The sequence below is a fragment of the Lycium barbarum genome, chromosome 11 (genome assembly GCF_019175385.1).
Source record: "Lycium barbarum isolate Lr01 chromosome 11, ASM1917538v2, whole genome shotgun sequence".
In the NCBI taxonomy this organism is placed as follows: Eukaryota; Viridiplantae; Streptophyta; class Magnoliopsida; order Solanales; family Solanaceae; genus Lycium; species Lycium barbarum.
Genome location: NC_083347.1, coordinates 41,030,940 through 41,103,028, shown reverse-complemented (window position 1 = coordinate 41,103,028; position 72,089 = coordinate 41,030,940). Strand labels below are relative to the sequence as shown.

General features: G+C 35.8%; 4 protein-coding genes and 1 pseudogene across 5 annotated transcripts; 2 read left to right on the top strand and 3 right to left on the bottom strand.

The window, feature by feature from the left end:
- Positions 1 to 15,092: 15,092 nt before the first annotated feature.
- LOC132616569 (V-type proton ATPase subunit c2) lies at positions 15,093 to 19,232 on the bottom strand. Its single transcript, XM_060331068.1, has 3 exons — positions 19,048 to 19,232; positions 17,403 to 17,688; positions 15,093 to 15,530 (listed from the first exon to the last, which is right to left on the bottom strand). Exons 1-3 carry the CDS (start codon positions 19,124 to 19,126, stop codon positions 15,398 to 15,400), a joined length of 498 nt encoding a protein of 165 aa, XP_060187051.1. The 5' UTR covers positions 19,127 to 19,232; the 3' UTR covers positions 15,093 to 15,397.
- A 4,522-nt stretch (positions 19,233 to 23,754) lies between these two features.
- Positions 23,755 to 25,418, top strand: LOC132619318 (aldehyde oxidase GLOX1-like; annotated as a pseudogene).
- A 4,693-nt stretch (positions 25,419 to 30,111) lies between these two features.
- Positions 30,112 to 34,129, bottom strand: LOC132619770 (uncharacterized). The gene is made up of 2 exons (XM_060334569.1): positions 33,965 to 34,129; positions 30,112 to 30,552 (listed from the first exon to the last, which is right to left on the bottom strand). The coding sequence occupies exons 1-2, from the start codon at positions 34,127 to 34,129 to the stop codon at positions 30,112 to 30,114; spliced, it is 606 nt and encodes a 201-aa protein (XP_060190552.1).
- Positions 34,130 to 41,437: 7,308 nt separating this feature from the next.
- Positions 41,438 to 48,722, bottom strand: LOC132620481 (uncharacterized). 2 transcript variants are annotated; one of them, XR_009574925.1, is made up of 8 exons: positions 48,464 to 48,722; positions 48,025 to 48,157; positions 46,993 to 47,096; positions 45,629 to 45,800; positions 45,359 to 45,499; positions 45,047 to 45,266; positions 42,324 to 44,951; positions 41,438 to 41,614 (listed from the first exon to the last, which is right to left on the bottom strand). XR_009574925.1 is itself a non-coding variant. In XM_060335158.1 (7 exons), exons 1-7 carry the CDS (start codon positions 48,529 to 48,531, stop codon positions 42,379 to 42,381), a joined length of 3,411 nt encoding a protein of 1,136 aa, XP_060191141.1. In that variant the 5' UTR covers positions 48,532 to 48,722; the 3' UTR covers positions 42,115 to 42,378. The 2 variants fall into 2 exon arrangements, 1 of the variants encoding a protein (XP_060191141.1); XM_060335158.1 differs by lacking the exon at positions 41,438 to 41,614 and having other exon boundaries at positions 42,115 to 44,951.
- A 2,141-nt stretch (positions 48,723 to 50,863) lies between these two features.
- Positions 50,864 to 52,720, top strand: LOC132619768 (uncharacterized). The gene is made up of 4 exons (XM_060334568.1): positions 50,864 to 50,972; positions 51,282 to 51,602; positions 51,663 to 51,877; positions 52,706 to 52,720. Exons 1-4 carry the CDS (start codon positions 50,864 to 50,866, stop codon positions 52,718 to 52,720), a joined length of 660 nt encoding a protein of 219 aa, XP_060190551.1.
- The last annotated feature ends 19,369 nt before the right edge of the window (positions 52,721 to 72,089 follow it).

The following is a 72,089-nucleotide window of genomic DNA, read 5'->3' as shown; positions in this document are numbered from 1 at the left end:
ATAGAGTTAGTCTCTTGCATGTGAAATTGAAATGCGAATACCTCTTCAAATTGTTTTGTGGAAGTTAAAAAGCAAGGTGCATAGGAAAGAATGATCTTTGTGACAACTTGTTGGCTCATTTGGTGACTCTTTACCTACTAATTGTGTTTACTTTGGATTATGAGATATTGCACTAGTTGTTCTTGCTTAGGAAGTGAAATTGATCCATCTTAACTAGTTCATATGCCATGTGTGGTGAGTGTTTGTTGAATAATTCTTGTGTTTACTTTTATCATCTAGAACTTGTCCGGTTAGTCTTTCAATGCTAATTTTGATTATGTTGGTCGGAGAGATGACCTTGGGCTATCTTTGTGATTTTTGAAAAAGTCTCTTTAGCCTTTCTAGCCTACCATTGCATAAATAATATCACTAGTAACCCCATTTGAGCCTATGACCTTTTCTTTGATTGCCACATTACAAGCCTTTACCCTTTTTGATGAAAAATCTCTCTTTTGAACCTTTCCCTCCTTGAACATGAAATTGTGAATTTGAGGCCAAAAGCCTAAGTTGGGGGTGTTAGTGTTGCTTGAGAGTGGTGAATGTTGCTGTTGTGGAAAAGTCAAAAGAAAGGAAAAAAATTTGAAAAATACAAAAATGTTGCAAACTTTTTGTGCAAAAAATGTATCTTTGTGAAAAAAAAAATAGAAATCAAGAAAATGGTTGCACAAAAAGAAGTTGGAATAATTGGGGAAACTAGTATGCAAAGGAAGGAGTGATGTTTTGAAATGAAGAGGAAAGTGGACGAAAGGTTTTGTGTAATGTTCAAGGAGGGCGTAGTCACTTGTATCCCAAATACTTATCCCACCCTTCCCTAAGCCTACATTACAAGCTTAAAAAGTCCCTATGTGATCTCCAACCGAATGTTCTTGAGTTAGTGATGATTGAAAATAAGGACAAGCTTATGGTGTGATATTTGTTAGCACTAGAATTTCTTTGTTGAGTGTGAGTGACTTTGTGTATTTGTCCCTTGCGTTGTTGTTGTGAATATAGTGATTTTGGGACTTACTTTCTTGTGAGGGCATATGGATTACGATAGATTGGTGATGTTCAAAAATTCCAAGTTGAGTCAAATGAGCATATCTAGTAAGCTAGTGGTTTTGAGTCACTTATTGAGGCTTGAGTGTTGTTGCTTGATTGTTTTGAAACTCCATTGCATTCTTGAAATTGTATTTTGAAACGAGGGAGTTATGCGGTTGAAGTTTCACATGCTTGTAGCCTAATTATTTATATCAATCAAAGTCATGTTTTTGTGCTTAAAGTGGATCCTCATTGAGATTTTGGTATTGATTTGCTTGACGACAAGCAAAGACTTTAAGTTGGGGGTGTTGATGTGTCGCGAAATTACGGGATATTCGATACTAATTCCTTAAGCTTTTGTGACTCTTCAAGCACTTTTGTTGTTACTTTTTGTGTATTTATGTTGTTTTGTAGGATAAGATGCCCGGAGAGCATAACGGAGCAAAATAGAGCAAAAATAGAACAAGAAGCACTTTCTGGCAGCACATGCTAGTAGCACTTGCTGCAGCATGTTGTGCATGCGAGCAATACTTGCTGCAGCATGTGCTGATAGAGATATTTGCACAACATGCTACGGTTTGGCACAACATGTGACACAAGATGCGAGTAGCATGTTGTGCACGCAGGGTATTTTTGTCCAGATTTTGTTCCCGTTTTGGCACTTCTATAAATAGAATGCTAGGGTTTGTAAAACTCATCTTTGGCCATTTTGCAAGCTTTGGAGCTAGGGTTTTTACACCACACCTTTGGAGGAGAAGATTGGAGCTCTTTAATGATAAATTTCTTAATCCTTTCTTCAATTCCTTGCTTTGTATTGCATATTTAAGTGTGTTGTATTTTATTCCATTACTTGAAACTTGTTTATGAAAATATACATTGTTAAAGTTTTGGATCCAACTCTTGTTTTGCTTATGTATTGCATGATTTTTATTGCTATTGAAGTGGGTCTTTGTTGATTTAATTAATTTTGTTCTTTAATGTTTCTTAAGGGATTAGCTAACCCTAAGACTCGCCCATTTACTTTGATTGAGCCCGGAAGACGAAATCTAGGCTGGGAAAGATTAATTAACAGAATTTGGGTCATTAAACCCATCTAATAACTTGAGCTAGGAGTAGGAAAGTTACTTGAGATTCAATTGGTTGTGCTTGATATCACACTCTAAGGCTTGGAAAAGCTTAAAGTGAAATTCATTGATTTGGTTGGAAGACTTTCAATGAGATTTTAGAAACCATTATCTATTAACATGAACCCGCTCTTAGTTGTAAAATCATAAAATACATTGGATCATTACTTGAGAGTTTCTTGTATCCATGCTTGTGGCCATTGATCATTTTACTTGCTTTCTAGGTTAGTTTACATTTCCTCATTAGTTATAATTTTCTCAAAAACCAAAATATATCTATCGTTTGGCTTAGCTTGGTAAGTGAAAGTTCCTTACTTTCTTAATCGCCTGGTATATTGTTCCCTGTGGGATCGACCCCGACTCATAGTTGGATAAATTATATTGCATACGACCGTGTACATTTTCTCTTTGAGGAGCGAATTTGGACGTTATCACCCAACTAACTGATGGTAGGCTTTTCGAAGTACTTTTGTTTTAGAATACTTCAATCATTTAAAATAAATCCGGAGGTAGATGTACAAATATTTTCTCTATTTAAAAGATTATGAAGTATATATTGTTAACACCTAATTTTGGCTCGACGAGCTTAAAATTAACGTTTTGGGGGGCTCTGATTCGTTAAAGAGCGCGAAATACATTTTTTACACATTTTTTACATTTTTTCGACAATTTATTGATGATTATCCTTATTTTAGGAATTTTATCAATTTATTGTCATTTTTTCAAGAATAATTATTTTGCACATGTACATCGTAATACTATCATTTTTGTGCAATTAATAATTGTCTTTTTATTTTATAGCAGTACATTTTTTTATCTTATACATTAATGTTTATATTTTATACATGTATTAATTAACTATATTTTAGTACAGTCCGTCAGTGCAGAGAAAATCAGAGCAATTAATTTTTAAACGCAGAGCAAAAATTTGATCAAGTCAAGGTCTCGTCACCTTTTAAAAAGTTGACATTTGAGGTGATGGGTTGGGTTTTTGATCCATTGGTTAACACAATTTTACACATTAGTTAAAAGAGGTAAAGGAGACATAGGGGTGCAATAGTTTATTCTTTGGACAAAATAGGGGGCCATTTTGTATTATAAAGGAAAAGGGAGGGGTTAATTTTATTTCTCATCTACTACACAACACACAACACTCAGATTTTTTTTCCTAATACTACATTATTTCACATCTCCTCCTCCTCATTCCTTCACTCTTAGCCGCCGACCTCACCCCCCACGAACCACCACATCACCGCCACTAGCCTCCACCCCGAAACCATCCTCTCCCCCCTCTTCTTCCCGCACTGCTTCGTCGCCATCAACGACCCAAACCAGCGCCACCACCCAGCTCCGACAAACACCAACCCACACAACCACGAACCACCCACGCACCATAACACCATCTCGTCTCCTTCTCCCCCTCTTCGTCTTCTTCGCTGCTTCAGTGAGGAGCTTCTAGCTCCGGTGAACCGGAGCAGCCAACAACAGCCACCACCGCAACACCACTGTCCCTTCGTTTTCCACCAACAACCACAAAACCAACCCTTTTTCCTCCGTCCTCACCAACCCAGCACCACCAGCGACGCCCAAACACCACCACAACGCCAGCCTTCCCCCTTCGTTTTTCCTCGTCACCACGTCGGCGGCGAGCAAGCCTCTCTCACACTACCGATCTGACCGGAAAATGCAACTCTGGCGTGTTTATTTTGCTCAGATGACGGGTCTTATTTTTCACTATTTTGCTTATATATCATTGTGATCTGACTGAGTTCACGTTCTCCGGTGAGCAACGATTGAGTTGCTCACTATTTTATTCTCATTTTTGGGTATTGTTTCACCATTTCTCGTACTAATTGCGATTGTTTTGATATTGTTGGGCTGTTTCTGTATGACATCGTAACACTTTCCTGGAGACCCTTATTATATTGTTCTTATTTTTGCTAGTTGACACCATTTGTGCACTGATTTTTCGAGTCGTGTAGAACCTTTCTGATGAGCATAGTCCGTCCTTGTTAGCTGCTGTTGCTGCACTAATTTTTGGATGCATGTTGTATTTATGTTACTAATTTCATGTTGGTTTGTGCTCTGAAAATACTACTCCGGGTGCTATGATGAATACTATACTTTCTTTTTTTTTTACATTTTTTTGGTTCACTAATATCTTGCTCTTTGCTCTGTATTTTTAAAAAGAGTTTGCTACTGTGTTGCTCGTTTAAGTTTATTTTCGTTTGGTTGCTGTCCCTATACTAATTGGACTAGTTTGTCCTCTGTTAGTTTGATAAAAACCACTACCACACTAATGGCCGATGAAGAAATTTTCGTCGATTTCCAAGGCCTCCCATGTACAAAAGACGGGTTTTTTATTTTAAGGTTATTCATTATTTAATTCATTCTTCTCTTACTAACACTTTTACTAAGTGTTTATACAGGTACCCGGAGATACATTCCGAAGACGACACTCGGAAGGAACCCGAAGACTTCATCGAATCACTGTTTGTATTTACTTTTCCGCATTTTGTTTTATAACTATACAAAACATAAACTCATAGTATAGTGGAAACTTTATTTTTGGAATGACGGGTTGATATATATATTTACTTGTCGCCTTGTTTGTTAAACTTAAAATTGTCATTCGCTTTAGGCAAGACTTAGGCCGTCAATACTTTCATAACTGTATTAAATTGACTTGGTATAAATACTTTGTTAAATAAATTCACACTTTTGACGTTTAGGAAAAAAATACTAGTCCATCCTTTATTTTATATTATTTATACACTCTTAATACAACTTACATTTTATATTGTTTCGTGTACACTAATACATATTTTAATTTAGTTAAATTCACATTTTTGACGCTAGGCAAATATTAAGTCTTCTATTCACAAATCTTTTATTCTTTAGAGGCATTACACATTTTCACTCATTTTTTATTCACAATCCCTTATACTTATTTTTTACCAATACTTTTTACAATTATTTTGTTCCTTACTTTTTAATAGGATATTCATTAAACAAACACTCTTTTTAACTAAACGGTAGAAACAAGTCAAATAAACTTTACTTTTCTGAATAATTTTGCTATATAAACTCTTTACACCAATGAATATTCGTAGATTATTTTCTTATACAATTCTTTAGACATTTTATGTTCGATATACACTCTTTTATTCTTGAAAATACATTCTTTATTTATTTAATATCCATACATTCTTACATAGACGCACATTCTTTATATCCTTGATTTTTTTTTTTACATAGTCTTACATTTCTTTTATATTCTTAATATAATTACACATTTTTTACACTAACATATATATACACTATTTGTACTAACAGATATACTTTTATACTTACGAGGTACATTTTCTTTATATTCTTTTTTTTACTATACATTCTTTATGAATACTTGATACTTGATATAAATACATTTTTTTACACTGTATATACTTAGTATATTATCACTTAGTGTAGCTTTTCATGAAGTCATAACATTTTGAAAACAGGTAATAATAATTGTTGACACCCAATTTTGTCCCGTCTCTCTGCCAAAATACCTATTTTTAAGCTTCTAATATTTTTTGGAAAAAAGAATTAAAATATATATTATGTTTACTATAATTATTAGCCTCTTATCAATACCGCAATTGTATCATTCTATCAATTATTATTATTTACCGTATTTTATTATTATTATTATTATTATTATTATTATTATTATTATTATTATTATTATTATTATTATTATTATTATTATTCACAATTTTTATCATTTTAGCATTTTACCAGCTTACGCGCACGCATCGCATTTATCTTTGCATAATTAAATAAAAAGTATTTATTTTAGTGCGGATTTTCGAAGAAACAATAATATATATTATTACACGGCTATCATAACACCATATGATCTTATTACCCGAGTCTAATAATCACACATTTTTTGGTATTAAGTAATATTTTGTCACCCTCGGTATATTCATTAATTAAAATGGGTCTTTTATTCAAATTTAAAGCCAAACTATTTCTTGCACTCGATCCGTATTTTGACTTACCGGACCCCAAATCAAAGTCCGATTAACTCCTAACATTTTTGGATTAGATCATATTTTTTATCTCAATTTTTAGACCAGTCCATATTTTTAATTCATTAGCCCATTTTTAATACCCGGTCTAAAAATTGACCTGGTCCATAAATGAACCGGGTCTGACCCATCTCGTCCAAAAAAAAAGGGAAAACCCTTATTTCCCCTCATTTCCCATCCCCGCCGTTTCTCCTCCATCTCTTTCCCTCTCCCTTTACCCCTAACCCTAGCGCCGCCCATCTCCTTCACCTGACGCCCCACGTTTCTTCTGCCAACTCCACCACCGTCCGACACCTCCACTCACCCGACATCTCTGACGCACACGCACCCCTCTGTCATCTCCACCGCACCTTTACCCCCACGCGTCTGACCTCACCACCTTCGTCTGTCGCCACCACCTGACACACCCATACCCTGACACACCCACTCCTCTGACACCCACGTTACCCCTGTCACACCCACGCTGCCCTCACCATCACTCCAGCTCGTTTTGTCTCCCCCGCTCCTCTCTCCTTTTTCTTCAACTCAAAAGAGCCAAAACCCTATAAATGGTCGGCGTTGAATCCGAAATTGGACAGGTTTGGAAGACCCCCAAAAATTGCCTTGCAAAACCAGAGGTGAACCTGAAATCCCCTTTCAAAAAATGATTTCTTGAATCCCCATAAATCCCCTACAAAAATAGGGATTTCGAATCGCAAAAAAAAATGCTCTGAAAATCAAAGTTCTGAAACGAGTTTTGAAACCCCGAAAAAGCTCTAAAATATGAGTCTTTTAGTCGCCTATAATTCCCCAAAATACGAGTTCGATTATCAATTTCAATTTTGTTTTATTATCAAATCAAAATATCAAATCAATTTTATTCTCGTTTACTTTGGTGCTGCTGTGAGTCCGAGCATCGCAAGATCGGGTTCGGCGGTGTTCGAGGTAGATATCGAAACCCTCGCCTCACTTCGCTGCGCCCGAAGAAGGTAACCTTTTCTCTTTAAACCATTTTGCTCATAGTCTGGTCTACATATGTGTGTGCTCTGTTTGGCGTTTTAGAGGAACTCGTCTTAATTTGTCTTGTGTACTGATTTTATTTTTCTGTTTGTTATGTGTTTGTTAACACTTGTGATCGATAATTAAAACTAAGGATTAGTTCAGAGTTGTTATGTAGTTTCAGTATCATAAGTCTGTTTCTGTTTAGTTTAATGTAATACCATTTGCTTATAGGTTAGCTCAGCTGCTATTGCATTATTACTTTAACATAGCCCAATTTTCAGTTTGGCGTTAGCTTTGTCTGATTACTCCTTAAGTATATTATTGGCTTTTATGTGAGTTTGGATGCTGTTTATTATCTTATTTGACTGGTGTTCATGGCAATTCATTCTTGATCATGTATCCTCGCTCCATAAATTTAATTCAATTTAAGACGTCGAATGTTTTCCGATTAGTGTTTAATTTATCTTACACTTCTAGTACGCCTGTTATAGTTTGGGTTCATTTATGCTTCATCCTATTTCCTGGAACTTGTTTTGGTTTCATGATTGGACAATTGGATGAATGATTTAAGTATGAGATCGATTGGAGATTGCTGATTTCTTATAATTTCAATTTGGTTTAGGCAGTTTGCCACTTTGACTAACTGTACAATAGTTTAAATCAAGCATTGGTCTGTGTCTTATTGCCACCATAGTGATCCAAACCTGGCCCAGTTGTTAGCAGGTTAAGGAATTCCAATGTGATTTAGTCCATGGTTCATTGATAGATTACAAGTTGGTTAAAATATGTAAAGAATTTCTATCCAATATAGGCCTGTTAGACTATCACTGGATTTACTTGTTGTCTAGGCATAAGTCAATCTGAGCTGTAGGCTCGTTAATTTAATCACCATGAGTCATGTGCAAAGCCTTCAAATCTGCCTAAGTGTCAATGTGTTTAGTAGTATGCTCTTGGGTTTTCCTCTGTTGGATTTGAACCTATTCTTCATCATTGCATATAGCAGTCATTCCTTGAATGTCGCATGAACATGCTAAATGCATATTTCTCCTTCCTGATGTCCTGGATAAATTTAAAACTTTGGTATCTGGCAGTCTATTATTTGTGTGAGAAATGCTATTTTCCATTTTTTGCTTGATGGTAGAATAAAGAAGCAGAACTGATGGAGTAAAAACTGGCTGGCAACGCGTAATTTGTTCTTGTATTATTAGCGCTTAGCATGATATATGAATTTGTGATTTGTGTAAAGCTAAAAGAGGCCATTTGTGATTTCAGTTGAATGGGATCATAAGTTACTGGCAATAGTGATAGTTTGTTATAGTCATCAGTGTTTAGCTTCGAAATAGAAAAAGGAGAACTAGAAAATATGCCTGAGTATTATAAGCATCCTTCCTGAGTTCAACAGGTGTTTTACACGTCGCAAATATGCCATGTTTAGGCTTGATATATGTTATACGTTGCCAATATACTTAATCTATAGTCCGAGCATCTCCACGTGGATAAATATGTATTAGCAGGTCCTGTGTGCATGTCTATAGTATCATTTGATGCTGTTTAAATTCTGTGCGTTGTTGCAAGTGTATTTCTGTGGGTTATGCATATTTACGTAATTACTGGTATACCTCTATTTAAAACAGCTATGAACGTGTATACATGAAGTACACTTAAATATACATAGTATATACACAATTTGCTGATTTGTTTTGAGTTTGCATTTTTACGTTTAACCTTATCCATTGATAATATACTAATCCTCTTCCTTTCATTTTATGCATGACCATCGCATACGAGTCCGAGGGACTCGTCTTCCTCCGCATTCGATGTTGGGCTAAAACCCGACATAATCTCCCTCGCATCAGCTCTGTCCGCAGCAAATAAAAATTCTGGGCTAAAAGCCCAACAGCAGCAGCAGCTGGCCCATTTGATTTATTACCCTTTCATTTTATTTTGTGCTCATTGATTTGTATTAGGAAACTAACTTTTTAGTTTTAGATAAATCTGGATCAATTAGTAGGTTTGGTTAGAGAATGGGTAGTTAGTTTAAGGGAAAGAACTAAAAAAATATTTTGTGAACATCTTTTAAGATTATCTAAATTATGCACGCGTTTAGCCGAATGCAGTTAATAATACATAATTTTATTTATACTTCTAAAAAATGCAAAGTCAATTAATATTTCCTCGTTTAGTTTGTTCCAAGTATTTATTAAAACACTCCACAACCTGCGTATTCTTCTATTTTTATTTCATGCAAAATCTTATTTTTTTAATAGCATTATTATTTAAAGTCTTTTGCAACATTTCCAAATTTTATTTGTTTTGAACGGCGTTTGAATTTTCCTCTTTTATGCAAATTATCATATTTTCCTACAAATTTCATTCTAAATAACATTTTATTTAAAGCATTAGTAATATTTACGAATTTTATAGCATATGAAATCTCCTTTGATACAAATTATTCACATTGTTCTATAAGTTTATTAGCATGCTTATTTAAAGCCTCAGCAATGTTTATAAATTTTTATTTCAAATAGCATTTTGAAATCTCCTCTTATGCAAATTACTAGTCTTATTTTTAATATCCTTATTATTTGAAATCCTTTATATGTTTTATTATGAATAGCATTTACAATATTTTCATTTAAAATCTAAGCGACATTCATAAGTCCTATTCTAAAAAATGGCATTTAAAGTTTTCTTTTATATTATATTTTCTGTAAACCTTATTTTCACTAATATTTTCCTTCTAAAACTTTAGCAACATTTGTGAACCATTTTAAAATTTAAGCATTATATTTACTCTAAATTAATTAACCTAAGTTTGGTCGGATAACCGTAAGTTAACGGATTCTAAAGGATGCCTAACCCCTTCCCTTTAGGATAATATAGAGCCCTTACCTAGAATCACACTGGTTAAGCAGACTATTAACGGAGGTTTAGTTTTAACTTTACCTTAGTTAACAATTAGGTGTCCTAATTCACCGTAAATTAATTAGGTGGCGACTCCTTAAAACAAAAGAATAAATGGGAATCACCAATACGTCATACTCCTAAATCAACCCGGTTAAAATGGGGTGTGACAATAATGATAAACAGATAGATAATTCCCCTCTAGTGTTCAGTTAAACTAAGTTTAAGGACTGTCTTCGGACAGGCTCTGAGGGATGCTTAATACCTTCCCCTCGGGGTAAATAAAATCCTTATCTAGAATCTCATAAGTTTCGTGGACTAAAAATGGAGTAAACACACAAATACATATAGGTTTCCTATTTTTCCTTAAAAATTAGGTGGCGACTCTAACCCTTTTAAAACCAGTTAGAAGAACCGTGAAGTTGCAAACTATCTTAGACCCGTTCAAAATAGGGCGTAACATATATCATGCATTAAGGGAAAAAGCGAGGATTTATTGGTTAGATATGTAGATTGCAGAAGATCTACATGCAATTACTGTATACTCGTAGGAGAAAATCTGATCTTCAAGCAAGAAGTAAAGTGTACTTGTTGTAAAAAATGGGCTTACATTATTTAAAATATTTTATTTATATTTTATTATTTTAGATTGTATGATAGTCCATAAATATGAGCCCAATTATAGTGTGATAATTGATATTGGGTCATGCACTTTATCTTGCTTAGTGGGTGTAGTGAGGTGATGAGTATGGGCTTAACCCAACGAGACCCGTCATGAGAGGGCCCATTAAGGTTTTAGTAATTGCAACTAGGTTCTCTGTCTAAACCTACGACACACTTTTGTCTTCTCTATTATCACACATAGAGAGCCATCATTAGGGGTGGCAAATGGACCGTTTGGAATAAAGTTAGGCAGGTCGAGATGGGCTGAACCTATAGATGGGTCAATGTTCAACCCTGCCCAAAGCTTGTTTGGGCTAAGATGTGCTGGGTCAAGATGGGCTAAATGATGAATCATAATCCAACCTGCCCAACTTAACCCACCTTTTCAACATTTTGAGAAACTCAAAATATCGATATCATTTGGTTGCAAATATTCTCTTGCTCATGCTTTTACAAATAAATGGTGCTTTGAAAATCAAATTTAAGTACTTTTTGTATATTAAAAAAAAAAAAAACTCAAACGTATGTTTTACTCAATATAATAAAGATATTCACTATAACTATTTCTTCATAAGTTATCTCAGTACATAAATTATATTCGAGTTTATTTGAACCTTGTTATCCGAAAAATAAATCAAAAGAAAATTATACGTTAATTGACATAATAAATAGTTATTTTGTCAGATTCCTCTCTTTTACCCCTGCCTTTTTTTTTTTTATGGTTGTCTTGTACATAACGTGCGTTGGATATGAGTGAAATACGTTAAGCAAAAATGGATAAGCATAGACCCTCAGGGGAAAACAATTAAAAACTTTAAAATAAAAATTTACTAGTAAAAAATTTAAAGATAAGGAAATTAAAAAATGAAAAGAAAAAAACTAAAATAAAAATATTTTTCTAAAAAGATTAGAAATAAACATTTAAAAAATAAAAATAATTACAAAATAGAATTGAATAAATTAATTAATTAAAAATACTGAAAAATAAAAAATTTAAATAATAATTTAAAAAGCAGTTAATTATGTTTAGTATTATACCTATGAATGGAGGACAATTGATGTATCAGCTTAGGCTCATTTGATGAGTCAGTTTGGGCTGATGATTTATGATGGGTCAACTTAGGCTAACCGAAATCAACCCATCTTCAAAATCACTCTAGCCCAAACCCATTAAAGCTTGGGTAGGTTGGTCAGGTCAAATGAGTTTGAGTTAGTTTTGTCTCCCCTAGCCATCATCTTCAGGAAGGTCTAGTCGTTCTATTGTCCGTTATGGCTCAAACAGGTACATTGTTCGATCCTATTGATCTTTAATAATTTTGTGTCCTATTATCATGTCCGATCTTGGATTTATCATGTTAAATATCTAAAAAGTGGTATTAGAGCCTAAAAAACATGATTTAGGATCAGAATTTTATGAATAGTAGAGATTAGGGTTTTGTAAACCTGAAATTGGTTGATGTAATTTCATGTCAAATTTTTGAAAATTTGGACTGGGACCATAAGGCTTTTGTTCCTCTCGTTGGGACCTTCGATTTGATATGTAGGTCATCTTCTAGCTCTTAAAATTGAAAGAGTTATTGTATTTTCAAGATTTAGGGTTCATATGAACAAACCCACTAGAAATTCATTTTAAATGTGGAAATTTTGATGGAATTGGTGGAAATTTTGTTATGAATTTCGTTTATGGTGTAGTTGATGTCTAGAATATCAAATCAATTTCAAGAAATTGCTCAAAAAATTACTCAATTTCAGATTTTTTTTCAAAAGAAATACCTTCAAGGTTATTCCTAGGGTTTTTGGCAAAAGTATTTTCTTCCAAAATTGGATTTTGGATGGGAAAGAAATACCTTCAAGGTTATTCCTAGGGTTTTTGGCAAAAGTATTTTCTTCCAAAATTGGATTTTGGATGGGTTTCTGTGATTTTCGAAAGAATTGATTAATGAATTTTGTAGCTTATGAAATTCTGAAAAAAATGATTTTTTTAGTCAACGAAAAAGTTAACATGGCCAGAAAATTGATCTTTGCCGGTGAAGAAAATTCAAAGGTTTTAAAAAAAATTAAAACTTCAATTTTGGATCATAAAATCCGTTTTTAATGCGATTAATTGGTGGAAACATATACAGGAATCGATTTTATTATATTTGTAATAGTTGATTTTATTATTGTCTTGATAAAGAAGGTTTGGTAATCAAGAAGTGGGTTCTTTAAGAGCCATTAATCCGAAACATAAAGCTTTAAATACTATTTATTGGAGGCATTTTTTGAGTGTTTAATTGTCACAAATATGTCTACATACATTTTTACTTGATTTCCATGTATTAATTTGAATTTTATTTGAATAAAAGACGGAAAATTGAAAACAGATCAAAACGGGTCGCGAAATACTCATTTTCTGCAACTCTAACTCGTTGGTTGTAGAAAATGACACCCCGGCTATCAAGGGCAAAGCCCACTTTAGGGCAGAGGAGAGTGGGGCCCACGCACCTATCTCCAATTGTCCGTTGCCTCTGAAATTTTAATTGTAGATTCCTCATATTTTTCTAGATTTTTTGCTATATTTAGGTGATTTTTGAGGTCTAAAAGAATTTATTTTTAATTTATTATTTCTGGGAATTGGAAAAATCATAGAAAATAATTTCGGATGTAAAAAATTCTGAAATTTTATTGAAAATTATTTTAAGCCATTAATAATTATCCGTTAATTTTAGAGCATATTAAGGTTACTTTATGTTGAAAGACTATTTCATAATTAAATTGTTGTTCCGATTGTAACTTGGTGTGGTACACATGAGTTGTATGTTTGGGTCTTAGGTCAACCAGACACGATTTAAGACTAGCAATGAAAAATCATTGAGAATCATCATCAAGTAAGAAAAAAAATTGGCCCCGACATCGCTATTGCAATTGATTTCTGTTTGCTTACTACAACTTGTGAAGAGTTTCGTAAAACAGTAACATCATACGAACGACGATCTTACTGTCGTCACTGCAACATGCTTTTGACGTTTGCCATAAAAGCTCAAACAAAAAATACAAAGTCATAATATTGAAATCTTTTACTCTTCAAATAGCAATAAGAAAAAAAAGAAAATAATCATATACCGTCGCTGGAGAAGTTGTGTTAATGTGAGAAGTTTTCAGAGCAAATAGTTGTAGCCTTGTAGGCTTTCCAAATTTTACGGAAAAAGAAGAACTAGACAATGTGGGAAAGGGTACTGACAATTAAAGAGAGAAAAGGTAGAAACTGGCAGGTCGAGTAATTAATTTGGGCCGCTCCTATATGGGAAAAAAGGGGTATTAAAGGGGTAATTTGTGTACTTTTTCCTATATACTCACTTAAATGAGGCCCAAACCAAAATCTAATGCTCCCTTCTCCTCTAGTCAAATATATTAACTTAAATCAAACCATTACAGCCCGAATGTTTTCTTTGTCCCTGGCTATAATCCATCCATTTTAATTGGCTTTGACGTGTGTATAAAACTTACAACGTTAGAAAGAGCTCAATTTCTAAAAGTTGAAGCTCTCAATGTATGATATGAATTTTTCTCTCTTTTGTGGGTTAGTTGTCAATAGTCATGTGTGTAATTGCTTATAATGAACTGAAGTATGTATGATTGATTGTATGAAATAATGTGATATTTATATCATATTGGACAAAAATCATATAAATTTTGTTTTAAGATGCTTCACATCAAACCGCAAAAAAAAAAAAAAAAAAAAAAAAAAAACCGAAAATGAAAATTCTAACTCTTATTGATTCGGTTTGATTTATAAATATAAAAAAAAAACAAATAATTTGGTTTGATAAATGAAAAAACCAAACCAATCTAACCTATGTACGCACCTAAATAGAACCATCCAAAAGCAAGTACTTACCACCGGTGAAGCCTATCTTTTTCACTTTTTGACTTAAACCATCCATATCTGTAGCGCCGGTGTGACTAATCTATATTGGTGCCAGGTGAACCTACTAAGGGAGGTAAAAAGTTCTGCATTAAAAGGTTCTTCATACCCCAAAGGTCGAAGCCTAACTCAAAAGTCTAAACATCTAGTTTTGCCGTTTTGGTGAATGAATCTTAACCATACCACGCTCAGCTGTAGTAGTGAAGTTATTACTTTCAATTTAACAAGACTGCTTAGCTAAAACTTCAAATACTATGTGAAGTCATTGCTGGTCAAAGGGCAAAACATTGGGTCAATTAATTTTCACTTGAAAGCACAAAGTACTCAAAGACGGAAGAGTAGACAGAGAACAAATCCAACAACAAAATTAAGACAGACATGGGGAGAAAAATCAAGAGATACATAGATAAAGAATTATAAATATTATGTTAGACGTTGACATAAAATAACACAGGAAGCATTTTACATAAATCCTTTGTTGTCCTTGAAAAATGGAGATCTTTATTGAAGGAGATCCAATCTACAGAAGATCAACAGATTTGGACCAATTCTGCAAGCCAAACGATCAACTAAATAATCTTGGAGCCCAAAACACAAAGTAACATAATTCAGCAGCCAGACTATCTCATCCAATGTGGAAGAACAAAAAGATAATTCACAGTTACGGAGCATAACATGTTCGTCTTCTACTCTGCTCTGGACTGGCCAGCACGAGAAGAGAGAATGATGCCGACAATAAGGCCATAAAGAGCCAGGGCTTCAGCAAAAATAAGAATCAGAATCATCCCAACAAAAAGCTTGGGCTGTTGTGCGTTAGCTCTGTGAATAACAGAAACAAGAAAAGAACCATAATTAGTTTCCCCTTCTCATCTCAATTTCACAGAAAGGCCTCCCTCGAGTAAGGTAAAAAATGAAGTTAGTAAAAAGGATGCTACAGTAAAATAATGGATCATTATACACACAGCCTCTATAAGAGAAGAATGGAATTGCAATGGAAGTTATCACACCATCATACTGGAGACCAACTCAGTTTACCTTTCTTTTTTTCAGTAAGTAAAAAATCTTTCTGTTAATACCTCATTGGGGATATTGCAATCACTAATCAGTACTAGCAGACAGCAACTCAAGTAACTGACCAAAGTATAACCGGAAAAAAAAAGAAGTAGAGTATAACTTCTTCATATTAAAAAAATAAAGTATAGTGTAACTTTTAGGGTTTGTTCCATTTTCGTTTTCTAAGGTCCTATCAACATGCTGAACTGGATATTTATTCCAAGGTGCTGATCCACCACCCCCCAATGTCTCCCCTTTGCGCCTAACTGCATTCAAACCACCAATCCTACCCCTCCAATTCAACCCACCTCTGCGATGGAATTTGCGTGATCCAATTAAACCTTAAAAAACAGTTCTATTGCCCTTTACCAACAACAGATGAACTTCACTCGACCCATAATGGATGGTTATCTACTTATCAAAAAGGGTCTTTGAAACTTTTGACAAAATTGTCTACCTTTGTAAATGGAATAGGGATAGCGAAGACAGTTTTATAAAACGACAGCTATATGTAGTCAAAAAGGGTCTTTGATACTTTTGACACACTTCTGTACCTTTCTACATAGAATTGATAGCCAGGGCCCAGTAATACAAACACAGGAGCGGAATATAACATGTTTCAGCTAATTTTTTTTCTTTTTTTTCTTTTGACAATAGATAACATGTTTCAGCTAAATTTGATCCAATGAAGCTACATTTAAGCTTCTTCGGTAATTCTGTTTTTCTACCGAGACAATATGAACCATAGATTACAGGATATTCTTACAAATACAGCTAATCAAGGCGAACACAATATCATCATATCGGTGAATGCAGGAACCAAGTATGGAAAAATCTAGTAGTCTAAGCTCATCAGGGAGTTTCAAGGGACAGCACAAATAGACTAAAAGCTCTAATTGACAGAAACTCTTCATCCGGTTGGTCAAAAAAGCAAAGTTGACAGAATAATGGTGATGATAATGGGAGTTATTGTGTATTGTGTAGGCAAAGTTATCAGTCTGAAGAAATTATGCAGTGACTGCCTTAATGATTTAATACTTTTATTGCTTTCATTGAAGATGAAGCTTCACTTTTTCGTTTGTAATATTGATACAGTTCCCAAGAATGTATACAGTGAAGAACCTTTGAGTCCTTTCACAACATGACATCACGGTCAATTACCTGAAAATTATCATATAAGATCTATACAATTGAACCTAAGTACGAAGGGATAAGAAACAGACGATAAACTTTACTGAACAATTCCTCATCATTCATTTAAGACTGAACAATTAAAGACATAACAACAAGATCTTTTCATTTCCAGCATAATAATAGTAGAAAAAGCTAGAAGATCCACTGCAACTAAAAACCCACAAGGTAGCCAGAAAGCCTGGCACTAGTAATCGACCAAACCAACAAAAGAATGGCACCACTACTATTTTGGTGTTAAACAGTTTCTTCTTTGACCACGATCTTTCCAAATACTTTTTAGAACACCTTTAACAATAAAATCGTGATAAATAATATTTTTCTTATATAATTTATGAATATGCAAAATGAAATTTAAGAAATCATGACTGAATTCCGCAGGGAAGTATTTCAAGACCAATAAGAGGACCACGCATCAAAGAGATAAAATTATCAGAGGAAGGTTACCTAACACCAGCATCGCCAACGATTCCAATAGCCATACCAGCAGAAAGGCCAGCAAGACCACAAGCAAGACCAGAAGAAAGGTGAGCATAACCATCAAAAAGATAATAGGACTTGGTTTTTGGGTTAATGCCAGTGCTGATAATGACAGCTATAATCAATCCATAAATACCCAAAACTCCAGCCATAACCACAGGCACAATAGACTTCATCACTAACTCTGGCCTCATCACACCCATAGATGCCACTCCAACCCCACTCTTAGCAGTACCATAAGCTGCACCCATACCTGAAAACATTGAACACAGACAAACAAACATTAGCAGCAAAAAGAGAAGATATATTTTAGCAGCAGCGGTTCAGACACAAACTAATTTCAGCCTCGTAGTGGAATTATTTTATTTTTTTTAAAATCATAAAATTATACTTCCTCTGTTTCAATTTGTTTGTTTGGTTTTGACTTGGCACGGAGTTTAAGAAAGTAAAGAAGACTTTGAATCTTTTGTTTGTTAACTAAAGATATGTAGAATGTACCAAAATGTCTGTTAATCTTGTGATCTTAAACATGCCATGTGGAAGTTGAATTTAAAGAGTTGCCAAAAAAGAAAAGAGGCATTCTTTTTTAAACGGACTAAAAAGGAAAGTAAGACAAACAAATTGAAACGGAGTGAGTACACAAATAATTAAACATTGTTAGCATTAAGAAGGGGTGTAGCTTTGTAATAGTGTTCCGTGTGCACCAACCGCGTTCAACTCAACCTACACGCACGTGCAGACACACAAACTGTCAGATGTAGATGTGCGATAGCAGTTCACCCACTACCTTTGTCTTGACTTATATATAGAAGGTTGGAAAAAATAATTCAAAGTTGTGGGAAGCCAAAATTGGTTAGGATTTGGCATTCTAATTCAGATCTAAGTAGCATTTATAGACAGAATTATATCATAATAGGTTTTTCTGTTTTGAGTTAAAGTAAGTTGCTTACTGTTATAAATAGGAGCGCCGCTAGCTATTTTTCAGATTGGTGGAGATTGTAGAGAGCATTCAAACATTCATAGAGAATTTGAATAAATATTTTTCCTTCATAGATGAATTATAAAAATTACTCGCTGCGTCCCAATTTATGTGATACTTTTCACTTCCCGAGATTCAAACTTTGACCAACATTTTAAGATGTATTTTTCACCAATTTTATATGAGGAAAGTTGTAACTTATAGGACTTTTCAAATATATAAATTCTAATTTTAAAATAAAGAGTTAATCTAATAAGTACAATTTAGCTTCAAAGTTTAGCCAAATTGACTCTAAAAAAGGGAAAAGTAACCCATAAATTGGGAGAGAGGGAGTATAAGATTATGACAAAGATACATAATTAGCATAGTTTAGCGATTCTGCAGCACATAGAGTCGAAAAGTCTTTGAAAATCATAAAATGTTATAATACATAAAGAAGCATAATTAGCAATTCAGGGACGGACGCAGTACGACAGAGCGTATGTGTGTTTAGTTAGAACATTTTCAGAGCAAGCTTGCACACATAATAGAGATATAGTATTAAATAGTATCCACTAGCTTAATTATTAGGATCCGTTTGTTATTAGCATAGGATTGACAATTGAAACCCTAGATCTAATAAAGAGAGAGTACAGGAGAAGACTAAGGCAGCAGCAGCGCCAAGGAAGCCGAAGAAGGGAGCCGTTTCATCACCGCTGAAAGTAGATGCCATTCCAATTGAATGATCGGATCTGAGAAGGAATTTCGAGAGAGAGAGAGAATATGTATGTGTGTGTGTGTTTTATTTGTGGTGGTGCGTGTGCGGATGATCTCAATCTTGCTCTTTAGAATTTGGGATCGTCAACGGCCCCACCACTAGGACTTGCCCTGCACTTACTTCCTTTTTTCTATTTCTTTTTTCCGCCTCTCTATTTTTTTTATCATAAATTATCGAAAATGACTCATTTATGTCACTCGTCAATAGTTTCGCTCATTTATGCCATCAAACTATAAAAAATAACTCATTTATGCCACTCATCAATAGTTTGGCTCATTTATGTCATCGCTTGTTACCAAAATGACTCATCCATGTCATTTTTCATTAACGCCAGTTTAACAATACTAGATATGACACATAGCCTCCAAATAGATTATGGTTGTGAGTGGGTAGGGTGTATGGTTCGGATTTTTTATTAATTTCAGATTTAAAATTGGGCTGGTTTAATTACGATGTAGACCTCTAATTAGAGGCCACGTGTCATATCTAAAACCAGCGTTAATGAAAAATGGCATGGATGAGTCATTTTGTAACGGATGATGGCATAAATGAATCAAACTATTGATGAGTGACATAAATGAGTGATTTCTGATAGTTCGATGGCATAAATAAGCCAAACTATTAATGAGTGGCATTAATGAGTCATTTCCAATAGTTCGATGACATATTTGAGTCTTTTCCCTTTTTTTATTCTTGTAAAATTATGAGAGGAAGGACTTTTGGTAGAACAGCAAAGTCTGCAACCCTCCACCTAAGTTGTTATACAAAGTATGATGATCATTATTAGACTATAATTTAAATATCATGTATGTTTTTTTTAGACCTAAATTCGTAAGTAGGATAACAATTGAATTTGTTCAATAGTTCAAGGACACATATATTAAGATGATCAAATAATGATGTTATTAATGCTAATTTGTTCGATAATAACAATAGGATATGATAAATAAAAATAATGGACAACGTGAATAAGTAAAACAGAGTAAGGAATTCTTATTCAAGGTCTATGGGGCAGTTGTTTAGCAGCGTCTCCGGAAAGCAGTAGCTTCGTAAACTTAAAAGTTTAAGAGCTTGAGAACAACAATGAAGTAAAATAACATTCTTAGTGATGAAAAATCAAATGAGGGAAGGGATGTTTTTATTGCCTAACCCTAAGTAACATTTCTATATCGCATGCCGGCCCCTCAAGATGATCATTATCTACGTGACTGAGAGTCTTTAGGAATGAATCTTAGATTCTTCAGGAACGTACCTTTTAGACTTACCTTGACCTGCCAATATCTTATATGTCTCGTCACCCCGAAGCTAGGCGGTTTCGCATCACAACTTCGGTCCTTCAATGAGAGAGACTAACTTCACCGGTCGTGCTCAAGAGTTGGGACCGGTGTCGCCTTGCTGAGTCATGCCCGGTCTGTCGTTACCTTTCACGTGTCACCTCCCGAATAAAACGACCTTCAAGTCCAGGTTTTACCCCATCCCCCACTTTCCAGGCATCAATTAGATTGTGTTTGGAAAGTGGAAGAGTTCTTACACATAAAACTCGAGTAAGATATATGTGGGCTAAGAAACTCCATACACCGTAGCTAAATTTCTTCAGCAGTATAATATTATTTGTGTATCTATACCATACCTTAATTTAGATGCATATTCGTATATCTCTTTATACTTGCCTATGCTTACTTTATGTTATTTATATACACTACTATTTTAAAGACTTGTCTAGGGGTAAGACAAGGGTGGGGAGGATCGATGATCTTAATGGTCTTTTAGCAATACACACTTAAGGTGACACTGACACATAAGTTCATTGTTGAGTTTCAGCATTCAATTTTGTAGCTAAAGTGAGCCATCCACGAAATACGGGGAGGTAATTTCAACATTTTATATTTACTTTTCAGTATTTCTACAATTAATTTTGAGTGGTATTTTATATTAGTTGTATGCAAACTTTAGTTGCTACATGACTTTGTTCGATTATTTCTATCACAAATTTGGCATGGATTCGTCTTTATGGGTTCTTTTTAGTGATTTGCTCCATTAATACAACAACAACATACCCAGTATAATCGCACCATGTGATGTCTGGGAGGGTAGATTGTACGCAAACCTTACCCCTACCTTTTAACCCGCGGGGAGATTGTTTCCGGTAGATCCACATCTCAAAGAGAGATATAAAAAGAATTAGTAATAATAGAAAGTGATAATAAGCCGAAAATAGCAGAAAGATAATAGGACAACCTAGTAAAAGAAACAATCAGATAGTGCTAGAGGTAATAACAAGCAATCCAAAGCAGTGTAGAAAGGCATGACAAAATACTATCGAAATATAAGGACCTACAAGAGTGATACTACATTTGCTCCATTAATAGATCCTTGAAATTGTCTCTGGTTTTGAATTGTCATTTTCTTCCTCTCTGCTATCCACTTCCCCCATAATAATTTCCTCGATCTCTTCCTTATGATTTTGGGCTAAAGCCATAATAGGGTCGAGATGTGTTTGTGCAGCTTACTCTTCACTATTCTCCCTCATCTCAAATATTCCTCTGAGAGCATTTATAAATTATGTAAATATTGGGTAAGGAGGCTTCTTTATCATCACAGTGCGAAAGCTTCTATACTTGCTATCAAGATTCCTAGCAAATTTGATTACTTTTCTATCTTGTCTAAGGGTTTGTGTATAACCATGAACATCATGATTAAGAGTTTGACCCTAGCTTAACAGTTTCCTTAGTTTAAGGAAATTATTAAACTTCCTTAAAATTCTTTCGCATTCCATCAATTAACTTTGACCCTATCTTAACAGTTTGCAATTGTTGCTTCAACTGAAATTAATTTCTTGTATTTGCTCTCTTATAGATAAGTGTTTCAAGACGTATGTCCATATATTTTTAGCCATTGAACATCATATAATTTGGAACATTAATTGATTCTGTTGTCATTATTCTGGAGAGTCAGCTTCTTATAACTATAACATCATTTTCTTACCATTCAGAGAACATGCAGTTAGGATTTATCTCTCCCTTCTCATTTTCTATTACTTTGGTTGGTGGTTCTTGTTTCGGTCATGTTGCTTTCTTTAAGTGTGTATGAGTTGTAAGATTTGTGTCTTTCAAACAAGATATAGTTGGCTAATTTTAATTTAATGCGACAACTAGCAGTGAGTTGGGGGAGTGAAGAGGTGAAACCGTGAAAGCTGAGTGAGAGACTTGCATTTGATGATGCATCTGTGGTTAAGCAAGTAGGGAAGAGGTTCAGAATTGTAGTCTACCTATGCTCTAATAGCATGAAGAAATTTAAGGATAGATGAAGCTCTTCATTTTAGAATATTGCTTTCTTGATTTCATTCGTCTGATACAATATACAAAGGAATCCCCTCCTAGATCGTACTTTTTCTTTATTAATGCCATTCACACCAAGTTAGAGTTACCTGTGATGTTAGGGGTTTGACATTGACCGCTACCTTGTATGTCATCACCAAAAAAATATTTACATAAGAAGAGGGTTAAACCGTACCTCCCAATTCCTATTAAAGATTATAGCAATTTCTAATCCGTATAAAGGGATGGGATGGGGATCACTAATGAAGCTATGATCCTAGACAAAAACAAGAAAGGTCCTCCTAAATCATATGTCGTTGCCGTATCTCCATCTATTGGTTATTGTATACATGACAAATACAATCTGGATGCTATTTCTTAGAGACCATCGTCTACACAACAGAGTCACACACAACTCATGCATAAACTCAGCTGGTTTAGGAGTCGTCCAAATTACACTTGAGTCCAAATCTGGTTGTCTAACACCATAAAACCATCTTCTTCTCCTTTCACCCCTCCTGTATACTTTCCCATCCATCTCTAGAATAATTGAAAAGAGAGAATATATTCTTCAAGAAAAATTGTCCTAACTAACGAATTTACTAATAAAAGGCAATGTGAGAAAACACCTAATGATGATAAAAGCATAACATGCCAAAGGACCTTGCCTAATATCCATGCTCTCCCAATTGAATTAACAAGATTATAGGCGAGGCTAAAAAAGAAACTTTAGAAGTGAATAATAACTACTGGCTTAATAAGCAAGGTTCAACGTTATCCCAAATGTTATGTTAATATATTCCGTTTCACTAGCTTATCGACTCAAGCTTACCAAAAGAATAAAACTGGATAAATATATAAAAGGACAAAAAGTTAGGGAACATATATTGAAGATGTTTGTGCCAAAGTGGAATGAAATTGGTCGTAACTAATTAATCATGTTGAGATTATTACGCGGTACGTAACCTACTGAATGTAAGAATTGCTTTTACATTATCAATTCATATAGCTCAAATCTTTGTGGGAGAGTTTAAGTTCTATCCATTTGTAGTATAAAAAGATTATGTTTATAGGGTAATTATTAGGTATATAAGTCTTTATAAAAAAGCATCATTTGAGAACTGAGACTTCACTTCACTCAACCAAACATCTAAACATCAGACTTTTCTTCACTAAACCAAACATCTTAACCAAGAATAAAAGCCCTTCTGCTACCTTTGCATCTCTGTCTGAATTTGCTAGAATCAAAGAATAGCAAAGCTCATGATGACCACTAAAAGAACAATTATTCTTTTCTTCATTCTTTATAACCTCCTTGTGCTACTACCATGTCATGATCAAAATTTTGCCTATGCCAAAGGGGGCAAGTGGAACCTACTAATGTCAAGCATAGGCATATCAGCCATGCACATGCAACTTCTTCACAATGACAAAGTCATCATCTTCGATCGTCTGACTTTGGAAAATCCAACATCTCATTGCCTCATGGCAAATGCAGAAAACACACAAATGAAACATTAGAAGTCGACTGCACTGCTCACTCTGTCGAATACGATGTAACAACAAACTCTATACGACCTCTCATGGTCCTCACCGACGTTTGGTGCTCCTCGGGCTCTGTCAACGACTCTAACGGTTCTTTGATCCAAACGGGTGGCTATAACTATGGTGAAAAAGTTGTAAGAGTTTTCAGACCTTGCAAAGGTAATAATATTACAAGCTGTGATTGGAGAGAAATTCAACGTGGCCTACTTCAACAACGTTGGTATGCCACTAATCATATATTACCGGATGGCAGACAAATTATCATTGGCGGTCATAAGGCTTTTACCTACGAGTTTTATCCCAAGACCGCTTTAACCCAAAATTTGTACAACTGCCATTTCTTTTGAAGACAAAGGAACCTAAAGTGGAGAATAGTTTATACCCGTTTGTTTTTCTCAATGTGGATGGTAATTTATTCATATTTGCTAATAACCAAGCTATCTTGTTTGATTACAAGAAGACTATGGTGGTGAAAACGTATCCACAAATACCTGGAGGTGATCCGAGGAATTATCCAAGTACAGGTTCTGCAGTTCTTCTTCCATTGAAGAACTTGCATGCACAAAATATTCAAGCTGAGGTATTGGTATGTGGTGGAGCACCAAAAGACTCGTACTTGAAAGCAAATCAGAGTATCTTTATCGATGCATTGAATACATGCGGGCGGATCACAGTAACTGACCCGAATCCAGAATGGGCTATGGAGACCATGCCAATGGCGAGGACAATGAGTGACATGGTGATTCTACCAAATGGTGACGTTTTGATCATCAATGGAGCAGAGAAAGGCACTGCCGGGTGGAATTGTGGCAGGAACCCCGTTTTGAGTCCGGTGATTTACAGACCTGATAACCCGTTTGGATCTCAATTCGAGATCCAAAACCCAAGTAACATACCAAGAATGTAGCATTCAACATCAGTTCTGCTCAGAGATGGTCGAGTTCTTATAGGTGGTAGTAATCCACATCAATATTACAACTTCACAGGAGTTAATTTTTCCCACTGAACTAAGGCTTGAGGCATTTTCACCATCTTATTTGGATTGTGAATCAGCAAATTTATGTCCATGAATCGTTTCACCCCATTCGCAAGTTGAATTCAAGTACGGGCAAAAAATACTGGTTCAGTTTACTGTTTCCGGGAGAGTGAACAAAAATTTGGTCATGGTAACAATGGTTGCACCAGGGTTTAACACACATTCATTTACTATGAACCAAAGATTATTAGTACTTGCAAATGGAAACGTGAAACCAATTGGAAAGTCAGCATACCAAATCGATATAGGCACTCCGAATTCGCGTCAAATAGCACCACCCGGATACTATCTTCTCTTCGTGGTCTATCAAGATATACCAAGTGAAGGAATTTGGATTCATATCCATTGAAAATAATAAACTATACCCAAATTCGTTTCTATTTTTTTTTTTCCTTCAGGTTTGTGCTTTATTTATGGGTTAACATTTTAGTAATAAGATCATCTATGAACATATTGTGTCGTTCGCAATATGTCGGATTAATAATGATATTGTCTGGTTTTGTTCTTCCATTCATATCTAGAAAAAAGAAGGGAAAGTTACTCATATGTACCATCCTACTAAACCGTTTGCATTTTCTATAGCCCTCTTTTAATTAATTTGCACCCTGCATAACCCATAAGACTTAATCAAATGTTCAAACGTCTATCCCCTCTCTAATATTCACTTCTTTTGTCCACCAGCTCATCCCTCTCTAACACCTTTATTTTCCTTTCTCTCAAATCCTAATCCTTTTTCATTTTTATTTCGGATAATAAGTTTTTTTAACAAACTGTCAATAAACACACAAGCACAATAATACTGATGAAATATATTTTTCAAGTATTGTATAACTTTGTTCTTCTCGAAGCATTACTAGTCTCTTATTTCATCAGAAAAAAGGAAGAAAAAGTACAAGGGAGAAAAATAGAGTAGAGCCTATCACCATTCACCACTACACCTCTACAGCAATCTTCTTTTCCATCACCATGATCCATTAAACTTGATAAATAAATCTATTCACCACTGTACAACACCACAACTTCATCCTCACCCTCAGACCTCCTCTCTATACCAAGAAAACAATAGTAATTCACAATAAAGAAAAAGAAAGAAAAGTAAAGATCTACCCATAAACCAACAGAAAATACCAAAACTTTCATCTCCACTACTCTTTACAATAATCATAGCAGAGAATTTACAACAATTAGGGAAAAAAAGGATAACTCAGATCCCGAGAAGAAGAGATGAAGAACCAAATTTCAATCTCCTCCTATACCTAAGTCTATAAATATATATCAATATAGTATATATAACGTATAAAAGTGTATAAATAACTATATGCCCTCTTATACATTGTTATATAGTGTATTTACATTACCTTATACGTTTATTATATAATGTATGATAGTGCACACATACGTATAAGTAGTGTATAAGGGTGTATATATACTGTATAACATGTATAAGGGTGTATATACACCTCTAATACATTTTTATACAATGCATGTACACCCCTAAGAGGACTCATAAAATCCACTCAAACACCATCGTATTATCACCGGTACACCATTGCCCATATATTTTATTTTCTCTTAATCTTCACCTCCATAAACGAGAAAAATAAAAACTTCACTAAAACCCTCCATTGGAACAATAAAATTGCTTTCTTCATTACGAAAATATTAAAAGTTCACAGGGAAGAGATATCACCAGTTGAAAGGATTTTACCAAAGTAACCACTATATCATGGCTTTGAGATGCCACGAAATCTGAATTAGGGATTACATGGGTCAGATCAAAACTTAATTTTAGGTATTGAAGCAAATACATACAGAAATAAATAGAACAATAGAGAAGAAAATATAATGATGTGGTATTTGAAGGTGATGGGATAGGACAGAAGTGGGGGTGAGGGGAAGAAGAAAGAGAAAAGGGTTGTTTTCTTCTGCAGCAGAAGAACAACTTTTTGCTAGGAATAGAAGAAGATTTAGGAAGAGGAAAATTTACTTGTCATATGTATAAGATTTAATTATGGATAATAACTACTCTTTATTTTATTTACATCTCGTAGCTATAATATTTGTCTATTTATGCCTCGTAACTAGTGCAGTAACATACGGTTACTGGACTATACAATCCGAAATACACGGTCCATGGATCGATTCTCCACAATATTCTTCCGTTGTCAATCCTTTTTCTCTCCCATTATCCCTAATTTCTCCCTCGTTCTTCTTAATCACTACTGCTATTCTCTCCAGTTTATCTCTCCTCAATATTTGCATGATTCCCTTAACATTAATCGTTTATCCGCACAAATAAGTAAGTGATTTTGTTTTTTTTATCTTTTGATGTATACGTGTATTTTTTCATTGTATCTTCTTCAATTTCATTAATTCAAGTCCTCCATTCTGACAATTTCCTTGATTACCTGAACTCCGTTGTTAGGGTTTTTACAAAGAAGCTTTAGTGATTGATTATAATGGCTGAAGCAAACACCCCAATCGGGGTTACTCGAGGTACACACAATTTATTCGATGGGCCATCTTTAGTTTAGCCATTACTCAAAAACAAGATGTAATTGCAAGCACCACTGCAAAAATTGTTGTAGAGAGGCGTAGTAAGCATTTTCATCCCAATGAATACGCAACAAATGGATACTGAAGTTGCAAAATCAGCCAAGCGAAAAGATGTCGTACCAGTTAAAAAAAGTTCTAAAGTTGTCGTATAAAAGAGGAGAAAAGTAAGCAACCTTGCTTCCAGTAGCAAGGGTAAAAATGTTATTGAAGAACAACCATATGTTGCAGTTGAGGATGTGGAAGCAATGGAGGAGGAGGTAGTGAATCGACATGTATTTATCTGTGTCATGGTTATTCTTTTATGTTAGACATGATGTATTTCACTGTATCTAATAAATACTAGTATCCACATGTATTTGAATGTTACTAATATCCATGTATCCACATGTATTTTTCTATATCATATGCTAGACATAATGTATCTTATTGTATTTGAACTTTTTTATTTGGTAAAGACAGTATTTGAAATTAGTTATCAATGAAACAATGTGTATTTGTCTTTTACTAGGGTATTTTATTGTATTTCTATGTTTTGTTATACTTCCTCCATCCCAAAAAGATTGTCTTACTTTCCTTATTAGTTTGTCCAAAAAAGATTGGCACATTTTTATATTTGAAAACAATTTAACTTTATGAGATGATTTACAGCCACACAAATATCTAATGTCTGTTTTGGACCATACATTTCAAAAGTCTTCCTTTATTTCTTAAACTCCGTGCCAAGTCAAACTAAGACAATCTTTTTGGGACGGAGAGAGTAATATATTTTGTTTAGCCTTCTTTTACACACATATTCACATGTATTAAGATGTGTCATATCTTAGACTCAATGTATTTGACTGTATTTTTTTGGCAAGTTCATATATTTTGACTATGTGTGGTTTTTTTTTGGCTGTTTTTTTTTTTTTTTTTTGGGGATATATTTTGAATGTATTATAGTGTATTTGATTGTATACACGGACAAATCACAAGTTGATAACCTTGATGTAGTGTATGTTGATAATCTGCCGCTGCAAGACCTTGGTAGCATGTATGTTTTTTTGTTTTTATTTTCCCTAGTTTTCTTTGTTTATATGTATGTTTTTTTGTTTTTATTTTCCCTAGTTTTCTTTGTTTATATGTATGTTTTTTTGTTTTTATTTTCCCTAGTTTTCTTTGTTTATTTGATATATGTGAATCATTCTAATAGTTCTTTGATTTTTTTCGGGGACTGTGGGGTGTTTGTGGCAGCATTTGCTGAATATTTGAGTTTGGGTGAAGGTATTCCAACAGAGATTGATGTAAAAATTTTGTGCAAGAGATACGGTGCACTTCTATGAGACTACGTTGCACGAAAGGTAGATGAGAATGCTTTTAGCGACAACGAGGTGCCACCAAGACTAGTTAGGCTAGCCATAGATTAAGATGCTGTTAAAAGAATAGAAGTTAATTAGTATTTCCAATGAATTTTCTGGGGATTTGTAATGCACACTATTAGTGTTTTGATTTAGAGAAACTTAGTATTTTTGTACTTGGTACATTTTGTATTTTGTATTGCAACGAATACAGATTGTTATCATTAAACAAATGAATCTTTACTTGTGTGTTGTTTTGATATGAATACAGGCTGTGTGTTGTTTTGCTATGAATATAGGTTGTTATGACTACACATTTTTACTTGGTACATTTGATCTGTATTATAATTCATATCCCGAGTGTCTCTTTTTCCATCACAATAAAGTTTTCTTGTATGTATTGTATCACCTGAAATTTAATGAAGTTATCATCCGCATACTAATGTATTTATCGCCTTCAGTCCGATGTATTTATGATCTGCAGTTTTATTTATTCCTGTCTAGGATTGTATATACCATTAGAACTGTGTGTATTCATGGCGTGCATGTCTTATAATTTTCTACTAGAAACCTAAGCTGTATTTAGAGCCTGTTTGGATGGGCTTATGCCTTTAAGCTGAAAACAGCTTATAAGTCAAAAAAAATAAGTTGGGGTAGTCCAACTTATTTTTTTTGGCTTATAAGTTGTTTTCAGCTTATAAGCTGCTTTAGATAAGCTAAGTCAAATGGACTCAATTATTTTTTTGAGCTTATTTTAAGTACAAAAATACTTTAAGCTGGTCAGCCAAACACTCAAAAAAACTAAAAACAGCTTATAAGCCAACTTATAAGCCAATCCAAACGGGCTCTTAGCTATATCATACAGTTAGAGATGTATTGTAAATTACAAACAACTCACTGACATTTCATACCAATCGTATGTCATGTATATGCAAAGTGAATGTATTGCTTGCATCCAAAAATAATGCAAATTAAAGTTTTTTTTTTTTGTTTAAAATATAATCAATTGTATAGATATTCATAAATGCCAGTGCATAACTCAACAAAAAACATACACCAAAATAAGGATACAATGTATTAAATTTGATTTCTTTTATTCAATATTACAAAATGATTGTATTTATCAAAAGAGCACACTTAGAAACAAAACATTTACTTCTTACGAGGCTTATTAGTACAAGAACGCCTATTGTGACCGAGATGTCCACATGTACTATATGAATTTCTACGTTTCCCAAGTAACAGCTCCATTAAGGGCTTGTTCCGCTTCTTCTTAGGCCTTCCAGGAGGTCTTTTGTATTTAGGTGGTAGGACGACTTTATTAGAGATGTATGTTGGAATCTTCCATTCACTCTCGTCAGGGAGAGGATGCACGGGGACGTCATACGTCTTCACCACTATCTTCGATTTGTACAGGTCTGAGCAATAATCGTCAACCGTCAGATTTTTACTCTTAATAACAGCCCAGGCATGTGGGCATGGTATCTCGTCTATTTGAAACTTCCGACAACTGCATGTTTTGTTTTCCAAAAAAATCATGAAACGCCTTCCATCATCCATTGCAGTGTAGAGATATTCTGTTGATGCTTCAACCTATGCAACAAGTAGTGTTTTTAAGCATTAGAAACTGTATATAAACATAATAAATACATGCAATACATTAAAATACTCTTAATGATATTGGTCTGTATTGATTTAGTATAATGCATACATAAGAAATACATCTGAATACATGTAAATACAATATGTATATACATGTTACTTATACTAATTAAAATGCATACAATTAAACAGAAACGTACTGTCATCTGTACAGATAGATACTCGTTTAATGATAACTAGTCTCTACGAACGTGTCTTGCACGTTATCTCCTGTCAATCATAATAAATGTTAAATAATGTTATTTGAATTATATAATATCTATTTTATGAGAACAAAAAATATGATTTGATCGTATCCACTTAATACTTCTCATTAACATATTACTTTTTGGTATATATATTCTTTATGTTTTCGAATATAAGGAAAAATATGTTAGGACTAAAATAATCCAACATTAGGAACTGAGCTGGTGACCATATATTGTATTTATTGTTATTATATGCTGAATATTATTGTTAAAAATAAATTTTAAAAAATTTATCAGTTAAAGGTACTAAATACATGGTATTTCTTGGTTACGTTTTTTTTTAAATTTATCCACTAACACATTTCTACATCATTCAACTTCTTTGGTGTAAGCAAAAATTTTTATGAAACCACCATGACCAACAAGAATATAGGATCATGAAAATAAAAAAGTAATACTAATAATGAAGAATAATGTCAAGAAATTAAATTAAAAGTATTTTCATTCCAATGTGGTCTTGATCTCAGTTATTACATTTAGTTTTTCATTGAAACAAGACATTGTCAAGTCAAAAATTTAAAGGAAATAAAAAGACACGCAGTAATAGATATAGCACGGAAAACTTTTGTGTTAGTTTTATTTTTTTCGAACTTGCCAATTTAATAACATTCAAGAAAAAAATTATTTTGGTTGAAATCAGATACCTAATAATGTTCCGAGTAAATAGGATATTTGTCTCTTACTAACTGGAATTTAAAAAGAAATTGAAGCAAGGGAGTACGTCGGCCACGTTGGTTTATATTTGGTTACGATGGTTTAGGATTTAGTTTTCAGTTGAATTCGAAATCCAAGATATTAGGAAAAGAAAATTAATATACAATTTTATCAAATATGAAATTATCTTTTAGAGAAAATTTCAACTTAAAAGGTATAAAAGTCGTTCAATATTTGAAGAGTAATTTGGTCAACAAACATTTATATTCATGCTTCTAAAATAATATAGATGTAGCTAGGTTTTATATAAGTGTGTTGCACGTATATTTCCTGATATTATATTTACATAAAAATGATATATTTTACTTGAATATAGACCTATTATTTAAATTTAAGATAATTGGATATGATTTGAACCTTCAACAATAAAAAATTAAATTAAATTAACTATATATTTGTTGCTTTCACTTTATATTTCAAATGATTTTATAGTTATAGGATATCATGGCACACAGCGTTCTTTGCTTTTTCTCCATGGAAATATTAATTTTAAAGCAATTTGAGGAGAGGGGGGGGGGGGGGGGGGGGGGGGAATATCTTATGAATCAAGAAATAGTAATATTGGTTGTCGCTGTAGATTAATTTTTGTTTGTTTGACTAATTACTTTTTACCTAGATCCCATTACCTTTGTTGGTGGCTCAATGTTTTTACATTAGTTAAAAGGAAAATTGAAATGTTAATATACTTTTTTTTCATTTTGTTATTGCTAGTGACATAATTAAACAAAAATCAGCCTGATGCATTAAGCTTTCGTTATGTGCGGAGTTCGGGAAAGGATCGAACCATAAGGTCTCTTAGATGCAGCCTTAATTACCCTCATTTTTGCAAGAGATTGTTTTTATATAATTAAATGTTTGGGTGTTAAGTTGTCTTATTGGTTACATAGAACGTGATATGCGATATTTTGCTTTATTATTTTTATAAGAATTGATTACACTAAACACTCATGTATGAGTCAGTTACGGATAGACTCCTTATATTTTAAAATCAAGCACTACACCTCGTGTATTATGAAAATTTTACACTTGCACTCCCTATCATGTATATTTATAATTAAAAATATTAAAATATAACTATTAAAAGACAAATTAAAACGATAAATAAGACCTTTTTACGTAAGGCATGTCATTTGTAAACTTATTTAAATATATTTTCTTGTTCGTTCTAATGTGCTTATAAGTTTGGTTTACATCGTATAGTAAACTTTAATATTTAAAGACTTAAAATCAGAACTAATTTTTTTATAGTAAGTATATAACGAACGTGTATATGCAGTTATGCACATTAACTTATTTGTACAGCGAAGAACTTGTATTACATTACACAATTAAAATAAGGAACAAAATAGTCTTATTGCCAATGGTGTAATTGAGATCTTCTAACAGAGCCGCCATTAGGTAACAAAACTATCGTGAATTCAAATTATGTTTGGTTGTTCTCCTAAAGGAATCAAACTTGTAATTGAGGAAAAGTTTTAATTTCACATAAATACCAAAATACTCAGCGAACGAAATTCTACTTGAATTCAAAGTCTAATATTAGACAAAGTCAAGATATTACAATTTTATCCGATATCTAATTATTTTTTAAAGCAATAAATAGCTTAAATGGTATAAAAATCGTTTAATATTTAAAAGATATTTTGATCAACCAATATTTATATTCATGCTTTTATAATAATATAGATATAGATAGTTGCTGGAATGATTTCCATAGGGGTGTATTTCCTCTTATGATTTGCTATTTTGGGTTTAAAAACACCACCTATCAACCAACTAGTTGCATGTCATTGCGAATACACTTTATCCTTCAGTGGGCATGTATGCTTGTCGCGGAACTCTCTCACTCTGAATATTTTGGATTTACCAATACTAGATGCTCGGAATTTCTAGTCACATTCAGCCGACATGCATAAGAGTGTGTAGCTACAAATACAAAAAAAAGTACATGTAAATTCAGTTGACATTGTTGATCGGTTGAATACATGAATAATATAATACATGTTGCATAAATCACCTGTCAAAATACATACACTCAAAAAAATTAAAACTGGTCCCAATATCATCATTACATTCACATTTATACATCTACCATGATATGCATATTTTTCACACAGAGATATGCAAAGTATAGTAATATATACACTACATACATTGTATTCCATGAAAATGTACTATGTGTATTGTCTACTTTAGAGTTCAGTGTATTAACTGTCCTATATATTCATATAATTTGAATATTAACTAAAGTGCAATACCCAAATACAATAATATTCTTAAGACTAAAAAATACAGAATCATAAAGCCAAATACATCATTAAATACAATGAAACTGACCTTATGGCGTTTGACCTCTCAGCCCGGAATTAAAACCTATTTACAATTGCATAATTCGCAATCACAGCCTTTAAAGTATCTTTGTCCTTGTATATTTGCTCTACTGATACATCTTTCTTATTCTTGTTTGAAATTATCAAATCGTTGTCGTTTTCGAATACAACAACAGCCTTACCACAATTGGACGCCGCCAAATCAATTGGATCCATTGCATGAATATCATCATTGTATTCAAGTTTGAAACATCTCCCCTTGAATGACAGCTTCGCTGGATACACTGCACTCAATTTCCTTATCTGTTAAACTTACGCACAACGGATGCAGCCCAAACTCCCTGTTTTCTCTCTTTAGCTCAACAGACACCCTCATTCCCATATCATTGTGTATTTCCAAAGGCATGGGATTACCTTCAACAGCATATTTGATTAGTATGATTTTTATATTAGTATCTACACTCAACTGATTCGCGATTGTTGTAACCAAATCAGTGTATGAAGCATACTCTTTGAACATAATTGCCTCTATATTGAAATTCACAAAGCAATTCTGCTCGTTCCAAATCCCTGAGTGTCGAATCAAAGTTGTTATACTTGCCATCTTTCGCCTCAATATGTAGAAATAAAACTGAAAACACTTGCATTCAATGTTTTTTTTCCTCTTATCAAAATAACAAAAAGTATACAAAATAAATTAAACTCATATCTATCGAACTTCAAACAAACCTGAATGAAATCACGATTCTGTGTATGTGAATAAAAAATACACCATTTCAATTTTAAAAAATAGACAACAAGAAGATCAAAAATACACCACCGCAGTTCACAACTATGTTAATTAGAATCGACTTTTGTTAGATAGAATTTTATAATTCTCAATTATCCTCCCTGAATTTGAAACAGATTTTGTTTGCCTGAATTTTGAATTCAAAAACGGTACTGTCGAGAGAGAGAGAATCGTGAACGCTATTGTTACGCATGTATTATGGGTGCATTGATTTTGGTTGCCATTAATAGAATATTTAGTTCCAAATTTTCAGCCTATTTTTCCTCACCCCTGTTATTGGATACGGATGTGGTGTGTATGTAAATACAGTGAAATACACGCGAGACAACATAAAAAACTTGCTACGAATTGTAATATTAAAACTTATAGCTATAATACGTTATCAGGTACTAAAAGATAGACTTTATGTAAGTTTCTCTTATGAAGAACAGAATTAACTTGACTAGAATGTAGAGAAAACGACATAAATGGTCCCTTAACTATAAGAGTAGGTTCAAAATAGTCCCTTAACTATGAACTTAATAGTTTTGGTTCTTTAATTTGCCACAAGTTAACCAAAATGGTCCCTTAACTATGAGAGTAGGTTAAAAATAGTCCCTTAAGTATGCACTTAACAGTTTTGGTCCTTTAAGTTCGCCAAAAGTGAACACTTTTAGTCTCCAATAAAATATGCATCGAACTTTGTTTGTTAGATTTGACGAGACCTATGAAAAAAAAGGAGAATTAGCGAGGACTCACATTACTAAAGAAAAGGCCAAATACCTCGGGACAAAACCGATGGACGTTCGTCAGTAATAGTGAAAAACCAAGGAAAAACCAACAAACTTGATAATATCAGAAAATTAGTGTCTCGGAACATAAAAACTAACGTACTCTATCGGTTAAAACCAAGAGAGTTCATCGGCTAAGTAAAACACACAAGACTTTAAAAATAAATTAGAAATAGCAGAAACTACAAAAATTGTCACTAATAAAAAAAAGCGAAAAACCAATGGACGAAAATCAACGGAAAAAATCGATGGACACTATAAGAAATCCAATGATTTTTATTTTTTCGGGCAAAAATGCACGGAAACTAGTTTTTTTTTGTTTTAAAAAAAAAATTCACTACAATGGAAGTATTTATTTTTATATCGGGTTTTCAATAGAAATCAAGTCGAGTGTGTTTTACCTAGAAGATGGACTCCCTCAATTTTAACTGATAGAGTCCGTCTATTTTTGTATTCCGAGGCTGACTTTCTGACATTATCAAGTCTGTTGGTTTTTCCTCGGTTTTGCACTATAACCGACGGACGCCCGCGGTTTTGTCTCGAGGTATTTGACCCTTTTTTTAGTAGTGTGTACTTCTAAATATGAGTCCTCGCTAATTTCCTCTTTTTTTTTTTTATAGTTCTCGTCAAATCTAACAAACAAAGTTCGGATGAATATTTCGCCGGACACTAAAAGTGTTAACTTTTGGCGAACTTAAAGGACCAAAACTGTTATGCGCATACTTAAGGGATTATTTTTAACCTACCCTCATAGTTAAGAGACCATTTTTGTTAGCTTGTGACAAACTTAAAGGACCAAAACTGTTTAAGTGCATAGTTAAGGGACTATTTTGAACCTACCCTCGCAGTTAAGGGACCAATTATGTCGTTTTCTCCTAAAATGTAAGACTAGGCTAAACTAGGTAACAAATAAGAAGTTGGGCCAAAATAAGTATACTAGATGACCGAATGGATCTGGGTCATAATTATCCCAAAAAAGAATGCGTTTATTAGAATTTTTTACCCAAGTAATCCACTATTTAAACCAATTAATGAAAATACCTTTTAAAAAAAAATCAAAACTAGAGTAAACGTATTTCACAGTAACGTATTCGGCATTACTTTATTCAAAAAATCCAACGTGGAAAAAACCAACAGTTGACGGACATAAAAATATTACTGGCTACTTGGAATCCATGTACGGAATTTGATTAAGCGTGGCGGTTACTGATTTAAAAGTCGTTAATCTGACTCGAGACTTAATTAAAGATAAAATGTTACTGATAGTAACGACTCTATAGAATCCAGTCACGAACAATCGAATCCTGCAAATTTGAGGACATGTAAAAAACAAACTCATATATTAGTGAATCTTAATAAATAATTAAATAAGGGAAAAAGCTCAAATATGTCATCAAGAATTGACTCATTTATGCCACTCGTTAATAGTTTGGCTCATTTATGCCATCACCGTTACAAAATGACTCATTTATGTCATTGCCGTTACAAAATGGGTTAGATTTTTTAATTAATTTGGGATTAAAAATTGGGCTGGTTAATTAGACAACGTGGACCTCTAATTGGAGGCCACATGTCATATCCGGTATTGTAAAACCGACATTAATGAAAAATGGCATGAATGAACCATTTTGGTAACGGCGATGGCATAAATGAGTCATTTCCGATAGTTCGATCGCATATTTGAGCCTTTTTCGATTAAATAATAATTGGTTGAGTTTAACTTTGTTCTGTATCATCAGGGTTAAGGGATTTTAGTTTCACTTTAACTTATATTTTACTGAATCTTAGTGCAATAATTTTTCGCACGCTATCAAAATATCATTTTTTTTGCACGGATTGACCTTCAAATTGCTGGTCTTTAATTTTTATCCTTCGCTTAAAAAAGTGGCTGAAAATATCCTGAGGTTCTGGGTTCGAATCCCTACTCTAGTAAAAAAAAGAATTGCAAAGCAAGGCTTCGCGAAAAGTCTGCCTTGTTAGACAAAATTTTAAGGCACATTCTGCCTTAAGGCAAAAGTTTCAAAATTTTGCAAGGCAATTTTTCTTTTCTTTTTTACTCTGCTAGAATTCTATAAAAGTTAGCCCGAATAGGCCTAATTTTGTTACGAAACTCTGTCTTGCAAATTTTGTTTTTTGACTAACCTCGGGGTATTTTGAGCGAATGGCAAAAATTAAAGACTAGCAATTTGAGGGCCAAAAATTAAAGACCACCCCTAAATAAGGTCAATCATGCAAATTTGCCCGGTCAAATGCGCTTCTCTTTTCAATTTTTTTTTTTTGGGTTAAATCTTTTCTAAATGTTTACTTGCTACTTTTTCTTAGGGTGTGTTCGGTATGGAGGAAATTGTTTTCCAAGGAAAATGTGATCTTGGAAAATAAGTGAATTTCTACTTATTTTCTCATGTTCGTTTGAATAGTGGAAAATAAGTAAATTTCTTACTTATTTTCTCATGTTCGTTTGGTTGGTACAAAACATTTTTCGAAAAATATCCACCCAAGCCCCACCAACTCCACCCCAACCCCACCACCCCATACCGCACCAACCCCTTCACCCATCCCCCCCCCCCCCCCCGCGTGGACCCATACCACACCAACCTCCACCCGCACCCCCCCCAAAAAAAAAAACTTAAAAGGTTTTAAAAGTTACTTTTTTGGGATTTTTACACCACCCACCCCCACCCGCCCCCGCCCCCCCCCCCAACATCCCACCACCCCCTCCAAAATATTTAATTTTTAATCATGCAAACTTTCAATTTTTATAATTTTTTATAAAGGTAAAATTAAATATGAATTAGAAAATTCGGGAGGGGGTAGGGGGTGTGTGTAGAGAATTAAAAAAGAAAACTTTTTAAAAAAATTAATTTTTTTGAGGGGGTGGTGGGGTGAAAAAATAAAAACTTTTAAAACTCTTTTTAAGAAAAAAGAAAAAAAATAGGTTAGGTGGTGGTGGTGGGGGGGGGGGGGGGGGATGTGATGGTGTAGAAAACCCAAAAGTTTTTTTTTTTTTTTTTTAAATAAAAATTGGTGGGGTGGGGCAGTTGGGTACTGGGTGGGAGTGAGGCGGTGGGGGGTGCAGGAGTTCGTGAAATTCCACTTGTGTACTTGTTTTCCCTATTTTGATTAGGGAATTCATTTTTCCATTTTTAAGGAACTTGTTTTACTAAGGAAAATGTTTTTCAAAATTTTTGACCAAACGAACATGAGAAAATTGAAAAACCATACCGAACACACCCTTAATGTTCACATGTTTGCGTAAATTTGATTTATTAGCCATTCTTTCAGCACTTTCATTCCTTAATCACGGCAAACTTATTATTCTTTAGTGAAAAATGGTCAAATTTGCCCTTTTAGTATTCGAAATTGAATAATTTTTTCCTCCATTAAACTTTTGGTCTAATATTACTCATTTTTTTAAAAAAAAGTCTGTTTAAGGATTTGTAGTTTTTTCCTTTAAAATTTTAGATCTTCTTGGGTGAATCAAATGGGAGAAATAGTCGAGATTGCATTTTATACTTGAATATAACTTGCTTAGAGTGCAAAACCATTCAAACCGTCGCTATTAAAATAAAATTTTGAAAGTGTGAAACCTCAATAAAAAGTTTAATATGTTGTATAAGCTAATCTGTTTTCTTTTTTCCAAAGAGAAGATGAGGCCAATGTTGATCTGTATAATGATACAAATGCTGGAATTAGTGATGAAAGTTCTGAGGAAGACGAACCTTAAGAAGATGATGAAGAGAGTGAAATCATAGAAAGTGAACCTGATGAAGATATCGGTGATATTGGAGATTTACGTACCTCAAAATGATATTAGTGTAATTCCTCATAATTAATATGGCCAGGGTGTGTCCAAGATGCAAAACCATGACATATCCTGTTTTAGGACATTGGAGAACAAGGAAGGCATTTCATCTCTACACGTGAATCTAAGATGGAATGTTGTTCAATTTGGTTTGAGGATGGCAAAAAGGATTTGAAAAAAGATATATTTAGCACTAAAGAAAAGTTGAAAGCGGATGTGAAGATGTTGAGTTTGTGCAAGAATAAAGAGTTCAAGGTGGTAACCTCAACCAAAGTCTATGGGTTATGAGATTCAAGTTTTATAGTTTATTAGGTTATCTATGGTTTCTTCGAGGCCGGAAGATTGAAGATAACCTTTAAAAGATAGGAAAGTATATTGATAATCATACTTGTGAGATTGAAGGGATTTCTAAAGGTCACACTGACCTAGATGCCAGTTTGATTGTATCCTTACTTTTAAACCAAATTAAAAAAAAAATCCAAGTTGTTGGTAGTAGATGTCATTTCTAAGGTTCACGAGAAATTTGGTCATCCAGTGAGATACATGAAAGCGTGGCTTGGACGTCAACGCACGTTTAAATTGGTGTATGGTGACTTTGAGAAATCACTGGGCCAGCTTCCTAATTTTTTTTTACAGCTTTTCAGCATTTTAATCTTGGAAACAGTTGTGAAATGGCAACACAAAAGAGTTCATGAGTTCAACAGAGGTAAAACTGTCAAGTTTGTATTTTGAGATTTCAAGGCATGCATTGATGGATTTCAAACATGTTGCCCTATTATTTTAGTAGATGAACTCATACGTAAGGCATATATGAGATCAAATTATTAAGTTCTATTGGAATTGACGGAAATAATAAGATTCTTCCTCTAGCAACTTGCTATTGTTGGCAGGGAGTCAAAAAGAGGCATGGAAGTGATTTTTTAGGAATTTGTGCACATATGTGATAAAGGGTAGAGAAGATACACGTGTGATCTCTGATAGAGGAAAAGAAATCTTTGACTAATTTTCCGAAGTTGCTGCCATTTTCAGAACCTCGGGCCTTCCATTAATTTTGCCTAAGACATTTTAAGAGCATTTCAATCTCGGTTCCAAATAAGGCCCTCAGTAATCTGATATGGATAGCTGCTTCAACCCAAGTAAGGATGTTCGAAGCCTTGATGTGTCAAATTAAGGAACTTAATTTAGAAGCATATAAATACCTCATGGAAATTCCATTGGACAAATGTACTGTTAGCCATGATAATGAAAAAAGATGGGAAGTGTTGACAACAAATCTTTCAGAGTCGCTTAACGAATTGCTGGAGAAAGTGTGAGGCTTGCCTGCTATGGTTAAAATTTCATCGGAGCAAACTGTTAAATGGTATACCTGTAGGTTTCAAACAGCATCGCGTTCAAAATGAACTAGGAGAAGAACTATGAAAATTCAAAAGGCACTTTAATTATGGTTGAAATATACCTGTAGGGTATACGAGGTTAGATCTATGCAGGTTGATGATATTGGTGGTAATCCTCACTATGTTTCATTGAATGAAAAAAATGTAAATTGTGGAAAATTGGCTAATTTGCACTTTTCATGTTCACATGTCACGTAGGCTACTGATAGAATGGGAGAGGTAGGTAGAACTTTTCTCAGGAAGCATATCACAATAGAAATTATGATGTAATATATTCTTGGTCATTCTCACCAGTTGGGCACAAGGTGTATTGGTCATTTCCAAGTTTTAGAATAAAAAGTAATAAATTATACCTTCGTCTCAAATGTCGTGTTGGACAATTAAAATTTCTAATGAGATGGATCGTGGTCCTGCAGTATATGGACAGTCTTGCTGGTTGTGTAGGCAGACCGAGCATGACAGGTGTCAATGTCCAAATTGTAGTCAAACTTAAGTGGGATAGGCTTTATATTATGTTTTAATTGAATGTATTTATTAGTAATTACTCCCTCCACTCCAATATAAATGAATTTCTGACATTTGTTTTTATTGTTTAAAATGAAAGATTTTTTCAAAGTTCAAAGATGTATTAATTATTTTTTTCTAAAATTACCCTCTCTTTAATTGGTCTTCCAAAAATCTCAAATCTCTTGTTTTAAGATAAGTTTGGGAAGAAGAATGTATTATGTTGGGTAAGATTTGAAATTAAATGTTACGTATGTATTTTTCACTTGCTCAAGTCTTTTCACTGATATACCACTAGTTTATTTACACTTCTCCAATAACATATTGGCACAAAAAAAAATTATAACAGTTTAACCATGATGCTCATTATAGTAGAGTAATCCTCGATGTGGTGATGCTCATTTCTTTTTGCTTATACCGTGCTGCCAAAGGTATATCCCCCTGTAAAGTAAAGGTAATCTTCAATTATTCAACTAAAAAAGAGCAGTAATCTCAAAAAATAACGGAAACACGTTAAATTATTAAAATACCAGTTGGTTACTTTTTGTTCTTCAAGATGATAACTTAATTAATCAGTTGGTTCTTTAGATTTGAATTATTGAAGCTTAATGTCCAGCATAAATGGTTATTAGCAAAACTTGATTGGCTTCAACTTCCAAGAAGATTTATTGAGAATCAATTGAACAACAATCATGATGATCGTTACCACTAAGTCCAGTTGTTCTTTATGAATGAAAAACTGATTTAATATGTTCTCTCTGTCTCAACTTCAATTATAACATGCTTATTCACGACAAGCAAAACAGATTTCAATGTCAATCATAACCAACTGATTTCAAGCTAAAACAAGTACAAAACCAACTGATTTTCAGCTCAAACAAGCACACAACCAACTGATTTCAATCATAGAATGCTCACTGCATAAATTTTAGAGTCTCAGATTCACGACAATGAGCAACTACATGTTTAAATTCTCAATTCAGTCTTCAACAGATATCAAACAAGAATTGTTGAACCAAAAGAAATATGCACCACTTATCTTATTCTTACATCAAATAAATGAACCTTATTCTTATATCAAATGAATCAATGCGTTATGTGCACATAACAAGCAAATATATTGTAGTGGAATCCTAGGTATGAGACATACTTTAAGAAACCTGTCTCCATGCCGTGTATGTACATAGCTAAAAAGACATTATCTTTCACTTGGGATTCGTTCGAAGCGACGCAAGTTTGGAAGCAATATCATCATAATCAGGTAGCTTTGGATGTACATGACTAGCTTTCTTCATACTATCCTCTCTGGAAATTTTGTCCCCAATCGAGGCTGGTGCCTTAGGGGCATTACGGCTGCCTGATGCTGCTGACATTTGGGCAGAGCTCGCTGGTTGTTCCATCCTTGTTGATTTCCGTCTTCCCTCATCTGATGTGATCTTGGGCTGTGCAATATGCCTTGAAACTGCGGGTCCAGCACTGGGCTGCTCTGAACTCATCCTTTTATCTGATGGGGATTCATGTGACTCACTGCTGTAAAAGTTCCTGGTCTGTCTCTGTGGTTCTTGTGTATCAGCAGCAAAAGAATTCATGACAGGTTTCGGAGGTTCTTGAGTTTTAGCACCGAAGGAGCGCCTGGTGGGTTTTCTGTCTACACCAGAGCCAGAATTAACAGCTGCCTCAGAGCTGATTTTAAACTTAGGGGAAGAGTTTGTATCTAAGCGGGAGGAAGAAGCTTTAGTTCTACGAGAGAATCCGCTACCCAATTGACTTCTACCAGCAAGAGATTGTTTCTTAGGACCAGCATCGGAATCACTGCTATCAGAATCAAAATAAGTAGGTGAACCTCGTAAGCCCGCATAATTTGTATTAAATTCGCTGCCTGTTTTTTGTGCATAAGTTCTTCGACTGTAATTTGAAGCCTCTTGTGAAAATTCCTCATCAGAACTGTCAGTATCTGAAGTAGAATGAGTGTCATCCAAAACAACAGAACTCTTAAGGGGAGCAACAGCTTGTGGCCTCACCACAGGACTTTCCTTAGCTCTCTCGACTGAAGTTGAAATATTATTTAACTGGCTCCTTAAGTAAGGTGGAGGGATGTGACCTTTATGCTTAAGGCCACCAGTTAACTTCCCAAATGTGAACTCCTTTTCGAACCCAGAAGCTGAAGAAGCTAAACTACTATCATCTGTCTGTGTCCCGGGCAAAGCTGGTGCACTGGAGGTGTCCTTTCCATCTCGGGGTTTTGTATGCTCAGCCTCATCTTCTGAACTGAAACTAATTGAATCACTTTTATCAGTTTTACCATGTCTTTGCACATAATTGGACACCGTTTTGTCAGATAAGGAGTGTGACCATTTCTTCCCATCACTTCCTGAAACATTTTCCGTATAGGAGGATCTTGGTGAGTCATGATACCCTGCATGTTCATAGGAAACATTCGGAATATCTTTTGACTTCCCAATCGGGGGTCGGACCATCTCGACGTCACTTTCGGAATTCGTACCATCAGAATCGTCAAAGGTTGGCACAACATTTTTAGGTCGTGAATTGTCACCAGAGGCAGCCAAGCTTTCATATAATCGAGGTGAGTGCCTTTCCACGAAGACTTCTGATGACAAAGGAGACTTCTCCGGTGATTTGTCAGAGTCAAAGCTCCACGAATTTTTAATGGCAGAGTTGTAAGTAGGTGATTTCCTTTCTGGTGAAGGAAAATACAGTTTGGCCTGCTGGTCATCATATATAGGATCTGAGTCGAACTTAATATGTACGTCATCTTCTGAGCCAGAATCATCAAAAGCAACAGAGGCAGAATCATGAGAACTCTTATTAACAGTTTCACTAGGAACGTGACCTTGGTAATCATATCCATAAGTTTGGTGGCTAGAATGATGAATATTTTCACCAAAACCTGAAGTGCTTAAATAAGAATCTGAAGAATTGTTTTTGGGATCTTCTGTAGTAGTAGCTTCTTCTCCAAAATAATTGAAGTCCTCAATTGACTCATTCTTAAAGCTATTTGTGGATTCAGATTCAGTTCTCCCCGATGATTTCCTCATTATCATTTTCTCTCTACTGTCCTCTTTTGATAACCTTTTCTGCATATTCTTATCACCTTCTCCAGGGCTAGCAAATGGATTATCATTATTAATTGAACCTGTGGCACCTACGGAGACTTGTGAACCAGGCCTATTCGAAGTACCATGACTACCATTATGATGTCTTGTTGCTCTAGCTAGATTATCATGTTGCAAACCATCCGTCCTTTCATGCTGAAACCTTGAAGTTCTATCAGGTGAAGGGCTGATAACTGAATCTTTAGGAAAATGTTCATGGATGCTTGAAGTACCATGGTTTCCTGATCCTGCACCTCCTAAAGTACCATGATTATCATCGTGAAATTGTCTCGTCTCTCTAGCCAGATTTTCATGTGGCAAAATATCAATCCTTTCATTCTGAAGTCTTGGATTTCTATCAGGTAAAGAGCTGGTTGCTGAATCTTTGGGAAAATGTTCATGGATACTTGTGTCATACATTCCTGGTCCTCCGCCTCCTGAAGACTGTACTTCAGACCTCTGAGATTCTGAGGAATATTGCCTTGTAACCCTTGAAAGTTCTGCAGCAGCTCTGGCAGCTAGGCTTGCACGTTCTGCAGACTCAGCAGCTGCTTGAGCAGCAGAGGTAGCATCCTTAAATTCCATATTCCAATTCTGCCTGCCAGCTGAAAAATTACCATCTCCAGGAAATGATTGCCCAGCTTCCGACCTTTCATCCCTAGACCCTAAGAGTCATGAACAACCATCATTAACATTATTTTTGCAGAGGGAGAACTAAACTGTACAGGTTGTATTCTAGTACAATATGAATGATACTAACCTGAAGGACTAACTCTATGATGATAGTTAGAAGATGGTGTTACGCCACTACCACCACCATGTGCAGAGACAAAGCTTTGGGTTCCCAGTGAGGATCTTGCATTCTGCTCTGGGAAATTTGAAGATGCATTAGGCCTTTTACCATGATCATGTGGAGTTCCCACATCTGAAGCTTCGAAATGAGGAGGGTCTCCGGCCTTCTCTAAACTACCAGATCCATTCTGGACAATTTAACCAGTGAAGTCAGTAAAGGCATAATAACTTACTCAATCTTAGTCATCAGTAGAAAAAGTTAGAAGTAACATAATCATACCAGCAAGTCATTTGGAGGCACTGACTCCGCCTCTTCTACTGATGTAGGATCCCATTTAACACCATGTTCCTCAGCAATTGCCCCCAAGATTTTCATTTTGGCCTGCCCATCAGGTGCCTTGGCAGATAACTTCTCAACCAACTGAGGTACAACAGCACAAGACAATAATTAAGAGCATTATGTTGTTGAATTTGAGAAATATAAATAGTTCATTATCTTCATATTAAAAGTCAAATGGTCAACTGTTGAAGGGGGATACTGCAAACTTACCATGCGGCTAACTCCACAATTGGGACGGAGCTCAACTGCTGCACTTATAAATTCTTTTCCATATTTTGCGGTAAGATGCTTCCGCACATCTGCAAGTTCTGGTATGTCTCCGCACCTTGGTGACGCAAAAACTACACTTGTAATTGCTTCCTTCAAGTCAATGGGGCAAGTTCTGTGCATCAGACATAATAACATATCAAAACGCTTCAAAGGTGGCAGACTCAATCGTTTAGCCATGAGTTAATCCTGGGAAACAGTAATAAGGGCAGCCCGGTGCACGAAGCTCCGCTATGTGCGGAGCTCGGGGAAAGGCAGGACCACATGGGTCTATTGTACGCAGCCTTACCCTGCATTTCTGCAAGAGGCTGTTTCCAAGGCTTGAACTCGTGATCTCCTGGTCACATGGCAGCAACTTTACCTCTTGGTCACATGGCAGCAACTTTACCTGGGAAACAGTATGTGTTTCTTTACTTGCCACTACTGAAGCTAATATTTCAAGTAAAATAGCAGAAACTAACCTCAATTTGGATTAGTAAAAAGATGGAAATCGGGTCACAAATCAAGTTGTTAAGTACATCAAAACAGTGATGAAAAGGAGATACTCCTCAACAGGTAACAGAACGAGTAAATGTGGGGGGGAAAGGAATCCCCTTCACAAATGTTCTTGCACAGACTGATAATGGACTTTACAAACTTTGGTTAGTACAAGAGCATAACACTTTACTGTAACTTACAACAGCTAACAGCCTTGTTTGAGACAAAGGGGTTCAGCTCAAAATCTCACACCAAAAATATGTTTTCAGCTATTAAATAATCAAGATTTGCACAGTATACATCTTCAGGTCATGATCCTACAGCTGGCATCACCATCATCACTACAACCCGTATAGATCCAAAACAACCAGCAAAGCCATCAAAGTAAAACACAAGGAACATGCCTATAGAATATACCAAACTCCTATATATCTTAGCAGTAGCTACCGATGAAATAGAGTTCAGAGTGGATGTCTTCTCTCTGTTGGGGTTTGGATCAAAACTGGCAGGGAGAGAAGAAAAAAGTTGAGACGGAGAGCAGTACCCGAGGATATAGAGAGCTAACAGACTACTACAGAGAACTAACAATGGATTAGATAAGGAAAGTTAAGTCATGGGACTACCTAACAAAATAAATGAGCCTGAGCAACACTGTTTTCTCTTTTTCTTGAGGTTGGTTAATCAGGGGAAGAACTTATAGGCAAACAACAAGCAAATTACATCTAACTGCAACTGTAATGCGAGATTTCATCTAAACTCAGTGCTGTGTCAGGCAGATATCTCACGCAGATGGAGACTAACCTAATGCTAAAGAGACAAAACCAACTTACTTTTGTGACTCAATAATAGGCAAGCGTGCCACGATCAGTTCACAGTAAATCTCGATAAGATCATATGCTGCCATCATCTTTTCCTCCCGAACTACATGCTCCACCTAAAATTAAAGTGTAAGATAGATGAAATATTTTTCTCCAAATCCAAATCTGAGGTAACACGAACATTTAACTTAATAACCACAGCTGTAAAACATAACAGGATTGCAATTAGATTCAACAATCTAACTTAAGCAAGCAGAAGTAAAGGTTTTAAGATGTGAAGATATAGCTTGAATTTTATCAGACGAGCATGCATATGCCATTTCTGATATGCCACTAATTATCAAACATTATGATAGCTAAAGCAGAATCCTACCAATCCTAAGGCCAGATATTCACAAAGTGCACCAACTGAACGGTATCTAATTATCCAACGTGCGAATTCTAATTTTCTGGAGATTTGTATACTTCAGTCCGCAAATTAAGTGCTACATATGGTCTTGACATTTGAAGAATCCTCGTAGAATCATATCCAAAGGGATCAAGATCACATCACGAAATTCTTATACAGAGTCCATTTTTTTTTTTTTTTGATGACCGAGAAATTCGACTGGAGCCAACCCTTTGGGCCAACTGCAGCTTTTGAAACTCGGGGATGATTTTCCCACCCCTCTACCCTTCTCCACTTATAAAAAGACTTACCAAAAAAGCAAAGTCAATCAAGGGATAAATTTAATACGCATTTTATGGTGCACCTGAACCCATGCTCTTTCCGAAAAACTAGCTATTTTATGTACATATTTTCTAGAATTGATCCAATATTACCGGCTGGCACTCCATGTTACATAAAGGCTTAATGGTGCACTTGATTAAAAGTTGAGTTATTATCAATTCCACTTAATGCCTTCTTTTCTCCGTCCCGTGTTATAGAAATCCTAGATCCGGCTCTGAATTCAATCACCAGAACATCATAGAAAGGAACAATAAAAACTCATATTTAACATTATTGGGAGAGAAGAATTACACAGCATATCAAGTATAACTTACGCGAATTCTTGCTGTCCGGTCCTGACCAGAATCGAGCAACTGAGCCAGTTCTCTTTTCATCTGCTTCACTTGCGCTTCCTTCTTGTTCTTCAACAACTTCAACCTTGAAGACGCTAACTTTAACGACATCTTACTGCATCAATTTCAAAACAAACAAAAATTACAACTCATATCAATATGAATTCTCCAATACAATGTAGTATCTTCATTTTATTAGAGAACTGGGGTTAAAAGTACAAAAGTAGATTTAATTTTTTTTATCAAATCCGGGGAATTTCTTCGATACATGACTTTGTAAGTTTCAGTATGAGTAATGATCGGGAATTATTGAATTAGATATTCCTTGCTCAAATATGTTCATATCGCCTAGGACACAAATTCAAATATCAATGAATACGTGGAACCAATCAACAAAGCTATGGAGTTGACCGAAAATTACCATTTGGTGGAATTGAAGCTCTTGGTAAGCATCTCTTTTGAACTTCTTAAGAAACTCGATTTCTTCATTGTTTTTATCTCTGTTTTGCCAGTGTGGGATTGAATGAATAGATGGAAATTAGGGTATTTGGGCGATGGAAAAGCTTAATTTTATTAAAGAATATAACAAGGAAATAGAAGGGGGGTAGTTTCAAGGAAGGATCTCATTCGGTTAAAGAAGAGAAGACTAGCTGACTTTTATTAAAACGAGCTATGAAATTGACAATTTTTTACAATGATATGCCAAAAAAGACGTTTCTCTTCAAATCATTGTTTTATCTGGTGATTAATAATTTACGACTTTGTCCAAATTAATTACTAGGTCAATTCGGTAATATGCAAGTTCATATCTACTAGTCTCCTGATTAATGGTCACTTACGTATTCTTCCCCTGTCACAAAAAGGATAAAGTTTTTTAAATAACCAAAGCTAAGCTCCAAATCTTACTTCCCTTTAATTTTAAAAAAGACAAAATTATACTACTCCATCCCGTCCATTTAGTTATTGTGCTTTGTTTACCCCGATTCGGATAATCAATTGAATTTGTAAGTAGGTATAGGATATGTGCTTTGGGTCTTGTTGTATGGTAGATAGAGAAAATATGTAAATGAGAGTTCTTTAATAAAACGGCTATTGATGACAATTTGCTATGATAACAACGGGAAACACTTGATGGAAGAAACACAATAATAATGGAAACAAACGGCCTTGGCCGAATCAAATATTGAGAGAGAGATTGTATATATGAATTCTTCTATTATAAGTATTCTTGGAAAGTAAAAAGAACCAACTCTTACAAAGGAGGGGGAGGTGCCCTATTTATAGTGTAACCTCTATGGTTTCATACAATATGAACTAATAAAATAATAACAATAAGGACAGCTCTGTACGGATTTGGTGGGATTAGACTGACGGCACCGTCTGACACACGCATGGTGGGTAGTTGACCATGACAGGACGCTACTGGCGCGGGGCCCGCGTGCAATGGCCACACGGACCAACGGCTACCCGGACCGATAGCTACACGAACCAACGGCCGTGAATGCTCGGGTAACCGGTCTTGGTCGTTTCAACGACGTCGAAGGCAGATCGGTCGGTGCCCTCGCACAGCTCCGACCTAAGCATTACCCCGGTCAAGGACGAATAGTATCCGACACATTCTCATTCCTTCCTCCGGTTCCCCGTTCCACCGGTTTACCTCATATCCGGTTTTTACCGTATACAAATAGCCCCCACACTTCCCGGGTCTCCGATCTATCAGAGTAACGGGGAGTGGATACCTTTCTGAAACCGGTGGTTCTGTCAGCCCGTCGTTATCTTCGCATTTTGGCGGGAACGGTTGCGTAATACCTCCCCTTTTATCGGCCACGTGTCTCGCCCCTGGTGGTCCACTCCTGTCAACCGCCTTTTGCGCGTCGTTTCGAGTCGCTTCGTATTAATGATGGGGGCACGTGGCGCCGTCTGATTGGTCTTCCTCGATAACCGTTCCTCTTCCATGCCTATATAAGGCCCTCTACCCCTTCACTTTACCATTTTCACGCTCTAATCTTCTTCAACCCCTCTTCATTTCTGCGTTCTTCCCATTTGCACCACACTCAATTAACTCCAAACTTGATCTGCTTATTGATTCATTGTTTCATAGTGCGTGCAAAAGAACCAACTTGGTCACCACTGCTGCCGAATATTCTCTGCTCGAGTGTTGCTGTTTCATACTTTACTCCTCCTCGAACCACCAGTTCATTCGTTCCTCTTAAATTCCTCTCTTAGACCTTCTTTCTTTCCTATTTCCAAGATGTCTGAATCCACTTCCCACGATGCTCCACTGGTGTCGTCCCCGGGGGCCGAGCCTGCGTCTCCGGCTAAATTCGAGCCCATGGCTTCGGATGTCATACCGGCTAAATTCAACTTTAACAAAGATCTTGAGGTCGAAAAGCCTTCCTCCGTTTCGGACAGGGGATTCGACGTGAGGCGGTATCCCTCATCTATTACCTAGGAGAAGCTCGATACAGTCCGGGCCGATTGCGGGTGGGACACCCGTCCAGTTCGGGTTTTCGCCCCTGGACCAGATGAATCCGTTACTGACCATCGTGAAGGGTTTCTATACGTTTACACATACCCCTTCACACTCAAACTCGACCCTCCGATGGATCCGGTCATCCTCGACATGTGCCGGACTTACGGTGTTACATTGGCTCAGATCGGCCCAAATGTTTGGAGGGTGGTAGCGTGTCTCCGGTTGTTGGCCAACAATGCCGAGAAGGAGTTCACACTGGCCCACCTGATACGCCTATACTCCCCGAGGCTGTTCCGGGGTGGCGTAATGAAACTGGCCAAGCGCAGCCGGAATCCATTCTTTTCAAAAATGGATGAAGACAGAGACTGGGGATGGCTGGAGCGATACGTCCGGGTGAAGACCGAGGACATTATCCCAGCCGACCATATGCCTTTCCCGGAGAAGTGGAATAACAAGCGTAAGTGTGAAGCCTCGAATAATTGCCTTAGCGTTGTTTCGTCAAATTTCGATCCCGCTTTCTCACTGTTTTTTCCTTATTTTCGTCAGCCAATGGGTACGTTCCTCCGGTCATCCGGAATCCGAGTGACTGGGTCACTGTACTTCTCGACCAGTATCTTCACGACGACCGGACATGGGCCCACCTGTCACGTGGCCGGTGGATCGCCCAAAATCACGGTAACATTTTGTTTCCCTTCATGCTCATTGTATTTTCCACTGCTCATGGTTGTTTGCCCTCTCAACCCTTGCTATTGTCTTTGTTTTTCAGGTTTGCCCAAGGGCTCGGTGGCCCCTAGACCGGAATCAGGGACCGCTCCCCCTGCACCGGCGTCCAATTTTGACACGGCGGGTTCTTCCCGTGTTCTTGCCGATGCTGCAAAAAGGAAACGGCCTTCCGAAAGGGGGCAGACGCCAAAAAGGAAGAAGGCAAGAAGCGTTGCTCGGTCTTCAAAGGAAGAGACGGAGCCCGACTTTATTGTTCGGAGAGTGGCCTCAATTCCCTCCGTGGCTTCCATACCGGAGGAGACAGTCTCCTTTTCACCCCTTCATTCTATCGGCGAAGGTCCCTTGGTTCCTGATCCACGTTCAGGTGCGGAAGAAATACTTTCACCGGCTCCTCTTCGGTCGATTGACTTTGTCGACATTTCAGGTGAAACTTCTTCGGAAGACACTCCCCTGCAAAGGAAAAGATCCGGGGAAGCGGCTGCTGCTGAAGCCGACAAAAGGGCCGCCCCAGTACCGGAGAGCGAAGCCCCCACAGGCGCTCGTCCGTCTCCCGAGCATGAGCCTGCTGCAACTGCGGAGCCCCCGGCTTTTGCCGAAAATATTGAGGCCGCTCCAAGTTCATCTACCCCGGTTCTGCGGGTGGATGATTTTGACTATATGTTCTCGAGCATCCCCCCCCGCTACCGGCGAAGCAGCGGGCTTTGGTCATCTCCCTATTCCTCGAGCCATGAGGCCGGCCAACCGGATCTCCGAATCAGGCGCCAGGGACAGCCTGGTAAATATCTTCCCGGCCCCGAGCGTGGAGCCAAGGAGAACCAGATCGGCCGTAGTCACCGTCTTCGAGGACTGCAGCTTTCTATCGTGTCCGGTGGGCGTAGCGAGCTATTTTCGACCCCTTATTTCTGAATCGGACAGGCGCAAAATGACCGGGCTCACTTGGCAGTGCCTCATTAACGAGGGTATGCATGCAAGCAACCGGGTAAGCTCTTCTGTCATCCTTGTATAGCAACCGGAGCAGTCTCGGATATGTGAAGGCCTAAGAGCTGAGCTCGAGGGGGCGGTTATTGCCAATGACGGCCTTAAGGCCGAGCTAGAGGCAGCCAACGGTAGGATAAGTGTCCTTGAGGAGAACCGGGCTGATCTGGAAGCAAAATTGGCCAAGGCTGAGGCCGACTTGGAAGAAACCTGGAGAAGTGTTGAGGCGGCCGAGGCTCATACTGCTATTGTCGCCGAGTATGAGAAGTGGAAGTCTCGGCGAATCACCCTCGAGCAAGCTGAGCACGGCCTTTCGGATCTTCCGGCCCTGATACTTGAAGCAAAAAGAATGGAGGAGGAGGCCAGCCGTGCCCTCGGGTCCGAGTCAGACGACTCTGAGCGAACCGAGTCCGAACACTCATCCTCCTCTAGCCATGCCGGATAGCATAGGGCTTGTGCTTCATCCTTTGTTTTTGTTTTTTGCCTTTGTAGGATTTTGTTTTTTGATGTAAAGAGCATCCCTTGTATATATATATATAAAGAATGTATTTTCCTTGTTTCTTCGTTTTTGGATGTTTGCTATTATTTTTGCCATGATCGTTAGTCCGTTTTAGGACAAGTCGACTCGTAGTCGTTAATTCATCGTGCCCGTAGGTCTTATCCGATATTTTGGGGCCGGTGGCTTACCAAATTTTGGCTTGGATCATTGTGATCTCGTTGCCTTTGCCGAATTTCGACCATGGTACCCGGCGTAGGGTATGCGAATGAGGCAATATCGAAATACTGTGGTTATCAACTGGGCAAAGTATATTTAACAGAAAGCTGTTATCCCAACTTTTGATAACTTTGTGTTTGCAAAATGTTTGTACATATGAGAATTTTAACTCTTTCTTCCTTAGCCGTAGCAAATGTAAAATGGGACACGATTCGTTATGATCGTTTGGTCCTTACATCGGAGGCTATGGCCGGTGGCCGGGCCTTAGTTTTGCCGTAGCAAAATGCTAAATAGGACACGATTCATTATGATCGTTTGGTCCTTACATCGGAGGCTATGGCCGGTTACCGGGCCTTAGTTTTGCCGTAGCAAATGTTGAGCTTCTCCGTCTGCTTTAATCGGGGTCGTCTTCGGTGTGGCATAGTACTCCCCTAGCACTTATCCGATCTCCGAGGTCGGGTGAGTGCTATTATGTCCCCAACCGGAGGGTGCGACACCGGGTATCCGGGTGCTTGCCCTTCATATTTGTTAAGTAACACGTTGTACTCGTTGCCTCATTAAAAACCTTGTCGGAAAACCCATTTTGGGACAAAACCGTACTAAGGAAAAGAGTGCAACACGTGTTTTCAGATCTAAATTCTAATTTTGTCCCGCTCTTGACTTCCTGCAAAAGAGAAAAGTTAAAAAGAGAACATGGGGAGACCATACCTTAGCAGTAGTATCTCTTTAGATGGGCCACGTTCCAGTTATTACGCAGACGCTGCCCGCCCATGGACTCCAATTGATACGATCCTTTGCCCGTTATACCGGTTACCTTGTACGGGCCTTCCCAGTTCGGACCCAGCTTTCCCTCGTTGGGGTTCTTGGTGTGCAAGGTAACTTTTCGAAGCACTAAATCCCCAACTTGGAAATGCCGAAAGTTGGCTCTTCGGTTGTAGTATCTTTCCATATTCTATTTTTGGGCCGCTATGCGGACCGACGCGCTTTCGCGTAGTTCATCTGCGAGGTCGAGCTTCACAGCCATGGCCTCCCCGTTTGACTCCTCGGTGGTATACCTGAAACGGAGGGTCGGTTCGCCGACTTCCACGGGGATAAGGGCTTCGGCTCCATAAACCAATGAGAACGGGGTTTCCCCCGTGCTCGATTTGGATGTGGTTCTGTAAGCCCACAACACATCTGGCAATATCTCCCTCCAATGGTGCTTCGATGCTTCAAGTCTTTTCCTCAGATTTTGGATTATCGTTTTATTCGTGGATTCTGCCTGTCCGTTCGCGCATGGGTGATACGGGGTTGACACGATTTTCTTGATCTTCAATCCCTCGAGGAAATTGTTGACCTTGTCGCCCACGAACTGAGGACCATTATCACAGGTTATCTCGGAGGGGATGCCGAAACGGCAGATGATGTGATCCCATATAAAGTTGATGACTTCCTTCTCTTTTATCTTTTCGAAGGCCTGTGCTTCAACCCATTTAGAAAAATAGTCAGTCATAAACAAAATGAAACGGGCCTTACCTGGTGTTTGAGGTAACGGACCCACAATGTCCATTCCCCACTTCATGAAAGGCCAAGGTGAGATCACCGAATGCAGCAACTCCCCGGGCTGGTGAATCATCGGAGCATGCTTCTGATATCCGTCGCATTTTCGGACAAAACTTTTAGCGTCTTCGTCCATCCGATTCCAATAATAACCGATCCTGATGATTTTTCGAATCAGAGCTTCTGCATCGGAGTGGTTGCCACAGGTTCCTTCGTGTATCTCTCTCATCACGTATTCCGTTTCTCCGGGGCCCAAACACTTAGCCAGGGGACCGAGGAAAGAGCGTCGATACAATTGACCGTCCACTAAGCAAAAACGGGCGGCGTTGGTCCGTAGTGACCGTGATTCCTTCGGATCATTCGGGAGCTTTCCGTCACGCAAGTAGTCGATGTACTTATTGCGCCAATCCCAAGTTAAGCCCATTGTGTATATTTCGGCGTGTCCGCAATCTATGGCCGTGTTTGATAAGTGCACCGTTGCCCCGGGGTCAATTTCCTCCCCCTCGACCGAGGATCCCAAATTTGCCAATGCGTCAGCCTCACTGTTTTGCTCCCTCGGTATGTGCTGCAAGGTCCATTCTTTAAACTGATGAAGCACCACTTGGGTTTTTTCGAGGTACCTCTGCATCCGTTCGTCCTTTACTTCGAACACGCCGTTCACCTGGTTTGCGACCAAAAGCGAATCGCACTTTGCCTCGATTATCTCGGCTCTCATGCTTCGAGCCAATTCCAAACCTGCAATCATAGCCTCATACTCGGCTTCATTGTTAGTCAATTTAGCAGTTTTAACGGATTGTCGAATGACATCCCCGGCCGGGGTCCTAAGGACAATCCCTAGTCCGGAACCTCTAAGGTTCGAGGCCCCGTCCGTGTGTAGAGACCAAATGCCCGTGGTCTTTCCCGAGGTCAGCAAAAGTTCCTTTTCGACCTCGGGGACCATAGCCGGGGTAAAATCTGCTACAAAATCGGCCAAGATTTGAGATTTGATGGCCATTCGAGGTTTATACTCGATATCGTAACCGCTAATCTCTACAGCCCATTTTGTTAACCTACCTGACAACTCCGGTTTATGCATGATGTTTTTCAAAGGGTAGGTGGTTACTACACATATGGTGTGGCATTGAAAATAAAGTTTGAGCTTTCTGGAAGCGCCTACCAGCGCTAATGCCAACTTTTCCAAATGGGGGTAACGGGTCTCCGCATCCCCCAAAGTTCTACTTACATAATAGATAGGGAATTGCGTACCTGATTCTTCTCGGACCAAAACGCCACTTACTGCTACTTTGGAGACAGCTAGGTAGAGGCAAGATCCGAAGTACTGACGTTGAAGTTGTACTCCGAAATCTTAGGTGGACCCTTATTGCTGGCAGAACTTCCGGCATCACTCCTGAACGAGAGCCCCCGGCTGTTTGACGGGCGCTCGACCCGCTTGCTACCTCGACCTGAGAAGTGGCTCGGGCTTTCCCTTGACTTTTCCGACCTGAAATTTGGCCTCTTCCTAGTGGGAGTATGGCCTAAACCTTTCTTTTGATGATTCGGACTTCGTTTCGTAACCCTTCCTCGGTTTCTCGAAACTTCTATTCACTTTTAACTTTACCGAAGAGAGCTCGAACTGATCATCCTCCACCCGAATCTTTGACTCATACCGATTGTGGACATCGGCCCATGTCACGACCTCGTATTCCAGCAAATTTTCTTTCAATTTGGCCGAAGCAGCTGAACTTAGCATGTTGAGCCCCTTTGTGAAAGCTTGTGTGGCCCATTCTTCTTGTATCGGGGGGAGTTCCATCCGTTCCCTCTGGAACCGGTTGACGAACTCCCGAAGTAGCTCATCGTCCCTTTGGGTTATTCGGAAGATATCGGCCTTACGGGCCTGCACCTTGATGGCACCGGCATGTGCCTTTACGAAGTCATCGGCGAGCATTTCGAAAGAAGTGATCGAATGCTCGGGTAGGTGGTCATACCACGTCAACGCTCCCTTCGACAGAGTTTCCCCAATTTTTTTCAGCAACACCGACTTGATCTCATCTTCCTCCATATCATTACCCTTTATGGCACAGGTATATGAGGTCACGTGCTCTTGCGGGTCCGTTGTGCCGTCATACTTCTGTATATCGGGGCATTTTGAACCTCTTCGGGATCAGTTTCGGGGCCGCACTCGGTGGAAAAGGCCTTTGAATGTACCTTTTCGAATTCGGCCCCTTCAGCAAAGGTGGAGCCCCCGGTATTTGGTCCACCCGAGAATTGTATGTCTCGACCCTCTTTTGGGTTGAATCTACCCGTTTCGCCAAAGTTTCGAGCATCTTTAGAACCTCGGTAGAGGAGCCGGCCCCGGATCCGTCGCTCTCGACCATTCGTGCCTCGTTTCTTCCGGTGTCGGCAGTGCCCTTTGCCTTTTCCGGCCCTGCTTCACCCTTTCCGTTCTGCAGCTGGGCAATTGCTATTCCTTGCTCGGCGATTGCCGCTCTTTATTCCTGCAACATTTCAAAAATTAAACGTAAGTTAACACCGTCGTTTGGTGCGTCCGGTTCTCTCCGGCCCAGATCCCGGGACAATGTAACGGAATTGTGAGTATTTAGAGGATCGGTGGCCGGTAGGGCGGCATTCTCTTGATCCACGGTATTTTTCCGGTTGAGTCCCTCCCTTGAATCGACGGGTTTCGGGTCAGCGGGGTTCGGCAATGCTCGTAGTCCGCTTCCTTCGTTTTCCGCCACAATCTCGGTGTTATTGACATGACCGGATTGTTCGATGTCAGCCATTTAGTCCGTTTTCGCAGAGACGGGCAGGGACGTTTTTTATTTTGATGAATATAATAGAAATCAAGGCCAAAGACCACTATTATCCTAGTCCCATGGTGGGCGCCAAACTGTTTACCCCGAATTCGGATAATCAATTGAATTTGTAAGTAGGTATAGAATATGTGCTTTGGGTCTTGTTGTATGGTAAGATAGAGAAAATATGTAAATGAGAGTTCTTTAATAAAACGGCTATTGATGACAATTTGCTATGATAACAATGGGAAACACTTGATGGAAGAAACACAATAATAATGGAAACAAACGGCCTTGGCCGAATCAAATATTGAGAGAGAGATTGTATATATGAATTCTTCTATTATAAGTGTTCTTGGAAAGTAAAAGGAACCAACCCTTACAAAGGAGGGGGGGGGGGGTGCCCTATTTATAGTGTAACCTCTATGGTTTCATACAATATGAACTAATAAAATAATAACAATAAGGACAGCTCTGCACGGATTTGGTGGGATTAGACTGACGGCGCTGTCTGACACACGCATGGTGGGTAGTTGACCATGACAGGACCTACTGGCGCGGGACCCGCGTGCAACGGCCACACGGACCAACGGCTACCCGGACTGATAGCTACACGGACCAACGGCCGTGAATGCTCGGGTAACCGGTCTTGGCCGTTTCAACGACATCGAAGGCAGATCGGTCGGTGCCCTCGCACAGCTCCGACCTAAGCATTACCCCGGTCAAGGACGAATAGTATCCGGCACATTCTCATTCCTTCCTCCGGTTCCCCGTTCCACCGGTTTGCCTCATATCCAATTTTTACCGTATACATGCTTATTTAAAATAACTCTTTCAGAATATTTATCTCAAATTATCTATTGTTATTTTCTTTTGCCCTCTTTTTCAGAAACATTAAATAGGAGCAATTTTTATTAATTTTACCCCTTATTGGTATTTGGACAATCATAATATCACACCATAATTGAGGTGTTTGTAGTCTTCGAGAGCAATTACTAATAAAAATAAAATGAGAAAACATAATTAACTTTGTCTTGAACTTCTACAATGATAAATTATTTGAGAAAACTATTTTTAGAAATTACGACAAATAGTTTGAGACGGATGGAGTATCATTTTAGAAAGTTAAGATACTCCTTATATTCACTTTCACTTGTCCAATATGCTAAAAATAATGTCCACTTTTACTTGTCTAGTTTGAAAAATCAAGACATAACACTACCCCTATTATTAATTATAATCATTTCTCAGTGCATTCCCAAAACATTGAATTTATTATATTCAAAGGGTGATACAGTAAATTTATTAGTTTATTAATTACTTCTTGAGGGGTGCTTCAAGTCAACTATGGACAAGTAAAAATGGATGATGGGAGTATAAAGTTAACTAATCATTTTAATTATTAGTTTTTATCTTTATCCTTACTCGATCAATAAATGTGGAGAGAGATTAATGCGGTGAAGAAGAGAATAGTATTAAATTGATATGACGAACAGATAAGGATAATTCAATTAAATTACTCTTCTATTTAATGTTTTTTATGAGGCGTACAAACTGAAAACATGATAAGTAAAATGAATGGAGGAAGTATTGTCTAAAGCTTCAAAAATATGATTCAACATACTTATTCAGCAAACAAATTAATGAAGGGGAATGTAAGTTTCATAACTCCGCGAGAAGTTGTGATCTTGAAGTTTTTAAAGAAATTAGTGAATTTAACCGCGCTTCGCGCGGTCGTAGAGTCTTTTACTTATTTTATGAAATAGACTCCTTAATACTCAAATTAAATATATAAAAAAAATGATTTTTACAAAAATTTAACATATCTTTAAATTTTCTCTGATTAGAAGGTCTAAACATAGAAGTTTATCCGACTCTTAAGAACTGATTTTAAGAATGAGTTATTGTTCTTCTCCCATCATGGCTACCTAATCTGAGAGTAAAAAATTTATGTCAAAGATACATTACAAGACTAAGCGCCTGTTTGGCCATAAGAATTATTCACTTTTCCTGAAATCTTTTTCACTTTTTTCTGGAATCAGCGTTTGGCTATGAAAAATTCAAATACAACTTGAAGTTGTATTCTGGAATTTGAAAAATAAGAAAAACTTGTTTTTCAAGTTTTTCGCTTTTTTCATAACTAAAACAACTACATTTCAACAAAAAATATAATTTCAAAAACTATGGCCAAACACAACTCCAACTCCAAAATTCCAAAAAAAGTGAAAAAGTTTTTTGTTTCAATGGCCAAACGCCTACTAAAAGTCTCAAAACTAAACAAAAAGGTCACATCAAAATATAACCTTAGGGAAAAGAAAAAGTTACAGCGACAAACCATAGCGAAAGCCTAACGAATATGTGTCAATACCATTTTTTTTTTATAAAGCAACTATAATGCAAAAATCTCTTGAAATTCTACAGCAACTACATGTTCAAGGTCTAATTGTGCAAAATCACTTGAAATTCTGCCATTACGTAATAAGAGTCTTTTATGTTTTTGTAGCTCATGGGTAAATAAAATTAGTAACTGAAAGAATACGTTACTCGTGAGCTATTCAATAGTGAGATTTGAAAGAAGAGAATAATGCAAAAAAGGTAAAAGTTTGAGAAAATAGATAAATGGACATGGCCTAAGAGAGGTTCGCACCTCTTTAATACCTAGCTTTATATGTAAATTTATTTGCAGCTGTCGCATACCTTATTAAATTTATGATTTATCTTTTTCAACATTTGAATAATAGAAGTGACGAAAATTATGATTTTCCAAAATTAAAGTTTATCTTCTTTTATTGTTCTTTCAAAAGGCTATCTAAACATAACATAATTTTAACCGATGCATACTTTGTAAAACTTAAAATTTCAAGAATTAAACTTAAAATCAAACTAAACCAAAATATGAATTCGTATGATATTTATTCTGCCAAGCGTTGAGCCGTAGCCAGATTGCTAGGAACAGAAACAACCATTGGATTCATGAGATTAACTAATTATATCCACTGCCAGTGAAATTGTTTTTTACAGAATCAAGCCAATTTAACATCTTATTGATATAAATTAGTCTTTTCAAGACATCAGAAAATTAAGCATATAGTAGTAATCATGTTAAAAAAAGAAATGACTACGATAACAACTTATTCGGCTACCGCCGACCACCTAATGTCTCTGTCGAACCTTTCACATATTAAATAAAATCTTCATTACTCAAAAACTCCATTGTGCTGGTCTGTAGTGAAGTTATTAGACACCTCATTTTGTGGGGAAAAAAAACTCTAATTAACGCTGTTCTTTCCTCCTCCTCCTCCATTAAACTCTCTATTTAAAGTCTACAATTTGTCATCAATATTAGATGAACCTGCAGAAGATCAAGAGTGGAAACATGCATGATGAATCAGTAGAAGATCAAAAGTCAGGGCAATAACATAATGCCTAATTGAGAGTATGTATATACTTTGTATAAAGAGGCTAAGAAGATCGAGTAACTGCAATCAGGTCCTTTGAAAACTATATAAAGAAAGAATAAGTAAAATTTTCCCATTTCTGAAGTAAGTTATTTATCTTATTATGTTATTATTAATCAAAGATTTCTTATATAGCTAGAACGACCCTCACAAATTGTCAAAGATACCAAACTGCTTGAAAGAAGTGGCCGTCTCCTGAAAGATTCCGCTCGGTATTTATATTAACCGCTTAACTTTCGTATATTTTGGGACAACTATCTAAACCAAAATATACTATATATTACATCTTAACATAGATATTCAAGACATTGAAAATAATAAATAATATAAACCAACTGAAGAAAGATGACACTAAAGCAGCTTTGTTTGCAACAAAACCACGACAAATTGAAGGGAACAGTTGTATAAGCTAAATTAACAATGTAACTATTCAACTGGTGAAAATTTACACTGTAAAATCAAAATGCTCCGGGATTATGTACCTCAAAATGTCTAAAATAAAAGAAGCAAATTTGCATGACACAATTTGCTGGCCTACAAATCATCAGCAGCTGCCAGCTGCTATACTACTTTATTGTATACTCCGTAGATAGAAGGCAGTCTTTACCGCAACCAAATTGCTGTAAAATATTAGTATATAGGATAATTGAAGCCATGAGAAGTATAGGGAAGCTAAGGAGGTCTTTATTTTAGTGGGGATACCAATAAGTGATGTATTTTGGTAACTGTAAAATCTGAGGAGGTTTTTGCACGTTGCTTGCATCTTTAAAATTAAATTTAATTGAATTGAATGAGCAGAATGAGGGGAAGTGATGGCAAATAATAACACTATTAAAGGGTTAGTGAGTCTTTATTTCTACTATTAAGAAGAGCATGTTGGGCTCACTTTCTCGTCGTCCGTTTCCAATTTAATAAAAAAAAATTGTGAGCTCCACCCATATATATTAAAAACAACAACTAATATAAAAAAAATTGTGAGCCTCATAATTCTAATATATAATATATATCCGTTCCAGTTTAATAAAAAAAAATTGTGGGCTCCATATATATCAAACAACAACTAATATTAAAAAAATAGTGCAAATTAATAATGTCCAAAAACAAAGTGCACCCCATATTAAAAAATCAAACAATATTCATGTAATTTCCAAAGTATCTCATTAAGTCAATAATGATGGATTCATTGCCACGTGCGTATTCGTAGCAAACACTAATATAATAAAGTTTTAAATACGGAGCACAAACTACGAAAAAAAAAAATTGTGAGCCCCATAATTCTAATATATATATATATATATATCCGTTCCAATTTAATAAAAAAAATTGTGGGCCCATATATATTAAACAACAACTAATATTAAAAAAATAGTGCAAATTAATAATGTCAAAAAAAAAGTGCATCCCATATTAAAAAATCAAACAATATTCATGTAATTTCCAAAGTATCTCATTAAGTCAATAATGATGGATTCATTGCCACGTGCGTATTCGTAGCAAACACTAATATAATAAAGTTTTCAATACGGAGCACAAACTACAATATTATATTAACCGTGTTTTGAACATAGTATCCCATATTGATAAAATCAAGTGATATATATATATATATATATATATAAAAAGTGAATCCCATATTAAAAAAACAAACAATGTAAAAAACAAAGTGCAAAAAAAAATTGTGGGCCCCATAATTCTAATATATATATATATATATATATATATATATATATATATATATATATATATATAATAAAGTTTTAAATACGGAGCACAAACTACAATGTTATATTAATCGTGTTTTGAACATATATCCCATATTGACAAAATCAAGCAATATATATATAAAAAAAATGAATCCCATATTAAAAAAACAAACAATGTCAAAACAAAAAGTGCAAAAAAATATTGTGGGCCCCATAATTCTAATATATATATATATATATGCATAAAAATAGTGCAAATTAATAATGTCAAAAAAAAAAGTGCACCCCGTATTAAAAAATCAAACAATATTCATGTAATTTCCAAAGTATCTCATTAAGTCAATAATGATGGATTCATTGTCACGTGCGTATTCGTAGCAAACACTAATATAATAAAGTTTTAAATATGGAGCACAAACTACAATATTTTATTAATCGTGTTTTGAACATAGTATCCATATTGACAAAATCAAACAATATATAAAAAAAAAAAAAAAAAAGTGAACCCCATATTAAAAAAATATAATGTTAAAAAAAAGGGGTGACTTTGTATTCGTAGCAAACACTAATATAATAAAGTTTTAGATACGGAGCACAAACTACAATGTTATATTAATCGTGTTTTGAACATAGTATATGTATATATATTATATTCATAAAAATAGTACAAACTAATAATGTCCAAAAAAAAAAAGTGTACCCCATAAAGGGTGGGACCTCATACTAAACAACAACAAGCAATATATATATAAAAAAAAAGTGGAACCCACCATCTCCAAACTCACTGTAAAAAAAAAGTGGACCCCATATTAACAAAATCAAGCAATATCAAAAAAAAAAAAGTGAACCCCATATTAAAAAAAAATAATGTCAAAAAAAAGTGCAGACTTTGTATTCGTAGTAAACACTAATATACTAAAGTTTTAGATACGGAGTACAAATTACAATGTTATATTAATCGTGTTTTGAACATAGTGTATATATATATATATATATATATATATATATATATATATATATATATATATATATATATATATATATATATATATGCATAAAAATAGTGCAAATTAATAATGTCAAAAAAAAAAGTGCGCTCCATATTAAAAAATCAAACAATATTCATGTAATTTCCAAAGTATCTCATTAAGTCAATAATGATGGATTCATTGCCACGTGCATATCAATCCATTAGTGGGAGCAAATGAAATTGCTTTTCTTCAAAAAGTTAAGTAGTCAAACCATACAGTTTTCTTTCTTTTTTTATATTAGTCTGAGATCTAATCTAGATATTAAACTGTTGTATTTTCTATTCCGCCATGTCATTTGTTATGTTCACTAAAATAAATATACTTAAAATATTTATATTTTAAAATAAGATAAAATTTAATTACTTTTTTATTTTTATTCTTACTCTAATAAATGTGAAAAGAGATTAATGTCGTAAAAAAAAATATATCAAATGGAGATCAAATAATGAATAAGGTAAATTAGTCAAATTATAATTCTAATCGACGTTTTCTTAAAAAACTATGCAAAAGACAACATGACAAGTAAAATGAGCTAAACCGAGAATATTTACCAAAAATTAAAAAATAGTATTTCTTCGTTTAAATAGAAAATCAATTTCTACTTTGTTTCGTTTTAAACATGTAAAATTAATTTAATAATTTGAATTAGAATTATCCAAATCAAAATTTGATAAAAAATAATAAGTATTTTACACCTTTAAATTAATCGAATTAAAATTGAAAATATCAACTGATGTTTAAATATTGCTATTGTTTTATCTCAAAGAGAAAAAAATAGTTTTCTTTTAAACAAGTCTTCTCTTTTAAAAAATGTTAATAAATTTGCCGATTTTGTATTCGTAGCAAACATTAATATAATAAAATTGTAGATACGGAGCACAAACTACAATGTTATATTAATCGTGTTTTGAACATAATATACTCTCTCTCTCTCTCTCTCTCTCTCTCTCTCTATATATATATATATATATATATATATATATATATATATATATATATATATATATATATATATATGTATGTATATATAATCACTATTCAAAGACAACTACATACACATAAATGCACTATAATCTAAAGTGTTGGGCCCGTGCACAGCACGGACATAGGCCGTCTAGTTATAAGTAGAGGGATGGAACTTTTAATATTTTATTTTGTTTAATAAAATAGAAAAAATTGAGAAAAAGTCAAAAAATTGAGAAAAAAGATAAATAGCAATGGAAGCCATAGAGAGATGCTACATAGGATTATCTATTCCTAGCTGTATATTATATATAGATTCTCTATCATTTATTTTCTTAAATCATTCCAATCATATAAAATATAGAGGATAGAGATGTTGCTTCTGCTGTAGTTATATTTATCTACCACTAAATTTTTATATCTATACACGTTAAAGAAAGACACATCATGCTTCTTCGAAGTAAAATTAGTCCCCCCAAAGCTTCCCGCGTGTCTAACAACGATCACGAGAAAAGGGATCTAATAATGTTCGGTATTGATACTGATAAAACTAAACAAATTACGCTAAATATTTTTATAGCTTGACTCAATTGTAGATGCATCTTTTGTATTTTTAAGGAAAATATTTATACCTCTACGTAGGGTGTTCATGGTTTGGTTAAAAACTGATCCAAATCGAAAATCAAATTAAACCGATATTTATTTGGGTTTGGTTTGGTTTGATTTTAAGTTTTTAAAAACCGATAATATTTAGTTTGGTTTTAATTTAAAAACAAACCGAAGAAAAAACCGAACCGAACAGACAAATTCTATACGCATTTTTTATAACTGTACATATACAATATATTAATTTTTATAAATAAATTTAAGTACTTTGAATACTTTTTCATCAAAATTTTATTTATCTCTAATTGGCTAATGAACTCTACTCCTTAAGCCAATTTCTCAAACTCATTTATTCAAAGAAACAACTATAAGATTTACCTAAAAGAAAAATTCTATTTCATATAAACTTTATTCACTTGATTAAAATTTATAGATCTTAAGACATTTTCTCGATAGTCCAAAAGAATTATAGTTACCTCAATAAAAGGATAATAACGGATTATAAGTTGGAAAAGGACGAAAAATTCTTGCCTAATTTTAAGGGGGAAATGAAATAGAGTAATACCATCAGATTTCTTAAAAACCGAAAACTAAAACCAAACCGAATCAATCCGACACCAACCAAACCGATGGATATGAATTATATTTGGTTTGGTTTGGTTTTAATAATTAAAAACCGACTAAATTGGTTTGGTTTTGGTTTTAACCAAAGAACCGATCCAAACCGAACCATGAACACCCCTACCTCTAAGTAATAAAAAATCGTACATATAGATCTATCCATTTAAGTATTTGAAAATCACACAGTTGAACCCCTAATACAGCACAATGAAAATTTTGCACAAAAGATTGTCCGTCTAACTAAGAAAATTAAATTAATTTGATGCGGAACAACAATAAGCCAGATAAAAGAAGAATTGAGAAATTCCTACATACTTAAAATCCAAATAACTTACATGTTCAGAATGCAAAAGATGTTATTACTTGTAATTGATATACTTTTTTTATTTTTATTTTTTATTAACTGGACTTTATTTATATATAATTACGGCATAACTTTCGAGTTCAAACTTACATCCGACTGGATTACACAAAAATTACCTAACATAGCTAGCTTATTACACGTACTAGTCGACACTTTCCTAACGACACCTTGACCTGATATTATTACTTGTAATTGATATACTTATTTTGTGGTTGTTTTCTATTTAATAGTTTCAAAAAGTTTCTTCGTTTTAATCAAATGTGTACATAAAAAATTTCAAGCAGGTGATCAATAAGTTTATTCACTTTCTTAAATGTCATAAAAAGAAAGCATATGAACCTTCTAATTGTAACTTGAAGTTATCTTTTAGTTATTTTATTTTTATATAATTAGTTATGAATACTCCTTCTACTTTTTGTTTGACAGTTAACACCCTTGCATAATAGATATATTATCCATATTGGTATTTGTGAGAATTTTCATGGTATAAGAAGGTCAAGTGTATATAATTTAAAATATAACAAAATTAAGTTTGATTTACTCTATAAAGTTTAACTATTTAAATGAGAGTTTAATACTAATATGTTACGCACATTCCGAAATTTACAAAAGCGTTAATTACACTAAACACCCTTGTATTATGACTCAGTTATAGATACACTCCTTGTATTTTAAATCAAACAATTACACTCCCTATATTGTGAAAATTCTACAGTTACACCCCATATGAGATATATCTATAATTAAATAAACTAAAATATAATTATTAAAAATAAATTAAAATTACAAATAAAGAGCTTTTATATATTTACTTTTAATGAAATTTTAAAAAAGAAGATAAACATACTTTTATAATTTTTTATTCACACATATGACTAAAAATAGAATAAACTGCTTTTTTAAATGTGTATCCTCTAAAATTCTTAAAAATGAGATGAACATAAATTTCTTAATAAGATGCCGATTTTTTTATGTATTTGGAAAAAACTAATTTTATCTTTCAAAACTCTTAAAAATAATTATATGATCCTTATTTTTCTAAATATATTTAAACCTCTTTTATAATAAAATTCCTGTATAAATGAATCTTTATTTGCTAAGTAATTTAAGATAATCTTAGAGCGGAAGAATAAATAAATAAACTAAAATAAATTGAGAAATTTCGATATAATGAATTTTTTTAATTAAAAAAAAGTACAAGCTTACATATTTAAGGTGCAAAAGAGTTATTACTAATAAAATTGGTATATCATATTAAGTAATTTGTGTTCATTTCCTCTTCATGAGTTTCAAAATACATGCTTCAGAAAATGATTATTCTCTTTTTTAATAAAAAGGCATGAATAGATTTTTTAATAAAGATGTTAATTTATCTTCTTTTTAAAATTTTCGTTTATCTTTTAATAAATATATTTTAATATATTTATGAAAATATCTCATATGGAGTGTAGGTATAGAATTTTCATAATATAGGAGGGGTAAGTGTTTGATTGTAAAATACCAAGGTGTATCTAAAATTTAGTTATATTATTGAGATGTTTAGTAGTATAATAATTATCTCTTTATAAAATTTTGGCATTTGCATCGTGGCGTCGGCTTACCAGTTTACTCTTGTCTATGTTTCCGCGTCAATTAAAAGCAAGAAAACTCTCATTTTCAAATAAAGAGAAGCCGTGTAGCGGCATTTCTGTCCTTTCCGAAGTTTCCATTCTAAAGCCACCAGGTGGAAAAAGTTTTTCAAGTTTGAAAAGTGAAAATCATCTCGCGTTGTCACCATATAAGTCCTTTCATTCTGCTGGGAATGTTCTAATTTGTTGATTCTGCCCATCTCTAGTATATTTTCTTTTGATTTCTTTTAAGTGATGTTTTAGAATGAACAAGAGAGTATAACTCACTAGACTGACTTAATAATGTTTTTCGGTAAAATCGGGTTTAACCAAAAAATTAGTTAGAGATTTGTATTTCTAGGGTTTGAAGACAAATAGGCCGAATCCAATCCAGAGAACTCTTTGCGAGAGCTCGGTCCGGAGTAGTTTAGATCGTGACGTAGCTTAACAAACAACAAAGATAATATGATAAGATTCAAGTAGCTAAAATGATAAGAAAACGATGATTCCGTAGGTGCTCCTTAGAGAAGAAATAATAATGATGGAGTTACAAATAGGGGTGTTCATGGTTCGGTTTGGGTCGGTTATTGGTTAAAACCATAACCAAACCAATTTAATCGGTTTTAAATGTCTAAAACCATAACCAAACCAAGTAAAATAATAACCACCGGTTTGGTTATTGTCGGTTTGGTTCGGTTTGATTCGGTTTTTCGGTTTATGACTAGCCGTGACAATTCAAATATTCTCTCTCTACATTCTTCAAATTTCTTATGAAGCTTTTTTTTCCTCATGGCCCACAAGGGTGAACTTTGCTGCATATTGAGGGAAAGACACGCTGTTGGCAAATCAGGTGGACCAAACTTGCAACGCAGTTTAGATTCAAAAGAACAAGTCAAACAGAGGTTTCAAAATACAAACAACCCTTATGCTTACGACTTATTAGAATTGGGCTTGGATTGTTGGACATATTCTTTTAAGACATGGGCCTTAAAAATAAGTAGACCAAAATTAAATTAATAATTAAAAGGTATAAAATATCTTTAATTATTTATGAAAAGCTAATATTATACATAAAAATAATTATAAATTTTATGTATATAATTATCGGTTTGGTTCGGTTATTTATTCGGTTATTTTTTACTATAACCATAACCAAACCAAATATTATCGGTTTTTCAAATTTAAAACCAAACCAAACCAAACTAAACCAAATGTCGGTTATTTTATTCGGTTTGGTTAAATTTTCGGTTTGGTTTTGGTTTTAACCAAAACTGTGAACAGCCCTAGTTACAAATGGTGATAGGCAGGAGCCCTGCCTTTGCTTCCATCCTAAGCTTCCTTATATAAGCCTAAGAGAGATTTTTCTAATCCTAAAGTTCGGGGATGTGAAGTGACGGTAGCCCCTACGTGCGTCTCTGCTGTGACACACTGATCAAGGTTGATGGACATGATTCGAGCAGGTGAGAGTGAAAGCCAGCTGTGTAGATACCGTGGTTGGCCCGGACGCACTTTTACCCCCATACAGATAGTCCCCCACTTTTCGACTTCTCCATAACTATAAGATCGGGAAGTGGAAGAGTCTGCCTTTTTCAAATTTCGAGCGGGAACACTATCGAAACGTCGCCCCCCCAATGATTAGACGTGTTGTCAACAAGGCTTTTAATGCGCCTGTTCATTCATTCGGCAACACCGTTCTAAAGGTTACTATTGACGGTAACAGGAGCAGGCGTGCCGCTTTGTAAATCGAGACTAATGATCACTTTCCCTCTATTTATGATGTCTTTGCACCAATCAGGATTTTCCGCAATCATCCCAAAAATACTCCCATTTCCAAAAGTTCTCCATATCCGTCTAACTTCTCTTCCTTATTATCTCTCACTTTCCTCAGCATTAATCGAAAGAACGCCATGTCTTCGTCTTCGTTGACTTCCTAAAATCAAGCCCTTGTTCCTTTGGAGGAACCGTTGGACAGGGCTTTTGACGCCTTCTCCGACCGTGGGACTGACTCCTTATCCTCCTCTGCCGATACCCAGGAGATCGATTTAGGATCGACTACTGCAGACATTGTTCCTTCCATTCTTAACTTCTCGAACGACTTTCGTTCAAGCCAACAATTAAGATTGGTCTTGGGGATATGCTCCCTGATATCTGAGACTTCTCTTCGTCAGGTCCGCCTTGATTGCCAATGGGGTCTTGAGGTGGAAATTTCTCTGGCTCCGGAGAATGCCAGTGTTGCTCATCATGGCCCAGACATGTTGATGGCTTACATCTATCTTTTTACCATAGGCTTTACTCTGCCAGTCCATGAAGTGATCAAGATGTTCTTTCACCGTTATCAAGTATGCATTGCTCAGGTCCCCCCCCCCCCCCCCAAATCTGGAGGATAGTGTGGTGTATCCAATTCCTGGCAGACCAGGTTGGGCTTCCCTTTACCTTGAACACCTGATTCATATTTACTCCTCTCGCCTGTTCCGGGGGTGAGCGAATGATACACTTGGCCTCTCGAGGTTCTCGGGGCCTTATTACCAGCGCCGATGAAAACTATGACCAGGGTTGGCATGACCGATTTGTCATGATCCGCACTGATCTTCTGCATCCCGCATCTGCTGATCCTTTTCCTGAACAGTGGAATATGTCTTCTCTTTATTATGTACGAGTAGGTATCCCTCTAACCCCCTATCTCGCTTTTCTCAGCGATCCCGGTTGAACAAGATTATATAGAGGCTGGGTGATGGCCATCCTGCGTGCATCCCCCGATGTTGAGAGCACCTGGCGGAGTATTTCTATCGACCGCTGGAGATGCAAGAACCATGGTAAGTCAGGAAAAAGCTCGTTGATTCTCTTTCGCCCCCTTTTTCCCTTTTTACCTCTCAACGAAACTTCTCTGCAGGCCTTCCCGTTCGTGAATCATTGTATCGAGAGGAAGCCCGGACTAATAACGCGCTAGCTGCGGCCGCTACTTTGGGTTCCCGCAAACGGAGATCCTCGAGTGATGTCGGCGCTTCTACCTCAGAGGGGATAGGTTCTCAGGTTAGGACTCGTTGTAGGCTTTTCCAATATTGGAAAGAAACCATTGTCACGACCCGGCTAGGGGCCGCGACGGGTACCCGGGGCTAACCACCGAGCACCGCTCGTGCTATCATTTACCTAACCCATTTAACAATCATTCATCTATTTCCGGTTAACTTTAAAAAGAGGATTTGCTTTTCATTACAAAAATATAACGTGTTGATACAAAAACATATTTCAATATACTTATACACATGCGTACTACCCACGTTGTGGAACCACACAACCCACATCGAGCATCTACGAGCCTCTATTGAGTGACATACAAATATATACACAAAAGGAACAACCAATTAGCACCTCCGAAAGATGGAGTGCTCTTCAGCTCGGCTAGTGACTCCTATCAGTCTGGACCGCTTTCCCGTCTACCTGTGGGCATGAACACAGCATCCAAAGAAAAGGATGTCAGTACGAGCATTATACTGAGTATGTAAGGCATACATCAAGAAATAAAGTAAGAATAAGAAAGTAAAGTAAGTACAAGGAGATAATCGATAACTGCTTGCCTCTTAAGGCGGATCCATGCATGCATACTCATAAAGCATCATATATTAAATTGCTGCGGAACGCGCAACCCGATCCATATGTCATCATATGTTAGTGTCGAGGAACGTACGGCCCGATCCATAAATATAATAAGTTAGTGCCGAGGAACGTACGACCCGATCCATAACCCATATATCCCGCGTCCGGGATGAAATCATGATATGCCAGCTGACCAGGTGGCTATGCGTCTATAGCGCCTCACCTTCCCCATATCCCCTGAATACATATACATATCATATACTTATACCATATACTTAGCATGCATGAGAGCCCAAGGAAAAGCTGTAAGTATGTCGGAGTGACGTAAGGTCGAAAGCCTCCGATTATGTTATGGAGTAATCATTGTCGCTTTGTCTCACCTTGAAGGAACAATTATTATAAGGTGAGACTATCAACGAAGAATAACATTAAAAGAAAACATAGAATAAAATCATGAACTTCATAAGGCATCCGTTCATATACTTTGGAAGATTTAGAAATAAAGTCACCATCCATGAATAAATTGAGAAATCAGTAAATAGCTCGACGTTCTCATATAGTCCTTGAAATCGTAAACTTGAAACTTTTAAACATAAGATTTGCTCTCATCATGGTCAGCGTAATAATATTCTCATTTTTGACATCATCATTGTTATTGAAAACAATATCCACGGTCATTATCATAAACGCTCACATAATCACAACCTTTGGTTTTGGAAAATGGGAGTACTTTGGAAAACATTTATGGAATATCAAGAAGGAAACCGTGCTTCGGAATCTCAGACTATTTAACCTTTGATAGCAAGGAAAAGATGGGAGCATTTATGAAATCGTAAGCTAGGGATCATGCCTTTGAAAGAAAGGGAATAGCCTCACATACCTTCGACGTTATCAATTCTTATTG

Excerpts from the sequence above, each read along its gene's own strand:
- LOC132616569 (XM_060331068.1), bottom strand. The coding sequence starts at position 19,126 with ATGGCATCTACTTTCAGCGGTGATGAAACGGCTCCCTTCTTCGGCTTC. Across the intron at positions 17,689-19,047 it reads TGCTGCCTTAGTCTTCTCCT|GTATGGGTGCAGCTTATGGT; the intron begins GTACTCTCTCTT and ends CAATGTTTTCAG. Across the intron at positions 15,531-17,402 it reads GTTGGCGATGCTGGTGTTAG|AGCTAACGCACAACAGCCCA; the intron begins GTAACCTTCCTC and ends TGTTATTCACAG.
- LOC132619770 (XM_060334569.1), bottom strand. The coding sequence starts at position 34,129 with ATGGATCCAATTGATTTGGCGGCGTCCAATTGTGGTAAGGCTGTTGTT. Across the intron at positions 30,553-33,964 it reads TGATTGCGAATTATGCAATT|GTTGAAGCATCAACAGAATA; the intron begins GTAAATAGGTTT and ends CTTGTTGCATAG.
- LOC132620481 (XM_060335158.1), bottom strand. The coding sequence starts at position 48,531 with ATGAAGAAATCGAGTTTCTTAAGAAGTTCAAAAGAGATGCTTACCAAG. Across the intron at positions 47,097-48,024 it reads ACCGGACAGCAAGAATTCGC|GTGGAGCATGTAGTTCGGGA; the intron begins GTAAGTTATACT and ends CTTTAATTTTAG. Across the intron at positions 44,952-45,046 it reads TCATAGAGTTAGTCCTTCAG|GGTCTAGGGATGAAAGGTCG; the intron begins GTTAGTATCATT and ends CATGACTCTTAG.
- LOC132619768 (XM_060334568.1), top strand. The coding sequence starts at position 50,864 with ATGGATGAAGACAGAGACTGGGGATGGCTGGAGCGATACGTCCGGGTG. Across the intron at positions 50,973-51,281 it reads GGAGAAGTGGAATAACAAGC|GTTTGCCCAAGGGCTCGGTG; the intron begins GTAAGTGTGAAG and ends TTTGTTTTTCAG. Across the intron at positions 51,603-51,662 it reads GGTTCCTGATCCACGTTCAG|GTGAAACTTCTTCGGAAGAC; the intron begins GTGCGGAAGAAA and ends TCGACATTTCAG.